At 43.9% G+C, this 60,948-nt stretch overlaps 2 protein-coding genes across 3 annotated transcripts; one reads left to right on the top strand and one right to left on the bottom strand.

Annotated features, from left to right (window-relative positions):
* Nucleotides 1-1,090: 1,090 nt before the first annotated feature.
* Nucleotides 1,091-25,965, bottom strand: LSG1 (large 60S subunit nuclear export GTPase 1). 2 transcript variants are annotated; one of them, XM_065942813.1, is made up of 14 exons: nucleotides 25,805-25,965; nucleotides 24,274-24,400; nucleotides 18,895-19,015; nucleotides 18,626-18,712; nucleotides 18,044-18,130; nucleotides 13,338-13,428; nucleotides 12,063-12,239; nucleotides 9,372-9,767; nucleotides 8,830-8,931; nucleotides 8,532-8,684; nucleotides 7,981-8,095; nucleotides 5,659-5,738; nucleotides 3,523-3,696; nucleotides 1,091-2,022 (listed from the first exon to the last, which is right to left on the bottom strand). In XM_065942813.1, exons 1-14 carry the CDS (start codon nucleotides 25,901-25,903, stop codon nucleotides 1,843-1,845), a joined length of 1,989 nt encoding a protein of 662 aa, XP_065798885.1. In that variant the 5' UTR covers nucleotides 25,904-25,965; the 3' UTR covers nucleotides 1,091-1,842. The 2 variants fall into 2 exon arrangements, with proteins under 2 accessions (XP_065798885.1, XP_065798886.1); XM_065942814.1 differs by having other exon boundaries at nucleotides 1,094-2,022; nucleotides 13,338-13,398.
* Nucleotides 25,966-40,676: 14,711 nt separating this feature from the next.
* On the top strand, nucleotides 40,677-43,713 carry FAM43A (family with sequence similarity 43 member A). Its single transcript, XM_065943076.1, has one exon. The coding sequence runs from the start codon at nucleotides 41,594-41,596 to the stop codon at nucleotides 42,863-42,865; it is 1,272 nt and encodes a 423-aa protein (XP_065799148.1). The 5' UTR covers nucleotides 40,677-41,593; the 3' UTR covers nucleotides 42,866-43,713.
* The last annotated feature ends 17,235 nt before the right edge of the window (nucleotides 43,714-60,948 follow it).

Genomic DNA, 60,948 nt, shown 5'->3' with positions numbered 1-60,948 from the left:
AAATACTAATCTCTACAAGGGTGGGCATACTACTTAAAATTTCAAGTCAGCTTAAGAAGACATACTCCAGGCAGAAGCAAAAGTGAAAACAGAAATTCCCCTTCAGGATGTCCCAGTTTGGGTTCCTCAGACTCTAAGCAAAGACTTAGGTTCAGTTAGTTTATTTGGGAGGCAAATCCATGAAGCAGAATCGAGGAAGCAAAGTGAGACAGGGTAGGGAGAAGAGCAAGGAAAGGTGAGTTAACAAGATAGTTTAACCATGAGCAAATAGGACTCAGTTCTACTAAGGGTCTTGTGATAAACATAGAATGCTGCGTGACAGGAACCTGGGGTACTTACCAGCCAGCCCCCACTCCTTACTGGTTGGGGGTTACCCTGTGGGGGTTCAACCTCCTGCACTTCCAAGCTGCCCTTTGTGAGGGCTGAGCAAGCTTCTGGGGTGCAGGAAAAGTCCTCCTGTGGGAAAGCAGGGAACACAGGGCTTGTGGCAAGCTGTCAGCCTGTACAGGAGCTGGGCTGCAGGCAGGTGGATGCCATGATGCCGAGGGATGCGGAGTGTGTGTGTGGGGTGGGGGTGGGGGTGGGGGCGGGCACCTGCAGAGACATCAATCTCTTACAAGCTGTACTTGCTAGAAAACTGATTTGGATACTATTGACAGTTGTTATCCACTCACGAACGTTTGACTTCTCAAAGGTACGTCTCTAGCAATGCCCTCACATTTATGCTTGATTTTCCACAAAGGTGCCCAAACAACTAAATGGGAGAAGGCTAACCTTTTCAACAAATGGTGATGGGTCTACTGGATATGCACATGTGAAAGAATTAAGCTGATCCACTTCCTGACTCACACTACCTACAAAAGTTAACTCTGGTCCAGAGACCTGAATTTAAAAGCTAAAACCCTAAAACTCTTCAGAAAAAAAATATGTGTATCTTAGTAATCTTGCATTTGGCAATACTTTAATTCTAACACCAAAGCACAAGCAACCAAAGAAAAAAGATAAATTTAGACTTCATCAAAATAGAAAAGTTGGTCAATGAGTATTTGTTAAACTGGTGAATAAAAAATTTTAAATTCCCCAGATAGAATACATTTTCAAAAATATTACAGTCAGTTAAAGGCAAGTCTTCTTAACTGTGAATTCATGAATTTTGGGGGGGTCTATGAATCTCTGGATACATTGTGCAACTTTGCATAGGTGGTAATGCACATTTTTCTGGAGAAAGTGTCCATAACTTCCATTAAATTTCCAAAACCATCTATGACACAAAAAAGCACATGCTCCCCTCTGGGGTGGAGACTCATGTAGACAGTAATCTTCAGTAGGTCATGCTCTCCACAGGGTTTGAAACTCACCCATGCCAACCCCCGTTCCAAGATCTGATATGCCTTCTGCCATATCAGGGGTGTAAGTTGGATATGTGTTTGAGGTTGAGTATCACAAATTTAATCATGTAGTAAAAAATTCAGCCATGTTTTAGCAAATTAAAATCATTTAAAGAATGTGAAATGTCCAAATAGCAATAAATCTATATGAGTCAATAAAAAACCCACCAAGTATCAATTGAACTTTAATATCTTTCCCCAAAATTCCCAATTTATAAATTACTATGCATTTGTGTATATATTTACACAAATATACATCATAAATTCCCTCATCTTAAATTCAGCCTTCCACAGGAGCAGGGTTCTGGGAACCTAAGACAACCGCTGGTCTGAGCTGGCGCTCTGAGGAGGCCCTTCGTCTTGATACCGGCTGCTGTGTGTGCCTCACAGGGGTCCACTCTATAATAGCACCACAGATGCACAGCAAAGGTGCCAGTTCTGCTGCAGTCCAAGTTCATGGATCCAGGTGCTTATAGAGTCTTCGGCTTTTCTCTTTTTTATTTCTGTTGCCATGTTTTTTCCAGGGCTTCCCAGCCCCCCTCTCAGAGCTCACAGCAGCTGCTGTCACCAAGCCACTCCCAGGCTTGTAGCCCATCACAGCCTGGACTCCTTTGGTCAGAGCTCTCACATTTTCCTAGGAAATAAGGGAAGATATTAATGGCAGTGTCAGCAATCTCCTTCAGAGGATACGCACAGAATTGCTTGTGGAGAACTCCAGGATAGTGGACTTCCATCTCCAACTGCTCTTCTTTCTCTCCGCATTCCCGAAATAAGTTTCTCAGAGTTTTGTCTTCAATTCATTCTGCCTTCAACTTTTGTTTAGTCTCATTGCTTCAAACACCATCTATAACAATACTCATAATACCAGCTATTTTCTGGAAATCTCTCTTGATATCAAAATTCTACTTGTGCAACTCAGTTAGTTAGAAGCTGACTCTACATTCTTTGTTTCGGCCAGTGGTATAAGAACCTGCTCAGCAGCCAAGATGACACACTCTCTTCTTATCTGTCACAACAATTAGGCACTGAGTTCTGTGGACTCCAGTCTCTAGAACTTCGTACATCTTCCCCTCTTATCCATCCCCACTGCTTTAACCCAGGGGTTCATTGACTTTTACTGGACCACTGCAAGACTCCTTGAATTCAGAGTCCACACCTATCAGAGTTCTCTAATTTGTATCTAAGTCCTGTCCTCACAGATCTCTGAAGGTTCCATGTAGACTGGGGAATCAAGTCCATATTCCCTCCAATGGCACACAGGGTCACCTGCAACATGGGTTCTGTGCCTATAAAGCCCACACTCCCATATCTTTTTGCCTCTGTTCACCAACTCCTTCAGCCTGGAAATTTCATCACTTCTTCTTCCCACTAACACATTTTCTTTTGTTTCTCAAAGTCTAGCTTAAATATCATTACCTTCTGTAGTTTGGCAAGGATGTGGAGAAATTAGAACCCTCATACATTGCTGGTGGGAATATACAGTGGTATAGCCACTCTGGAAAAAAGCCTGGCAGCTACTCAGACGGTTAACTATATAGCAATTCCAATGACTCAGCAATCCTACTCCAAAGTATACAGCCAAGAGAAATGAAATACATGTCCACAGAAAAACCTGCACATGAATGTTCACAGCAGCTGTATATACAAAAAGTGGAAACAACCCAAATATCCATCAACTGACAAATGAATAAACAAAATGTGGTATATTCTATTTAATGGAATATTACTTGGCAATAATAAGCAAATTATGTACAGATACATGAATGAACCCTGAAGCTATTAGGCTTAGCTAAAGCAGCCAGCCACAAAGGATCATACAGTGTATGATCCCATTTATATGAAATGTTCAGAACAGACAATCTATTTACAGATAAAGTAGATGACTGGATGGAAGGGGCTAGGTGAAGTAAGGAATGGGAAGTGAATGCTAATAGGTACAAGGTTTCTTTTTGGAGTGATAAAATGTTCTAAAATTGCATGGTGGTGATGGTTAACATAACTCTGTGAATATACCATAAACTATTAAATCATATATTTTAAAAGGGTGAATTCAATGATACGCAAATGACATTCCAATAAAGCTGTTACACCAAGTGTATTGGATCAGAAGTTAAAGAAAAACTTTAAAACTCACCTGATGGAAAAAAGTTTTATCCACTACATTTTCAATCTGATGTGCCTTTTTATTTCTAACCACCTGCATTTTTATTTCCCCACCATTCACTTTTTTCTCCAGGAGTCGCTGGTGTTGGTACTGAAAGGTCACAGGATCTCTGCCAGGAGGAGGATGACAGTACAGGAGTTTACCCTGCAGAGACAACACATGTGGTAACAGCGCATCCTCAGAGCATCTGTGTGAAGTTCACAGAAGTAGCCTCTCCCCAGGGCGCACTGATGGAACTTTCTTCCTTTTGACAGCCGAGCTGAGTTCTGGTCACTGCGACTAGAGAAGTCCAGACACCTAGACAACGATCCTTAGTGTTCTAGAGGCCTCACCCTTCCACAGTCCTAACTTAGAATGAAATCTTTCTTCTCTGTGCCCCTAGAGTCTTGTTTAACGTACTCTTCAGTCCAAGTATGTGATTACATTGGGTTGGCCAAAAAGTTGTTTGGGGTTTTTCTGTAACATCTTATGTAAAACCTGCACAAGCTTTTTGGTCAATCCAAAACTTAATGTGGTAGATGGTGGTTCAGTCGCTCAGTCGTGTCTAACTCTGCAACCCCATGGACTGCAGCCCACAGGCTCCTCTGTCCCTGGGATTGTCCAGGCAAGAATACTGGAGTGGGTCGCCATTTCCTTCTCCAGGGGATCTTCTGACCAAGGGATTGAACTGGGTCTCCTACATTGCAGGCAGTCTCCTGCATTGTACGTGGATTCTTCACTGACTGAGTCACCAGGGAAGCCCTATACTTAATGTGAGTATTTTCCAAAATAAAATCCAGGATGCAGTTGGATAGTGTGGCTGCACTAATAGGGACACTGGGCCTAATGCCATTCTTCACTAGGTGCCAAGTTTCCTCTCTTTACAATATATACATATAAAGACTTTTTTTAACTCATTTTCCCCATCCTCCACCTAGACAGCATATTAAAAAGCAGAGACATCACTTTGCTGACAAAGGTCTGTCTAGTCAAAGCTATGGTTTTTCTAGTAGTCATGTATGGATGTGAGAGCTGGACCATAAAGAAGGCTGAGCCCCAAAGAACTGATGCTTTCGAACTGTGGAGTTAGAGAAGACTTTTAAAGAGCCCCTTGGACAGCAAGGAGATCAAATCAGTGAATTCTAAAAGGAAACCAACCCTGAATATTCACTGGAAGGACTGCTGCTGGAGTTGAAGCTCCAATACTTTGGTCACCTGATGCAAAGAACTGACTCACTGGAAAAGACCCTGATGCTGGTAAGGGGGTGAAAGAGGATGAGGTGGATCAGAGACTCAACGGACATGAGTTTGAGCAAACTCCAGGAGATGATGGAGGACAGGGAAACCTGGCGTGCTGCAGTCCACGGGGTCGCAGAGTTGGACACAATTGAGCAAATGAACAACCACCACCACCACTACCCCATCCTTCACAGATTTACAAATGGCAAAGAATAATTAATAATTCATCCCTATAAGTATTCTATTAACTATTTTCTTCCTAAATTAAAAAAAAAAACAAACATGGCTGCCCTCTTTTATTTCTGTGCCCCCAAAGCCCCACTGATGACATACTGAGAAGAGGGGGGAATAAAGTGACATCCTCACAGCCAATTATTATACCCCCCTGTAATACTTTTTGTGGAAAGAAATAGCTTACTACTAATAATAATAATAAAAACTACCGGGCTAATTTTACACTAGGCACAGAGCTAAGTGGTGTTTGTGTATATGGGGGTGTCTGTCTCCAACTCATATACACCATTCTCATTTATTTCCCATAGTAATCTCATGAGATAGGTACTATGAACTCCTATTTTGCTGATGAGAAAAACCCAAAACTCACCATGTCCTCACTGTAACAGAAAAATAATAGCTCACAGACTTACATACTTTATCACCTTTGCTGGTAACAGATATTCAGAGATGTTCATCTATTTCATATCACGTCAGTCCTTTCTATGTTTTATATGATGCTGGCTCCCCCGATCAAGAGTACAATTCCAGTTATAAAACAGTATCAAAGAGAAAATATCTCCTTTATAACCCAGCTGGTTGCCATTACCCTAACCACATGCAATGGAAAAAGACCTACTTATTCGAGAGGAACAAGAGGCAGGGTTCACTTACATTGACATAATCCTTCAGGATGTAGCGCGCAGATCGAGGCTGGTCTGGCTGTCCATGTGCTGTCATGAATCCTCGCATACCTATAGGATGAATGAATTTTGTAAAACCTAAGTTAGAAGACATTGAAACAAAGAACCTTGAGGTAATGGAAATCTAGCCTTTTCTGTTACTACACTGCATTCTTATTCTATCTTAAAAAAAAAAAATCAATTAACAATGTAGAAAATACTTTGGTTAGCATTACAAATACAGCTGATAATCCAGGACCAACTATACTGGTACACCTGCTCTTTTGCCAAACACCGAGCAGCATGTGACAGACACATTCAGTCTCTCTCTACTCCAGTTATTTCTTCAATCTCTTCCATTTTAAACACTGATTCAAGGAGGCTACTTGTAGAATGATATGGTGTCATTATCAGCAAAACCAAAAGCAATAGATCAAGTTTTCTTATTTAATGATATACCTACACTTTTTTCAGTTTCCCAAACATACAACAAAGATTCCTTTAATACTAATTCAATTAAAAGGGAACACCAGAGCACAGCTGGTAACAACACAGGCTTTAGTTGACAGGTTAAAAACCCAGCTCCTCATCCTAGCTCTATGTTGGGTCCTTTAGTTTAGAAGAAAGTAGTTACAACTATACACAAAAAAATACATTCAGGAGGAGGAAAATCTAAAAATTAAAAAAAAGAAATTATAGGAAAACAGTTTTTCCCAAGTAAAACACCAAACCCAACAAAACTAAAAAGGAAAAAAACTATTGAAATCATTGACTTCCATAGGGCTAAAGAAAATGTACATCAGGAAAAACATTTGAAACACAGGTAGCAAAGAATTGCTATAAATCATTAAGACACAAACAAATGATGCATAGAAAAAAGTGATTCTTAGAAGATAAAATGGTTAACAAATATATGGACAGATGATGAATTGTACTAGTATTTTAAGAATGTTTAGGCATGTGTTTTTACAAACTGGCTTTGTCCTCACTTTGTGATTTATCAAAGAGAATTAGATGAAAAATTTGAGAAGACTCATACTACTTTCAGTTTTACTTGGATATCAAACCAGATGGAAAGTCTGATACAAAGTCTACTTTTCCCCATCTTTCAGGCCAGCACAAGTGAGAGATGGATTAGGAAATAAACCTGGGTTCTCACTGAGGCTATGCCACTGACCAGACACCACCCTGGGTAAGTCATTTCATGCTCGGAGTTCAGATTACTTGTCACAAGGAAAGGGAGATAAAAGATGGGGAAATCTTTAAGATCCCTTCTTGTCCTATGATTTTGTGACTATATCAGTCTTACCACAAGTGCTTAATATCCATCCTCTTTAAAATATCTCAACTAAAAAAAAACAAACAAACAAAAAAACCAACTCAACTAAGGCAAAAATTTAAGGTCTGATTTAACTGTGGTTTTTATCAAATCACCTTTCTCTGCCAGTAAACACTTAAATAACCCAAACTCTTTCCTGGCTGAGGGCAATTTCTTGAAAGGCAAGATACATACACATGGAAATTTTTTAACACTGCTATTTCTTTAGGTAGATATAGGTCTTTCCAGATTAAAGTTTGTGTTTAAGATAAATAAATCATAGTCAATTGGAGAAATGACAAAGATAATTCACATGTGTGTGTATGCTAAGTAGCTTCAGTCGTGTCTGACTTTGTGCAACCCTATGGACTATAACCTGCTAGGCTCCTCTGTCCATGGGATTCTCTAGGCAAGAATACTGGAGGGAGTTGCCATGCCCTCCTCCAGGGGATCTTCCCAACAGGGAATGAATCCTCACCGCTCATGTCTCTTGCACTGGCAGGCAGGTTCTTTACCACTACCACCACCTGGGAAGTTTCTACATGGAACTCCCATGAAGAAGAGCCAATAAAGCCTCAGATCAGAACCCCAACATCTACACTTGGGTATAAGGCCTCCTACAGGAAAGGGCCTGAGACCACGAAAGCCTGGGAAGACATGTCTCCCAGGCACTGATTTCTATGGTGAAAACCTGGGGAAGAGGTGAGGAATATAGTACACCTCCTTCTCTAACTCTAAAAAGCACCTAACATGAAGTAAAATACCACTCAGGCAGCAGTCGGCTCCTCCTCCTCTAATGCAGGACCCTGAAACCACTACCAAGTCAGCTACCTGGAAGCTACTCTGCAGGCAAGACCAATAGGACCACAAAAATATCAACCCTGAAAGATGACAAATGCTAAGGGAAAATTCTGAATTTGTATCTTTGCAGGGTACTTCTGTCAGTAATTACACTGTTATTTTTTTGTTCACATTTTAAAATAAATCACCGCTCACATCCATAAGCCGTCAGCAGTTCTTCTGATGTTGGAGGTCGCTGGGGATCTTCATCTTCTCTAGGCTTTATGATGTCAATGCCGTAAGTAGCTTCTAAAACATGTCTTGGAATATTCTGGCAAACATAAGCTTGTCAAGGAATCTACTTCTCTGAACTGACCCCCCTCTTCCTCCCCATGGCATCTTCTAAGAACACTGTATTTCAGCACTATGGTGACAAAAAACTTTCCACCTCTCCAAAGAAATATGATTATTCTTAATTTTAAAAGACTTTCAGTCCCTCTTTTAAAAAAAGCCTTATGCACCAATGATTACCTCCAAATGTATCCTTTAAAAATATTATCTCTGAAACAGACTTCAAGATGACACATTTTTACCTAAATACACTACAGATTTGTGAGATGATCCTAATTCAGAGACAAATCACACAATCTTTGTTTCTAATCCTTACAATTATGTAAGGAAGGATTATTTTTTCCTCTCCTGTTTAATTATTCAGATTTTTCTGAAGATCCAATGTACACAGAACAACCACAATTTTGGCACAGCACCAAGGATATTAGTGATACAGGTGGGACATGATCTCTCATCTGGTCAATTGGGAGGATTCCACTGCAAATCATCTCAGCTTTGGTAGAGATAAAGGATGGCATCACCAGGCCTGGGCAGTCACACAAGCAGAGGCCAGGTTCTACATAGAGAGTCTGAAGGACAAGTAAGGGGGTTATGCTGGACACACAGCATGGGAAGGGAAAGAAGAGCAGCACAAGAGTGGCAAAGAACTTCAGAAAATACTCAGAGGGAGGAACTGTCTGAGGAGTAAATACAAAGGCTGATGCTGTAGAATACCTGAAAATGCTTGGTGTGACCAGGTGTAGCAGACACAGATACCTTCTTGTTGCCTAGGATGGTGTTGATTGTTGAACTCTTACCAACGTTTGGATAGCCCACCTAGAAGGGAGTCAGACGGAATGTCTACAGTAAAAGTTGGCAATCATCACAGGATGCCAAAAGCCTACCCTGTCTAAAAAGCCTGCATCACAGGATGCCAAAAGCTTACCCTATCTAAAGGAAAGAACACTGGACCAGAGGGCAGAAGACAACCTTAAAAGTTTTCATTCTGGTATCTCTTGTAAGTCACAAGACATGTAGGGATTAACTGGGAGACTGTAGAAGGTAATACGAACAGAGGTGTAACCAGTTGAAGCCTTGAGAAAGTTCATTCTTTGAGTTGGGCTGTCTGTCACACATGGCCTGCTCCCACAACGCCCATGGGCAACAAGAAGTCTTCAGTGTTCCCTATGACACCAGGGCCTGACTGGTCTCTGGGGTTCCAGTGCAGTGGGAATACAGACCCTCACGAATCAATTTTATGACATAGCTCATCTTACCAGTCCAACAGTAAGTTGTCCATCCTTCACCCTCTGTCCAGAGTGCAGCTGCTTAAAGACCTCGAGTAACTCCTGCTTTGATACCAAGTGACTAAAATTGTGTATTTGCCTCTTCGGCGGGGTTTTCCTTTCTTGAGCCTCAGAATCCAGAGTATGGGCCTCCTTGCAGTCCTGGCCACAGGCTTCCTCATCAGGGCTGCTGTCATCTTCCAAACACGTCTGCCAGTCCTCCTCCTCCTCCTGACAGTCCTCATACTCACTCTCTTCTTCTTCACTACTGTCAACTGCACCAAGTGAAAGATGTTCAGTCTCTTCGTGTAGAATTTCAGCTTCGTCGCAACTGGAGTTTTCAAACTCGGCTGTGATAGCTTCTCCAGAGTCTCCGTTTACTTCTTCCTGATGAAATAACAGAAACCACAAAAGTTCAGAAGTGTGTAACAACTGCACTTTTCACTCTGGTAAAAACACTCAGAGTTGGTTATCTAAGATGAACAGAGGACAAAAAAACATTATGAAGAGGAAAGGTGAAAAGAAGGAGATGAGATAACATGAGGATATAACTGAACTATCCACAGTGGTGCCCTCCAGAGAGGTGGACCTTCATATCACACATATTTGTATTATTTGAACAAATAACATCTATTACTTTTCTAGTAGATAGCTCTTGTCTATGGCTATACTACCATGAACACCTTGATCTTGTCTAATAGATAACTCTTTTATCTATTAAAAAAAAAAAGTAAGAGTTTAGAAAAGCCTGTGTCAAGCTGAATTCCTTGGCAGTACTTATGCAATGGGCTATAGAATAAAACGAAAGTATTCTCATTAACAGTAAAACAGTTAATATTCTCTTCTCTGCACAAAGCAAGAAGGGTATAATTTATAATTAATATAAATTTTCACTTTCAAAGACAGTGATTTTCATAGTTAAGGAAACTATTCTTTTATAACTATCTTTAATAAATCATAGCATCATGGAGCACAGGTCCCTGTGTGTGAAATATGAGAGCAACAAAACAACTCTGTGCATGGAAATTATTCGGTGAACAATGACTTCTTTTGGAAAGAGAATGGTAAAAATGATTTACAATTCAAGGGTATATTAACCCTTCTGGATGAATTGCAGGTTGGACTCAAGATTGCCAGGAGAAATAACAACCTCAAATATGCACATGATACCACTCTAATCACAGAAAGTGAAGAGGAACTGAAGGGCTTCTTGATGAGGGTGAAAGAGAAGAGTGAAAAAACTGGCTTAAAACTCAACATTCAAAAACTAAGATCACGGCATCTGGTCCCATCACTTCATGGCAAAAAGATGGGGAAAAATGGTAACAGTGACAGATTTTACTTTCTTGGGTTCCAAAGTAACTGCAGATGGTGATTGCAGCCATGAAATTCAAAGATGCCTGCTCCGTGAAAAAGCTATGACCAATCTAGACAGCATATTAATAAGCAGAGACATTACTTTGCTGACAAAGGTCTGTACAGTCACAGCTATGGTTTTTTCCATTAGTCATGTATGGATATGAGAGTTAAACCATAAAGAAGGCTGAGCATCAAAGAACTGATGCTTTTGAACTGTGGTGATGGAGAAGACTTTTGAGTCCCCTGGACAGCAAGGATATCAAACCAGTCAATCCTAAAGGAAATCAACCCCAAATATTCATTGGAAGGACTGATGCTGAAGCTGAAACTCCAATACCTTGGCCACCTGATGTGAAGAACTGACTCACTGGAAAGACCTTGATGCTGGGAAAGAGAGAAGGCAAGAGAGGGGGACAAAAGAGGATGAGACAGTTGGATGGCATTATCGACTCAATGGACATGAGTTGGAGCAAACTCCAGGAGACAGTAAAGGACAGGGAAGCCTGGCGTGCTGCAGTCCATGAGATCACAAAGAGTTGGACATGACTTAGCAACTTAACAACAATCTTTCTGAACTCTTACAGATAATAAAGCAGAAATACAACAATTCACAGTATTACCAATTCTTATCAACAAGGGTGAATTGATTTAGATTTAGAAGTGATGCAAACCTATCATTTCCAAATAATCTAGTGTTAGAATGAGTAGCGACTGCAGGAGAGGGCATAATAAACTCAGTTAAATAGGTATCCTACATTTTAGGAAAGAAAAAAAGTCAGGGAGAAGAGGTATGATTTCACTGTCATTTCAGGAGACTCAGAAAGAAACTTGGAATTGGAGCAATTTCTGTAATAAAGGTCACAAAGTCACTGCGTACTATTCTGAACCATTTAAAAGTATGAAAGAGGCAGAACACAATAATGTGAACTGAATATGGGTATTTGCTAGGAAAACTAAGGCTTGAAGCAGATTAGGTTCAGGAAAAATGATAAATGCAACAAAAGGACTTTGCAATAGTTACATCAAAAATTAAAAGAAAGAAGGGACCAATTGAAAAAGTATATACAGCTCCCGTGCTAAGACTAGCGAGTGAGGCACTCTCAGACTCTATACAACTTTCTGCCTAACATTTTAAAAAAGTATGTGTCTTCAGAGAAAGCAACTTTGCAACTTACTTTTCTGTAGGTCATCATACTACCCTACTACTTAGGGAAAAAAGAAATAAAGCTCCACAAATCAACAATAAGAAAAAACAAACAAAGCACACTTAACAGAAACCGAAATCTTCCTCCCTGAAGCCCAACCCGAGAAGTCTCCAGTTACCTTAGAGTTAGCCATCAGCTGAATGGCTTCAGCCAAAGCTGACCAGAAAATGACCTTCACGTTTTCTTTTTCGAAGAATTCAGCCCAGGCACTCCGCTGCTCGATAGTCAACAAGTCTGCCTTATTCACCAGAATAACATTCTCCTTGTTGTCATCAATGGTTTTCACATAACATTCCTAGGCAAGACAAAGATATTCAGATATCTCTCCAAATGGAGAAAAATTTGGCTAATTATACTGAAGACCCCTTTCCCTAGTCCCTTTTAGTTATTACTAAAAGGTCTTACTGTCACCAGTTTAAAACAGTCCTAATATGAAAGATTTTTAATCATGGTACATGATTAAATCCATGCTATGGATACCTTCAGCAGGCTTTGAAAAGAAGTTAGGTCACATATGCTTACAAACTCTTCACAAAAAAAACTAAAGGGTAAAAAGGAAATGCTTTCCTGCCCTGTTCTTATTTCTTTAAATTATACAGTTTCTTTCAAGCAAAGATAAATAATTGCGTTTAAAAAAAAGATTTGTCAGTCAGCAGGAACTATTTTCAAGCCAAATGATGACAGTCAATAATCTTACAAAAAATATTTTTGAAGTCTAAAAGGAAAATAAGACCCAGTGATCAAGTTAACCCCAAGCATAGCTTTTCATTAGGAAATACCCTAAAAATATTGAAAGCTGAATTAGTAAGGGTTTCCCCATTTTGAATTTTGTTATTCACCAGATTTTAAAATAACGGTCCTGCTGTGGTCCTCAAACAGAAACAGGAACACTTCATGTGTTTTCAGTCTTATTAATTCAAAGCCTGTATCGCCTCATTTCTAGTGATACTCACACCTTCATGATGACCCCCTGCAGTATTTTACAAACTTAGATCATTTGTAGAATACCACAGAAGGTAGTAACTATGGTGTGAGAAGAGAAAGCTTAGTGGGATGAATGGACTAGGCATACGCCAAAATCAGCAAAATGCTACTTCATTTACTTAAAATTCTCTTAAAAAATGAGACACACTGGCAAATGCCTCTGAACAGAGTGGCTTCTAAACTAAAAGCTAGAAAGTTCAAGTGTTTGTGGCTTCCTGCAGATGGAAACAGCTGTCTGAAGAAAACACGTCTAAAGGGTCCCACTACGCAAGCTCCTGGCCTTGGGAGGAGCGGGAGACCTGACAGAACAGGGTGAAAAGGTCGGCTTAGAGCCACTGCTGGCAGTGATGCTGTTCTCCCACTGCTGCTACAAGGACTTTAAGTTTGAATCTTGTCACGTTTTACTTACCAAATCCTCACACCTAAACAGGAGTGGATTTCGAGCATCTACTATCTGGACCACGATATCACTGAAAAACACATGTGAGACATGCCAATCACTGTGAAGTGAAAGGAAATAGTATTGAGAGCAAACATTTTCCATGTTAGGCACTGATATATTTAACTTTCAATAGGTACAATTATCCCCAGTTTATATGTGAAGAAACTGAAGCTTGGAACAGCTAAGTGGCCTATTCAAAGCCACAAGGTACTAAGTGATTGAGTTTGAAGGCGAACTCAAGCACTCTGGACCAGAGATCATGCTATAATCATAACATTTTCCTGCTCTCAATATGCTAAAATTTTTAACTATACCTTCTAGTAATCTCTCCTGGAAAGATTAAAGAGTTATTCCGAAGACTTCAATCCAAGGTGATGTCTACTATATACTCAGCACACAGTCTACACTTGTGTTAAGTAAGGCCTAAAAAAGCCCTAATATATCACCTGATCACAGCTGCCACTATAAAGCCTATAAACCTCACTTAAACCCTTCTGACATCTAGCAAATCATCATCCACCAGTTTCAAGAATGTGCTTAAATGAAAAAATTCAAAACAGCGAAGTATCAACCTAAGTTGCCATGGTGAAGCAGGAAATGATGAATGCAACCCCTTTCATCACACAGAAGATGGAGCAATATGAAAACTTCCCGTGCAGACAGCAAGTCCCTCGAATTCCTCACAAAGGTAGCGGGGACCAGCAGGCCAGCACTGCATGAATACTACACTTCTCCAATAGGATCCTCCCTGCCTTCAGCCTCTGCGGTTAGGAAAGATGCTGTGACCACCGCTGGGAGGGAACAAGCTGCGCATGTACCAGCATCTTCCAGCAGTCTCCCAATCCATGTCTGGTTCGCTCTTCTGGAGTAACTCCTATGCAACTATGCTGAACACCAAGGAAATGTGTCAAATGAAGGCTACCATTCAGGGCAGGGCTTTTGACAAATCTGGGTCTGCATTTTCCTTCAGAATAAATTTCCAGCATAATCTTGTGAGTAAAGGAACTCACAAACTTGCTAATTTATGACAAGATGCTTAAAAAGTTCTCTAGTTAAGTGGGTCCTAGTATTTCCTTCTTTAAGGTAATATCTACTGCTTTCCATCTGTAAGGATTTAACAGTAAATGCAAAAATGACTGCAAAAAAACGGACAAAGTCTAATGAATCAAAGTCCATAAACATTATGTCTACCTGCCAAACAGGCAGAAAAGAATAACCAGCTTAGACACACCAGTAAGAAAAGAAGACAAGTTTAAGATGGTTTGCTTCATGTACTGAATTAAGATGCAGGGCAAAGTGCCAGTTATGTGCTAGGAAGTGTTGATGCAACGCAATGGAAATACCTTGTCTGACTGGAAGCAGCATTCTGCCCTCTGTGCCTCGGCAGTTTCCTGCATTTCAATGAAATGTTATACACCAAATCCTTTCTGATAACTATTCTTGAAATTAAAGAGGCAGATGACATAGCTAGTCTGTTACCAAACAGGAGACACCTGCTGTTTTACAGAACATATCAATAAATATTTCCTGTTAAGAGACACGGCAGGAGTTACTTTATTGACGTTTTTATGTAATTCACATCCACGTCCATGTGATAGAGCAACAGAACAAGCAATGCTGTAATCCAGTTGAAGCTACAAGTTTCAACAGGTCCAGGCTTGCTCTGGGAAACAAACAGCTTATCTAGGGGCATAAGGGCCTTCCTGTTAAACATGGAAGAATTCATATGGCTACCTTTGTTCCCTCTCAAGACCTACAAAAATGAAAGGCTGGAACTCATTAGAACGAAAAGAAAGAAGAGCAACTCAGAAAGTCAGCCAATGAGAAGCAGGCCTGTTCACACTCCAGAGCTCTGAAGAAGCTCAGGATCAGAAGCATCAGATGCAGTTTTTGAGACAAGGGCGAGGTATAGGGCTAAAATCACTCTGAACAGGGAGTGATTAGGTCCATTCCCTTGTTCCATTCAGCCAGGCAGCCACACTTCACCCCACAGCCCCTCAGACCCCTGTCTCAATGACAGAAGGCCAGGCTTTATTGTGGAGAAGATGAACCTGAGAGGTTCCAGAACTAGGACCTCAAGCATAGGAGAAGGTGGGAAAGAGATGCCATACTGAAGAGAAGAGGATTAACCTAAGTCTACACATATCCCAAATGGTGGAAAGGCCCAGCCTCTGTGTAGTATATTATCACCTTTACCCCGTTCCTGGTGGACGATCATGCTTCTCTTTAAGAAACTGACTGATCCTAGGGAAAACACCCATAGATACTAATATCTTAGGGAATCCCAACAAAATAAAATTGATCTCTGCTCATTCACCATAAAGAGAAGTTCACCTGGTGGAAAATCACCCAAACAGAAGTCCTGTCAATCAGCCTTGTAACACTTTGTTTTCTTAAATATGAACAGATGGCAAACATCACTTGACACCTGTGAAGAGCCTCTTACACAAAAGTCAGAAACCAGAATAAGGAAAAAAAGAAATGTGGAAAAAGATAGACAATATATGAAATAGGAGAAAATCTAGAATTAAAAAATTAACTAAGAACGTGCAGATGGGGGCATTCCCTCAAGGTTGAAGTTTCAATATTTCACATTGTTACCAATTCTATTTGGAAATAAGAAACAGCATTTTCAGTAAGAAAACAGGCGTTTTCAGCAATATACACTCTAACTGCATGAAGGAGAGATCAGTCCACTCCAGTCCCCAAAAGAACCATATTGGGTCTTTCTAAGCCCCATTCAAACCTAGGTTAATCTAAGAGGTCAGCATGGAGCCTGGCAATTAGCAGCAACCTTCCCCTTCCTTCAGGCTTAGAGATTTGCCTTAATATTCTCATCCCAGCCCAATGATCCTCTCTACCTGAGGGAGCAAGATGGGTTGGAGGCATCTAAGTGACTTTTAAGAAAAAGAGATAATTAACGTTATCATAAAATTCATCCTTTTAAAAGTATACAATTTGGTGATTTTTAATACAGCCACAGTTCAGAAGCATCAATTTTTCGGCGCTCAGCTCTCCTCACAGTCCAGCTCTCACATCCACACATGACCACTGGAAAAACCACAGTCTTGACCAGACGGACCTTTGTTGGCAATGTCTCTGCTTTTTAATATGCTGTCTGGGTTGGTCATCACTTTCCAAGGAGTAAGCATCTTTTAATTTCATGGCTGCAATCACCATCTGCAGTGATTTTGGAGCCCCCAAAATTAAAGTCTGACACTGTTTCCACTGTTTCCCCATCTATTTCCCATGAAGTGATGGGACCAGATGCCATGATCTTAGTTTTCTGAACTGTGGTGTTGGAGAAGACTCTTGAGAGTCCCTTGGACTGCAAGGAGATCCAACCAGTCCATCCTAAAGGAGATCAGTCCTGGGTGTTCATTGGAAGGACTGAAGCTGAAGTTGAAACTCCAGTACTTTGGCCACCTGATGGGAAGAGCTGACTCATTTGAAAAGACCCCGATGCTGGGAAAGATTGAGGGCAGGAGGAGAAGGGGATGACAGAGGATGAGGTGGTTGGATGGCATTATCGACTCAATGGACATGAGTTTGGGTGGACTCCAGGAGTTGGTGATGGACAGGGAGGCCTGGCATGCTGCGGTTCATGGGGTCGCAAAGAGTCAGACACGACTGAGCAACTGAACTGAACTGAACTGACTGAATACAGCCACAAAGTTGTATAACTATCACCACTAATTCCAGAGGATTTTCATCACCTTAAAAAGAAATGTAAGTGACTTTTACAAATTTAATCCAAGTCCTTTTTCTTGGTAATAATGCTAAATATGCTAATATCCTTTCCCAAGAATCCCAGTGAAAGCATCCTGTTTCCTAATATTCTTACTGGGTGTATTTTATAGATTAACCACACACACACACCCCTACCCCATGAAGGCTCGTTGTTAAAAGCATCATTTCAAATATAAGGTTCATTTAAGGGGTCCTTATAAATAATTCATACACTCTTTTGACAAAAATAAAAAACCTTTAGCAATAACAAAGAATGAGATTGAAGAAAGTTGATTCATCAATTTCTAACAATCAGGACATGGCAATGATCAAAAATCTCCTATTCTCAACTTATTAAAGTCATTCTCTTCTTTTCAAATCCCAGTTGAAACAAATCACTCCTAAATTCCTCAATACTACTAACTGTTCCTTCTTCTGCTCTGACTCTGCACATGATCCTTTCATCTGTAACACAGTAGGACTCACACTCCATCTTGTATTTTACTAGGGATTTCATCAACTTAGTGCAAGGATTGCATTTCAACTATTTGTGTGCCCCTGGTGTTTGACCTCTCCCCATAACACATTTGCTCTCTGCAAGTAGACACCAAACTTTTTTTATACTTGTATTTTCCATGTTCCTAGTATGAATTTGTATTTACTTGCTAAAATAACTATAGGTACTTCACAACTCAACTTACAGAAAACAATAACCATTATTTTAAGTTTATCAATGTGTTTATTAATAATAACCCCCCCCCCCATTTTAAAAGAAATGTAGGATCACAGTTTCAGTTTTTATAGTAATTCTCAGTAGCCCTTTGTAAAGCTTGATCCTGTTCCTTTAACCCCTCCCTGGGCTCACAAACATATATAACATGCAAATCTATCGTAACACCACCACCACCACATCCTCCTTACACAAAAAGAAAATGGTAATCTACCTTCTCTCAATCACCCTCCAGAGTTGGCGCCAAAAGTCCAAATTTCTTTCAAATGGTGTCAATATCAGGTTTTGTTCCTCTTCCAACCTGGTTTCAGAATGAGAAGTTTATATTTCTGCTAGATTTTGATAGTTAGGTTTCAAGTAATATAAATACTCAAATTCATTGCATTACAAAATAAGCACACAAATACTGTCAAATGATTTTTACATCCTTTCTGTTGAGTTAATATGCAAATGAAATTTAAATTTTCTACTTAAGCTTTTAAGTTCTAGAGGTTTATCCATCATGTTGGAAGAAGGCTCCAGGGAGCAGTGATCAACTCCAGAGTGACAAACAGCAGGAAAAGGATATGAGAAGGAGAAAAGGCCAAGAATGCAGCAAGGAACCCACAACCTTTGTGTAAGGAAACACATGCACAAAGCAATGTGGCTTGCACACACACCAATCTGCACATGTAAGATGAAATCTACCATTTCTCTTTAAAAGAACAAAGCCTTAAAAATGCAAACAGCAATGCAAGCACACCAACATGCCTAACTCAAAATTTCAAGAAAATTCTTCATGGAGGTGAACACTCACCGGACAAGCTGACGTCTCCATCCTAGAAAGTTATCTTTCTCTGCCTGTTTGAGTTCTTCTGGACTAGTTTTTTGGTCCCACTTTGGTCTGAAACAATCATAAAGTAAAAAATAAACAACCCCTCATGAGTTACCAAAATAGAATAGGATAACTGAATTTAATAATGGCAGTTGAGAAAAGAAAGCAGAAAAAAGTGAACACCAAATAAAAATTTTATATTTAGTGGTTTTGTTATGCCTTTTAATATCCTGCATTTTCACTCAACTCACCTCCTTGGTATACACAGGAACTGTTTGTTTTCTTCATGGAGTTTCTTAATTCTCTGGTTCTCCTCAAAAGATAGTAGTCCAGTTCTGGCCTCAGGAGGCACAAATTTGATATTAAGCTTCTCTGTCCATGGGGGGAGAAAAGTACTACTATTTAAGAGGCAGTATAGAGAGTGAATTCATTACTTAGAATACTAAAAATATGAGCACCTAAAACAGAATTTAAGCTTTCTTGATTTACATAGATTCCCCTAACCTTGAATAAATTATAATTTTCAAAGGAAGTTTTCTACCAAAAAAAAAAAAAAGATCTTTACTAAATGTTTTAAAAGGTCAACCACTTTTTCAAGTACTGATTTTTATAAAACTCCATATGCTAAATGCATTTCTTGAAAACAGAAACAAGAGGAGTGGGAAGTGACTGCAAATATTCATTACAACCAGTCTCCTCATTTTACCCATGGAGAATAATTTTAAGCCAAAGGGACTGAGGGGAAAAGCAAAGTTCAGAAAGGAGACTCACTCCAATCAGAACTGGTGAGTTACTACAAAGCTAGAATTTACATAAAACATTTATCAGTTCAGTTCAGTCGCTTAGTTGTGTCCGATTCTTTGCGACCCCATGAACCACAGGACGCCAGGCCTCCCCGACCATCACCAACTCCTGGAGTCGACTCAAACCCATGTCCATTGAGTCAGTGATGCCATCCAACTATCTCATTCTCTATGGTCCTCTTCTCCTTCTGCCCTCAATCTTTCCCAGCATCAGGGTCTTTTCAAATGAGCCAGCTCTTCCCATCAGGTGGCCAAAGTACTGGAGTTTCAGCTTCAACATCAGTCCTACCAATGAACACCCAGGACTGATCTCCTTTAAGATGGACTGGTTGGATCTCCTTGCAGTCCAAGGGACTCTCAAGAGTCTTCTCCAACACCACAGTTCAAAAGTATCAATTCTTTGGCACTCAGCTTTCTTTATAGTCCAACTGTCACATCCATACATGACCACTGGAGAAACCATAGCCTTGACTAGACGGATTTGTTGACAAAGCAATATCTCTGCTTTTTAATATACTGTCTAGGTTGGTCATAACTTTCCTTCCAAGGAGTAAGTGTCTTTTAATTTCATGGCTGCAATCACCATCTGCAGTGATTTTGGAGCCCAGAAAAATAAAGTCAGCCACTGTTTCCCCATCTATTTGCCATGAAGTGATGGGACCGGATGCCATGATCTTAGTTTTCTGAATATTGAGCTTTAAGCCAACTTTTTCACTCTCCTCTTTCACTTTCATCAAGAGGCTCTTTAGTTCTTCTTCACTTTCTGCATTATAAACACTCACAATCAAGCTGTACAAGAATTTAAAGGAATAAAACAATACCCAGTGTATGTAAAAACCAGAGGCCTCTGCTCTAGGCTCTATCCCAAGTTGCTCCAGGCCTCTCTACTGCACCTTTCCACAACCACCTAGTCTCTGGGGCAGGTGACTTCAGTGAGATAAGCACTTGGAAGCCAGCTACACTTCTTACCAAAATGCCAAGAGGAGATCCTATTCAAGGATAACAGGTCATCTTTAGCAATGGTTCTCTTCTTCTTTAGGCAAAGACGGCAATCTACCACCCTCATGTGACCACCAATACTGGACAGTCCAGTCACCCAGAGTACATACAGCCTCCAGTCACCATTCTCATCATGTCATCCTCAACCACCAGTCAGAACACTCACCCCTCTAACCCCATACTTGATCATTCTTTGACATTAATTTCTCCTTCCAATGGTGACCTCCCACCCAATGTTCCCACTTTGCTTGGTCCAAGCTCTGTAAATCCCTCTAGCCCCTTGACTCTTTTCTCTTCTCCCAGTCCACCATCTAGCTTATAGCTTCACTTCTTTCTCTATTTGGCTAAAACCACAGAGTATACCCATTCCACACTCTGAATGAACATCAAATTCCTTAGTGCACTGCAGCTGCTCCCAAATCTCAAATCTTAGGGAGAGTCAACTACCCATTCCTGTTCTCATCTCAGTAGCCATAAGCAGTAAGCATGTGATGGATGATGCAGCCACCTGTCTCTGAACTGCTTTCACTACCAACATTTCTGATACCAAATGTATGGGTTTTCTCACACCAACAACCAGTTTTCCAACTCTCCAGACACCAACTGGGTGTCCTACAATTCAATTCTATTCTGACACTATCAAGAGACTGCCCCCACTTCAGATGCCAAATCTGCAAATAGGTTTTTATGGAGGCCTCATTACACAGGCGCCACTGTTAAATAGTTGGGCACTGGTGATTAACTCAATCTCTAGGACATCTCCCATTCCCAGAGGTTGGGGGAGGAGTTTTGGAAAGTCCCAACTCTCAAATCACAGGGTAGGTTCCTGTGGTAATCAGCCCCCCGGCAGAAGCACTGTCCATCCTTCTCACAGCAACCTCAGGTCACCTCATTAGCATAAACTCTAGCAAGGCTGATAAGTGAAAGTGAACGTTGCTCAGTTGTGTCCAATTCTTCGCGACTCCATGGAATTCTCCAGGCCAGAATACTGGAGTGGGTAGCCTTTCCCTTCTCCAGGGGATCTTTCCAACCTAGGGATCAAACCCAGGTCTCCCGTATTGCAGGAGGATTCTTTACCAGCTGAGCCACAAGGGAAGCCCAAGAATACTGGAGTGGGTAGCCTTATCCCTTCTCTAGCGGATCTTCCCGACCCAGGAATCAAACCGAGGTCTCTTGCATTGCAGGTGGATTCTTTACCAGCTGAGTTATCAGGGAAGTCCAACCCAGTAAGGTTGAAAGGGGCTTATTATGAATAATAAAGGACACTCCTCTTGCCCCTACCACTCAATAAATCACCAGGGTTTTAGAAACTCTTGCATCAAATCAAGGCAACAAAAATGAAGACCAAATATAAATGCACTACTTTTTATGTCACAATATCATATCTTCTGCTTATTTGCTGAGTACGGCCTTTGCCATCTTTTAAAAGTGAAGAGCTCCCAGTGAACATTTAGCATTTTTCATTGTTCTGCACCCCTTTGTTAAGGTCAGGGATCCATGAGAACTAGTTTAAAAACCATGGACCATCATCCTATTCAAAAGTGCACTATGTACACGTATACACACCCACGACACACACAAGTACGATGCTGCCTGCAATCTGAGGGGTTCATGGACAGCTGAAACTTGTAGTCTCCAGGTTAAGAATCCCTGTTCCCGAGCGTCCAGAAGACAAGTGTCGTCTGAAGGCCAGAGAATTGAGGAAAATCCTATCATTAAATAATTCTAAGGAAAAGGGAATTAATTTCAAGGAGGGATTTTTATGGATTTTTTGAAAGGCTGATGGAAATTTCATTATAGAGGTACGAGTGGATCAAGTCATCGGTCACCAGTGATTAACTTCATCTCTAGCTCCTCTCCTTTCCCTCACGCTCACGTCAGTGTCTTCAGTTGTGTCCAGTTCTCTGGGACCCCATGGACTGCAGCTCTGTCCAGGTTCCTCTGTCCATGGGCTTCTCTATGCAAGAATACTGGAGGGAGTTGCCATGCCCTCCTCCAGGGAAGTGATCAAACCTGCATCTCCTGCACTGCAGGTGAATTCTTTACCACTGAGCCACCAGGGAAGCCCCCTCTTCTGAGTGGGACTGAAAATTCCAACCTTCTGATTATGTTTACACTGCTCAGAAGACCAACCCATATTCCGAAACTATTTAGGAGTACTCATTAACATGCAAAAAAGACACTCTTCTTCACTTCCTCCAGCCCCTCTACAAAGTCTGGTTTAGTCTAACCACGAACAGCTTTGTTTCTGTTCTTTTCTCTATTCTTCTCTTTACTACTATTTCAGCCCTGGCCTGGTTCGCTTGCTGGACTAAAGAAACAGTCTCCTAACTGGTCTTTCTTGTTCAAAATCCATTGGTGATCTTTCAAAAAATATACTTGCTTCCCACTTCAGTCAGTCAGTTCAGTCACTCAGTTGTGTCCGACTCTGCGATTCCATGAATCACAGCACGCCAGGCCTCCCTGTCCATCACCAACCCCGGAGAATACTCAAACTCATGTCCGTCGAGCTGGTGATGCCATCCAGCCATCTCATCCTCTGCCGTCCCCTTCTCCTCCTGCCCTCAATCCCTCCCAGCATCAGGGTCTTTTCCAATGAGGCAACTCTTCGCATGAGGTGGCCAAAGTACTGGAATTTCAGCTTCAGCATCAGTCCTTCCAATGAACACCCAGGACTGATCTCCTTTAGGATGGACTGGTTGGATCTCCTTGCAGTCCAAGGGACTCTCCAACATGAGTCTTCTCCAACACCACAGTTCAAAAGCATCAATTTACTCAGAACCCTCTAAAGACACCTTTAAAGACCTCATCCTTTCCTGGACGTGGCCCTTCCCTCCTCCCTAAGTGTTTGTTCACTGCCTCTTGCACCCATATATTTTAAGCACCGTGAAATTTCTTCTAACCATTTTCTGAACAAAGCAGGCTGGTGCTCAGATCTTAGCTTGAAGTGCTCTGCCTGCTTGTGTGTAACGTCCTGCATCATCTCACCTGTCCTGCTAACATCAACTCATCTTTTAAGGCTCAGACCCGGGGTAAAGAGCTCCCTGACCAGCCCCAGTTTTCCTTCAGATAGAAATGGACACCTTTTATTCATCTATTATCACTCTGCTACAGACTCCTTTTACAGCACCTAAGACAAAATTCTGTAGAAATAAAAATTTGTCTTATACAATACTATACTTTCAGTAGGCACACAATACCTGAACCAGTTAGGGGTTCAATAAAAGCATTTTGAGCAAATGAACAAGTTTGCTAAACAACATAACAGTTATAACAACAGAAGAGCAACAGAAATAGCAGTTTATAAGGGTATCTCTGTGCCAGGTAGTTTGCTAAATGCTTAGAAAACACACATAAACACACACACACACAAAACCACAAACAAACCAAAAACAACAAAAAAGGGCAAGCAGTGACTTAAACAAATTATATGCATGGAAAAATGCACTACAGTGTGTGACAAGTACTTAAATTTAATTCAGGATTTTGCTTCCAACAATGGTAGCAGGAAACATTTTCTGGTAAAAGCTGGTTACTGTTCACTATAATGAGAACTGGTCTCTTCCCTGATGAGAGACTGAGTTTCTCGAATTTGACATGATAGATAACCAGAGGCTTTTTAGAGCTGAATTTTAAAACTGTGGCACATTTTGTACTTCCCTGCTGAATTCAACTGACCCATCCGCACTGCTCCTGGGATATCTGCCTTTGGGTTAAAAACAGCTCCCTTATGAGTTTAGGAAGATTGGCAAAACACCCCCAAGTAGACTTACTTGTATCTAGTCAGCAAAGACAGAAATGTGTTGGAGGCACTCAGCAACAACTTACCAGCTACAAACTCTGTTCCTGCAAGTTCCGCAGTGGCAAGGAAGTCATCCAGGGAACTCTGTTCAGTCACGGACTGAAGATTAAGTCGACCCCAATCATAGCCATCGTTGAGTTCACTTGTGTGCAGCTATGAGTAAAACACAGGAGGATAAGATAGCTGCTTTCTTCTGCTCCTTACATCCAAACAAATGCTATGTTCCCAAAGAATGTTCTATGGCCTTGAGGGTGGTGTCAGCTCTTTTAGTCAACACTAGTAACACTTAACATTTAAATGAGCACTTTCTTACCTCATGATAGTTATTTTCCATTTACTTTCTTATTTAATTTTCAAAATCTTTTGAAATAAACTTCATATCTCTATCAGGATTAAATTGGATAGAATAAATTGCCTATAGTCATAAGCTAATAAGTGGCAGAGGTATTTGAATCTAAACTCATATACCATATACTCTGGTTCTGGCAGTCACTGTTGGTCAACTTTTTTAGACAGACACCCACAGTAAGAAATACATTTCACACAGTGACTCAAATGCTGTGAGATACTGAGATGTTGTGTATCATTCGATAAAGTAAAGTGAAAACAAAAGAATCCTGAAAGTTACCTTTATTACATTTCACACAACGTGGTATTTTCTTGAGTTTTATTCTGTGGGATGAAAAGCTTTGCTAGTTGCCACTTACTGAACTGATTCCAGACACACTTCAGTTTTATAAGATAAACACCATCCTAATCTACATGCTCTGTACAGGTACAAACAAATGAAAATAACTGAAGATTAAAAGGCTAGGTGGTTTGCCCAAAGGCCACGGAATCAGCAAAAATCAGGGTAAGGATTAGAATCTAGTTCTTTACTGAGAACTTGTGAATTCTCAAACACTTCGAGGAATGAATGTCAAAATGACAATTACAAATCAATCAAACCACTTCATCTGCTCTTCAAAGATCCTAAAACTATGACCGTTTCCAGACACAGGAAGCTACTAGGCTCGCCAAACTTTGGAGAAATGCTGTCCAGCTCTGAGTAATACCACTAGGGAATAAAAAAAAAGTGAAGCACGAATCTGAGTTATTTTGTACTTCTGCTACCAACCAGAGGCTCTTGGAGGATCAATTCTTTAGACAAACGAATACAACAAGAAGTCGTTTTTGTGTCATTCCTGTACAGAAACTTCCAAATGCTTCCACGGCCTACAGGATAAATATAAAACTTTAGCCCTGGTTTTCAAGATCTCACTCCGACCTCATCACATTAGCCTCCACCTCTGGGCCCTGTGTCTTGCTAGGAGGGCCTGTTTCTCGGCCTGGGCGATTCTAACGGTCTTGAGCATTTGCGCATTTCAGTATCCGAGAGGGGATGGGGGTGGGCCTAGAACGGATCCCCGCCGTTATCGGGGGCGATTGTATTCATTCCTAGAAACCCTATTTTGGCATCATTTCCTTTGGAATATTTCCCTGAGAACCCTGACCGTAAATTTCGCTGCGTTCAGACTCACAACTAGGCAGAAAGACTGAGAAAGACAACGTTTTTACCCAGGAGTCAGTGTGGCGGTGGCTACGGCTCCGTTGAACTTGCTGGCGTATAAGAGTCCGGCCAAGGGTCCCACCCTCTGGCGCTCTCCTCCGACCCATGCTTGTCCAGTAGACCGACGAAAAGCAGCAAGCAAGAGTCACGCCAGTTTTCTGGGTGTTCAGGAGCGCTATCTCCGGAAGTGACGTATGTGCGAGCTCAAGTGGTTAAGGCCCGAAGTCGCAGGGAAACAATAATTTGCCTCAAATCTCCACTTATATATCTCACATTTGCTACTACGATAGAAAGTAAATGCAAAAAGTGGCCTCATAACTTAATTTTCAATATATATTCCTCAGAATATCTCAAAGTTGGATAAAGCGATTCGATTAAACGAATGGTACCTTCTAAATTTGTGCATCGATTTTTAGTGTTCGGGGTACAACTAGGAGACTCGGAAAAAAGTGGCCGGACATATTTGCGGTGGGAGCCACGCCTCCGGTTAATTTCGTCAGGAGGAGGCGGAGACTTGGGTGAAGGGTGTTCCTGCAGCGCTAGGTGGCGTTGCTTCCTGGCGCTAATTTTCGGCCTAGTGTTGTAGGGTGTGGCTTCACCGCTGTCACGCCTGGCAACTAAAGAGCTTTGTGTTTACTTGGTCTTCCAAAGCTGTGAATTGGTGAGAAGAGTTCCTGCGTGGATGGCATTTTGGAATGGAAAAAGTTGCAAGGAAAGCCAAAGGATGTTGTTTTCAAAGAGCTTTTAAAAAAGCGTTTAAAACTTCCAGCTAGAATTGTATTTAAATTTTCCTATAAATTAAAATAAAGTGAAAAAAAAATTAAAGTGAAAGCAGTGACCCCCGCTCCACTCTTTGCGGCCTGACTTTTGCTCCTCACTTTAGAGAAGTCGGATTAGAGTTATGTGGGTGTTGGGGATTTTAACTCCATTCTCATTAATCAGGAGAACCACCTTATTGTTGTGATGCTCCGAGAGCAAGCAGCTTGCCCAAATCATAGCTGAAATATATTCGGTTAGGCATCAAACCCAAGTCTCCTCAATATTTTGTCCATTCCTGGGGCAGATATTGAAGGGAGAATGAGGGTTGTTATTGTGTATTTTAGAACCCAGTTCTTACCCAATTTTGATGTGCATGTGAACCCTCTAGGAATCTTGTTAACGTGCTGATTCTGATTCATAAGGTCTAGGGTCTGGCGGCACTGGGTTCTTCCAGGAGATGATGATGATGATGATGTTGGTCTGGCCCACAGGCCACTCTGAAGAGCAAGAGAAGTCCATTTCTTGCTCGTGCAGATGAAGACCCTGAAGAGCACTATCTAGAAGTCAGTCATAGCAAGTCTGGGTCAGGAAGAGCTGGAACCATATCCCCACCCATCTCTGCATTCCCTGCTAAGCCCTGCTGTGGGCTTTATCTCACTGCTGACTCTAACTGAATTGGAGTGCACTTTGGAAAACACCCAAAGGATTGCTGACAAACCATGTAGTAGTCGGCAGGGCTTTGGGAAGGTGGTGCTCACAGATCAGTGAAGGAAAACATTAGAACGTGGTTTCTCCCATCTCTCAACTTAGAGACAGCATATCTTTAAAAAACCTGAGGAACTTCCGTGGCAGTCTACTGATTAAGACTCCACCCTTCCACTGCAGGGGGCATGGGTTGGATCCCTGGTCAGGAACTAAGATCATACATGCACTGAAGCATGACCACAAAAACCTACAATATAATTGGATTACTAAAACAAACAGACAAACAAACAAACAAACAAAAAAAACACCAAAAACCTGAACATCATCTCCAGAACTAAAATGGAAGAGACAGTTTCTGGCATTCTCTTAGAGCTAAGTGGATAAAGAAAGAAAGAAAGAAAGAAAATGAAGTTGCTCAGTCGTGTCTTAACTCTTTGTGACCCCACAGACTGTAGCCTACCAGGCTCCTCCGTCCATGGGATTTTCCAGGCAAGAGTAGTGTAGTGGGCTGGCACTTCCTTCTCCAGGGGATCTTCCTGACCCAGGGATCAAACCTGAATCTACTGCGTTTCAGGCAGGCGCTTTACCCTCTGAACCACCAGGGCTCAGTGGACAAAACTAACTCATAAAGCAAGAGTCAATGAACTTTCTATTCTAGTGACAATAATAATGAGAGGATGTAAACAAACCTGCCACCTAGAGCTCAGTTAGAAACTTGGGACTTCACCTTCATTTTCTTTTTCAGATTTTGTCACCTTCAGCGATTTAAGGAAAACAAACACTTTTGGTTTCTATTGTCATTCTTCTCCTGGGCTTCAAAAAATCTGGATCAAATAAAGTGATAATTTAATCAAGATAGATAGGGCATCAAAAAGACACTGACATCATAAAATGTCAACAACTACTCTTAGCTGACAAATAAGTAAGGCATAAAAAAAATCTACTCCCCCCTGAGATACTCTTCAAATCTACCACTGACAAAGAACTAAATCTCAGCTTTTTTTATCTGGTTAATGAGGATAATAATAATTCCTGTCCTGCAGAGGTAGTAAATGAGATAATGCTGCAAGGTCATTGCCTAGTATTTTGTGTTCATTTTCACAACTGGACAATGCTGGTGAGATTCCAGATGTATAATTGGTTCATACTGAAGGATTATGAGGCTAGTTCAGTGAGAGGGCAAGGAGGAAGGGGAATTGAGGATACTGATAAGACACGATTGTGGGATCTAGATTCAGAGGAACAAAGTGAAATGGGGGCACGGGGAGTGATGATGGTGATGGTGAAGGGTGGAGAAGGTGTTGGTTGCTGCTCCTGAGTGAGGAAGTTGCAAAGATGAATCAGCCCAGTCCCTACCCTCTAACTACAAAAGCCATTCCACCCACACACTTCAGGGAACAACACAACCCAGCCAAACTCTCCTCACTTTGTCATGACAGTGGAAATGTTTGTGTCTGGAAGACTAGTCAGATCTTCCTAATACCCCATATAGCTGAGACCTGTTGAGGCCAAGATTCCCTAAATAGTTGACTCTTGGAGAACGTTGCATTGATTTGGAAACTGGGAGCCTTCTATTCAGTTTCCAAATAGCAATATGGGGTGTTCCTCATTCTTGATTTACTGTGATTCAACAAATGCAATTCCAAGTCCCCCAAATCCACATGTAGGAATAAACCTTGGAGTAGCTTTCTGCGCTCCAACTTCACACTCTTGTGCTTCTGGGCTCCACCTCTCTCTGGGGATGGAGAGGGGTGAGTGGGTGGGTTTCTGTTTTGGTTTTGTTTTCACCCCTTGGCCAACAATGTGTCAGTGGCAGAAAAATGTCCCAAGGCACGCTCGTAACCCTGCCCTCCCTCTTTCCCATTCTCTACACCAACTTCTCCCACAAGGACTTTAAAGCAGCTTGCATAAGACTGAGAGTTGTGAAAATAGAAGTCTGGCACTCTCCACAGAGTCACTGAATCAGTAGGAAACTCCCTTTGATTATCTACGATTCTCAGTTTATCCCTGTCGAAAATGGGTGGATTCCCACACATAAGCAAGTTTCAATAGTTCAACAGTGACTATAAATGATAAATTTGAGTCACTTCAAACATTGCTTTCCTTCTTGTGCAAGTCACTGTGTGTTCAATGAACATGTAAAAGACCTCTCATTTTGGTGGGTAGGCTACAAGATCCTATGTGTACTGTATTTGAACCCATGAATTTTTCCCAACTCTTGGAGTTATATCTGGAATTTCTGGGGTATTTTATTCACAGATGACTCTGCAAATTATTTTTTCCCTCACAACAGCAAGTAAGAAAGGGCACTGTCAGTTTTCTGAACTTTTGGCAGTAGAAATTGAGATCCAGTAAAGTTCAGTGAAGTCATACAAAATAAAGAAGGCTCCTAGTAGAATGAATAATCAGCAACGCTAAAATCTTCGGATGGAAAGTGCCAGGTTTCTTTCATTTGTTCATTCATTCATTCATTACTAGTCTCTGGGGTTCAGCAATGGACAAACTCTCTGCCCCCATGAGCTTGTATTTTAGTGGTCATCAGTCCAACAGAGGGACTCATCCGGGGTTAAATAGCTCGTCAGTGGTGGAGTGATGAACTACACCACCAGTAAGACCCTAATCCACTGGGAAGGCCTTCTGACCACTGGGATTTCACTATTTGTCTCTAACTGTGGTCCCTCCCCTAAATCATTTTAATAGATACATTGATAATATTAGCAGGTATGCTTGGATGGCAAGGAATTGAAAAAAAGTTGGAGGAATAGAGTCAGGAGAAAGTATATAGGGCTGTTTTTGTTTATCTGAAGGACTGTCATAGGGCCAGAAGAGGATTGTTCTGACAAGCCAAGTGGAACTAGAACAAGTAGGGAGAAACTACAGAGTTGCCATTTCAACCTGTGTAAGCCTTCTTACAATTGGAGTGGTTCAAAGATGGAATGACAGCTTTGAAAAGGAGTGAGCTCTCTGTTGCTGGAGGTGTTTAAGCAAAGGCTAAATAATCAAGCATCAGGATGTTCTCAAATAGGTTCATGCTTGAAAGTGGGTGTTGGAATAGATAATCACTAAGGTGCTCAATTAGGTAACGTTCTTACCTAATAGATTCCTTGCCCCTCCTGCTTATGCCATCCTTTGTTTCACTCCAGTATCTGAAATAATAGTGGCACAAAGAAGATCTCAGAGAAGGTGCCTAGGCTGGCAATATCAGCATGGTACCTTCACTATATAACCCAGGAAGAAGAGTACATCCTGCCCTCTTTGTCCTGTAAAGGTCAACGGCACCATGAACCAACGATCTAGCAAATGTGGTCATTATTATTTACAAGTACTATTAGTATTTATTCATTGGAAGGACTGATGATGAAGTTGAAACTCCAATATTTTGGCCACCTGATACAAACAGCTGACTCATCAGAAAAGACTCTGATGCTGGGAAAGATTGAAGGCAGGAGGAGAAGGGGATGACAGAGGGGAGATGGTTGGATGGTATCACCAACTTGACGGACATGAGTTTGAGCAAGCTCTGGGAGTTGGTGATAGGGAGGCCTGGCATGCTGCTGTCCATGGGATTGCAAAGAGTCAGACATGACTGAGTGACTGAACTGAACTTACTAGCACAAATGAAAATGTGAAGATTGAAGGCTCCAGTTTTAAAGATAACCATGCAGGCAGAGCAGTTTCTCTGTCCCCTGTCTTTTGAGGGAACAAACTTAGCATTTATTCCTTGCCTCTGGTGGTGCTGATGAGAAAGGCTCACTTGCAAGGCTCATAGTTTCACTTCTCTTGACTGCCTTCTTATGCCTTTGCATTTCTGCCAGGCCTTTCTTCAGGTGGTAAACATTCCAAGCAAGCAGTGCATGAAAGGTGGGGCTTCAGGGCAAGCAAAGTCATGGTGAGAACATTTTTGGGGCCTTAGGACACAGGATGACCTCCAGAGTTTACAGACATCTAATCTATTTTCTTCTCTTACCCTTGCAATTTCGTACTATGGTCTTTGCTTTGAGTTGAATGCTGTCTTTCAATAACAGAGATTCCAGTCTTAACCTGATAAGATATTATTCGAAAATAGGATCTTTGCAGATGTACTAAAGTGAAGACAGGGTCACATGTGATTAGAGTGGGCCCTACTGCAATGACAGATGTCCCTATAAGAAGACACAAATTTGGGCACACACAGAAAAGATACAAAATCAGGGGAGAACATCATCAGAGAAGGAAAGCAGAGACGGGGCTGATGTGTCTACAAGCCAAGGAATGCCAGGGATTGCAGAAACTAGGAAGAGGCAAGGAAGGATGCTATCTTCTACTAGCCTCAGGAGCTGTGAGGGGAAAAAAAAATCTCTATTATTTTCAGTCATTCTGTTTATGGTAATTTGTTATGGCAGTCTTAGAAAGCCAACATAGCTTCTTATGATCTTAGAACCAGAGGGGAATTTGCTCAGTTCACAAGCAGGAAGGAGAGGGCCCAGGAAGAGGCAGCATCTTGTTCTGGGACCCTCAGTGAGTCAGAGCTGGGACATGGGCATCTGAGCTCCGACTCTGATCACAGCACATCCCTACTCAAAGGCCTCCAGTGACTCACCCAGCTTGCAAGATGCCTCTACCTGCTATTCAAGGTCCTCCAGAGTCAGGCCCCAACCTGACTCAATGCAAAGAGCATAGCCTGGGAATAAATATTTGCAAATGATGTGACCTACAAGGGCTTCATTTTCAAAACTGCTCATACAAACAGCTCATACAACTCAATGACAATAGTAACAAAATCCAATTGAAAAAATGGGCAGAAGATCTAAGTAGACATTTCTCCAAAGAAGACATACAGATGGCCAATAGGCACATGAGAAGATGCTCAACATTGTCAATTATTACAGAAATGCAGATCAAAACTACAATGAGATACCACCTCACACTGATTAGAATGGCCATCATCAAGTTCAGTTCAGTTCAGTTGCTCAGTCATGTCCGACTCGTTGCAACCCCATGAATCGCAGCACGCCAGGCCTCCCTGTCCATCACCAACTCCCAGAGTTTACTCAAACCCATGTCCATCGAGTTGGTGATGCCATTCAACCATCTCATCCTCTGTTGTCCCCTTCTCTTCCTGCCCCCAATTCCTCCCAGCATCAGGGCTTTTCCCAATGAGTCAACTCTTTGCATGAGGTGGCCAAAGTACTGGAGTTTCAGCTTCAGCATCAGTCCTTCCAATGAACACCCAGGACTGATCTCTTTTAGGATGTATTGGTTGGATCTCCTTGCAGTCCAAGGGACTCTCAAGAGTCTTCCCCAACACCATAGTTCAAAAGCATCAATTTTTCGGTGCTGAGCTTTCTTTATAGTCCAACTCTCACATCCACACTTGACCAATGGAAAAACCATAGCCTTGACTAGATGGACCTTTGTTGGCAAAGTAATGTCTCTGCTTTTTAATATGCTATCTAGGTTGGTCATCACTTTCCTTCCAAGGAGTAAGTGTCTTTTAATTTCATGGCTGCAGTCACCATCTGCAGTGATTTTGGAGCCCCCCAAAATAAAGTCTGACACTGTTTCCACTGTCTCCCCATCTATTTCCCATGAAGTGATGGGCCCAGATGTCATGATCTTAGTTTTCTGAATGTTGAGCTTTAAGCCAACTTTTTCACTCTCCTCTTTCACTTTCATCAAGAGGCTTTTTAGTTCGCCTTCACTTTCTGCCATAAGGGTGGTGTCATCCGCATATCTGAGGTTATTGATATTTCTCCTGGTAATCTTGATTCCAGCTTGTGCTTCATCCAGCCCAGCGTTTCTCATGATGTACTCTTCATATTAGTTAAATAAGCAGGGTGACAATATACAGCCTTGACGTACTCCTTTCCCGATTTTGAACCAGTCTATTGTTCCATGTCCAGTTCTAACCGTTGCTTCCTGACCTGCATACAGGTTTCTCAAAGAAGACTACAAATAATAATGGTGTGGAGAAAAAAGAAGACACCTACATTGTTGGTGGGAATGTAAATTGGTGCAGTCACTATGGAAAACAGTATGGAGTTTCCTCCAAAAAACTAAAAATAGAATTGGCATATGATCTGGCAATTCCACTTCTGAGTATATGTCCAGACAAAACTATAATTCAAAAAGATACATGCAATTCTATGTTCCTTGCAGCACTATTCATAGTAGCCAAGACATGGAAACAATTAACAGATGAATGGATAAAGAAGATGTGGTACACATATTCAATGGAATACTACTCAGACATAAAAAGAATGAAATAAAGTCATTTCCAGCAACATGGATGGACCTATAGATTATCCTACAAAAGTCAGAAAAGGACAAATACCATATGATATCCCTTATAGGTGGAATCTAAAATATGACACCACTCTCTTTTACATCCTGCTTTCATTTAAAAAATTGAGGTGAGATTCATGTAACATAAAATTATCCCTCTTAAAGGGAATAATTAAGTGGTATTTCAGTTCAGTTCAGTTCAGTCGCTCAGTCGTGTCCGACTCTTTGCAACCCCATGAACCACAGCACGCCAGGCCTCCCTGTCCATCACCAACTCCTAGAGTCCACCCAAAGCCATGTCCATTGAGTTGGTGATGTCATCCAACCATCTCATCCTCTGTCGTCCCCTTCTCCTCCTGCCCTCAATCCTTCCCAGCATCAGGGTGTTTACAAATGAGTCAGCTCTTTGCATCAGGGGGCCAAAGTATTGGAGTTTCAGCTTCAGCATCAGTCCTTCCAATGAATATTCAGGACTGATTTCCTTTAGGATGGACTGGTTGTATCTCTTTGCAGTCCATGGGACTCTCAAGAGTCTTCTCCAACACCACAGTTCAAAAGCATCAATTCTTCGGCACTCAGCTTTCTTTATAGTCCAACTGTCACATCCATACATGACCTCTGGAAAAACCATAGCCTTGACTAGACGGACCTTTGTTGACAAAGCAGTGTCTCTGCTTTTCAATATACTGTCTAGGTTGGACATAACTTTCCTTCCAAGGAGTAAGTATCTTTTAATTTCATGGCTGCAATCACCATCTGCAGTGATTTTGGAGCCCAGAAAAATATAGTCAGCCACTGTTTCCACTGTTTCCCCATCTATTTGCCATGAAGTGATGGGACCAGATGCCATGATCTTAGTTTTCTGAATGTTGAGCTTTAAGTGGTATTTAGTATATTCAAACTGTCATGCAACTACCACCTCCATCAAGTTCCATAACATTTTCATAACCCCAAAGGAAACCCTGTATACATTAAGCACTTACTCCCCCTTCCTCCATCCCTCCAGCCCCTGGCAGTCCCCAACCTGTGTTCTGTCATTAGAGTTTCACTTTAGCATAATGCTTTTGTAGATCTCCACTTTCACGGACCATGGTGATTAGAATGAGCCCATCTGGATAATTCAAGCTATTTTCCCCGGTTATTTTCAGTTGGTTAGCAATCTTAATTCCATTTACAATCTTCCTTTCCCTTTGCCATGTACTGTAACTTATTCATAGATTCTGGGGGTTAGGACATAGGCATCTTTGGCGGGGGGGTGAGGTTGGTGGTGGTGGTTGTGGTGGTGGTTCAGTCGCTCAGTCGTGTACGAATCTTTGTGACCCCACGGACTGCAGCACACCAGGCTTCCCTGGTGTCCTTCGCTATCTCCTGAGCTTGTTCAAACTCATGTCCATGGAGTCAGTGATGCCATCCAGCCATCTCATCCTCTGTCATCCCCTTCTCCTCCTGCCTTTAACCCTTCCCAGCATCAGGGTCTTTTCTAATGAGCTGATTCTTCGAATCAAGTGGCCAAAGTATTGGAGCTTCGGCATCAGTCCTTCCAATGAATATTCAAGACTGATTTTCTTTAGGACTGACTGGTTTGATCTCTTTGCATCACAGTTGAAAAACATCAGTTCTTTGTGCTCAACTTTCTTTATGTTGGTGGTGGTGGTGATTATTCTGCCTATCTTAGGATGGTCAGAATGTGTTGATGCACTGTCTGAACAACTGGAGGATTCTACTTAGCATTCTGACGCCAGGAGCAGAGCACAGAGTAATCCAGGGATGGAGTGGATACAGTGCACAGAAATTGTGAACCTGATGCTCATCCAGAAGGTCTTGGATGAGGAGTAGGGCAAGGATAAGAAGTTAGGAAGGAGTTGATAGTGGGAAAAATGAAGTGGGCTAGGGCAGAGCTCCCTGCACTTTAGTATCTGTTCAATCACAAAAAGTTGAAGCACACATATTCCCAGCCTCTAACTCCAGGTATTCTGGTTTATGGGTGGGATCCAGGAATTTTCCCACGGAATTCTGATACAGCCAGGGGGTGAGTCTGCTCTTGGAGGAATGCTGATGTGATAGGAGTCAGGAATGAAGAGGGCTGGAAGGGTAAGAGGCTATAATCTCACACTAAGATTTTGAAGTTGGAGAGTCCTTGAACCCATTGAAGTCATTCCCACCGTGGGGACTTCACATTGGCTGTGCACTCTGCCTAGCACAAGGCTGTCCAAATGCATAGTTTTAAATGTTCCAGCAGCCACATTAAAGAAGGGAAATGGGAAAAATTAATTTTAATAGCATATTCTAGTAATTCAATATAGCCAAAACATTATCATTTAATATATAATTACTATAAAATTATTGAACATTTTACATTCCTATCTAGGTCTTTAAAATGTTGAGTGTATTTCATGTTGGCATCACATCTCAGTTTGGACCCAGTACTTCTCAGGTGCTCATTAGCAGCATTTGGCCTATGACGACCATTTTGGCCATCACAGGATGGAATGTTCTCCCTCCATTTCTTTGTCTGGCTGGCTTCATCCCATCCAGGTCTCTGCCCAGAGAGGCCTTCCCTGGCTCTGCAGTCCAAACCAGCTACTTCTACTCCTAACACTGCTTTCTTTTCTTCAGAGACTCTTCACTAACTGATATTTTTTCAGTTATTTGTTTGCTTGTTATCTGCCTCGCCACAGGATATAAATCCCATGAGGGCAAAGACCTGTCTGTCTGCTTTGGTGCAGTATCCCCAGCAATGACATCACATCCACAGTGGACTCTCAACAAATATTTGTTGAATGACTTTGAAGATCCCAGGTATGTCATTTGTCATGGCTGAAGCCAGTGTTCATTCAGTGGGATGTAGGGGGAGGGGGACCAAGCAGGAAGAGCATTATGCGAGAAATAAGGTGGGAGAAAGCCAGCCCCAAAGCTTCATGCAAGTTAAAAGGCTTACTCTTAGATGTTATGTTAGAGGCTGGGTTTCTTTCCAGCTGTGACTTGGCTGTGTGTTGATTCAACTGCTGGCTTATCTGGTTGTGAGAGAACGTTTCACCAAGTGTCACTTTTGCCTGGCACCAGTAGATGGGGCAGTGTCATAAAAAACAGTCTATGGTCCGTGCAGTTTCTAGCCATGCAGTTTCGGTCAGCCCTTGCCAGCTGACTTCGCTGAGGTCTATTCTGGAACTGTTCTATGTCTCGGGTCTACACAGTGTGTGTCTTACACATCAGCGTGCTCATATTTGCCTAAAACTTCTCTGTCCTCCCAGGTTGAAAATAAGCTTACCAAGAAGATAGCCCAGGAGCAGCTCTGTGAGCCTGTGGATCTGGGGCATTGGGTCTGCTGGAAAGCCTGGCCCACCAGTGGAGTCCTCCCTGCTGCTGTGCGTCACTGGTTTCTCTGCCACTGCATGAAACCCAAGGAGGTGCCTCTCGTGGAGGTTGAGACAAGCCCTACCTCCCATCACCAGCACCTCCACTTCCTCCCTAAACCCTTCTGATCCTTGGTTGTTGTTCATTGTTGTTCAGTCACTAAGTTGTGTCCGACTCTGTGACTCCATGGATTATAGCATGCCAGGCTCCTCTGTCCTCCGCTGTCTCCTGGAGTTTGCTCAAATTCATGTCTATTCAGTTGGTGGTGCTATCTAACCATCTCATCCTCTTGCCACCCCCTTCTCCTTCTGCCTTCCATCTTTCCCAGCATCAGGGTCTTTTCCAATGAGTTGACTTTTCTCATCAGGTGGCCAAAGTATTGGAGCCTATCAGCTTCAGCATCAATCCTTCATTACAATATTCAGGGTTGACTTCCTTTAGGATTGACTGGTTTGATCTTCTTGCAATCCAAGGGACTCTCAAAAGTCTTCTCCTGCACCGCAATTTGAAACCATCAATTCTTCAGCACTCAGCTTTCTTTATGGTCCAATTCTCACATCAGTACATGACTACTGGAAAAACCATAGCTTTGACTATATGGACCTTTGTCTGCAAAGTGAGATCTCTGCTTTTTAATGTGTTGTCAAGGTTTGCCATAGCTTCCCTTCCAATGAGCAAATGTCTTTTAATTTTCATGGTTGCAGTCACCGTCCACAGTGATTTTGGAGCCCAGGAAAATAAAATCTGTCACTGCTTCCACTTTTCCCCTTCTATTTGCCATGAAGTGATGGCACTAGATGCCATGATCTTAGTTTTTGAATGTTAAGTTTTAAGGCAGCTTTTTCACTCTCCTTTTTCACCCTCATCAAGAGGCTCTTTAGTTCCTCTTTGCTTTCTGCCATCAATGTGGTATCATCTGCATATCTGAAGTTGTTGATATTCCTCCTGGCAATCTTGATTCCAGTTTGTGCTTCATCCAACCTGGCATTTCGCATGATATACTCTGCATATATGTTAAATAAGCAGGGTGACAATATACAGCCTTGTAATCCTTGGACCTCTGAGTAATTTGGAAATGTTAACTGCTTGAACATGATGTCTGCTTTTGTAAAGTCTAGACTTTGAGATACGGACCAGCTAAAGGTCACTTAGCACAAGTTAATTTGATGGTTTTTTTTTTTTTTTTAATTTGGTGTGTTTTTTATAGGATTTTTTTTGTTTGGATCACTTACTCTTTCTACTTCATTGCCACTATAAGATATTCCAGAAATGCAAGCAGAAGAGGAATTAACCTTGGCTTAAGTGGCTTATTACAGTCCTAACCAGCTCTTTCCAACACCTTGCCTCCATTAACCTATCAGTGCAGTTGAGGGGTAAGTCATTATAGCTCTGGTCTAATGACATTCTGGGCCCAGCCAGCCATGAAAAGGTCATTCCTTCTCTCAGAGACTAGGGGAGCCCAGAAAGCATGATCAGGAGAATTCCTTGTTTGATCAGGAAATTTTCCTCTTTCACTTAAAGAAACTATCTAATTTATTTTGTTTTGGCTGCCCTGGGTCTTTGGTGCTGGATGCAGGCTTTGTCTAGTTGCGGAGAGCAGGGGCTATTCTGTGGTTGCAGTGTGATCTCATTGCCGGGCTTCTCTTGTTGCGGAGCACAGGCCGTAGGGCACGTGGGCCTCAGTAGCTGTGGCACATGGGCTTAGTTGTCCTGTGGCATGTAGAATCTTCCCAGACAAGGGATCGAACCCATGTCCCCTGCATTGGCAGGTGGATTCTTAACCACTGAACCACCAGGAAAGTTCTCCTCTTTCATTGCTATTAAATGCCACCCTAAACTGCACATGTGCATGCATTTTTATGTTCTATGTTTGCTATATCTGGAAAGTCCTTTAACTCTTTCCTGCTTGGTGACATCCTGCTCATTTTAAACATAACCACCTCTGTGGAACCTTCTTTGATTTTCCTAGTCACAAAGAATCTTTTCTTCTTCCAGCTTCTCAGAGTACTCTGGGATCTTCGCAGGGGATTTGATCCATTCCATCTTCTTGTTTACATGCATGTTTCATTCATTCATTCAACAATTAAGTGGTGCCAGGCACTGGGGCAGACAGGGTGCTCTCATACAATTTACATTCCAGCAGAAGCCCAGAGTTGGGTGAAGTTTATATTCTTCACTGGACTGAGAGTTTCTTGGAGACAGGAATTAGGTCTGTCAGCTCCCAGTTCAGGGCCTGGTACCAAAAGGTACGCAGGAAAGTTAGTTAAACTGAAATTCAGTACCAATGACTCTAGAAAATGGGATCGTGGCTCAGCTGGTAAAGAATCTGCCTGCAATGTGGGAGACCTGGGTTTGATCCCTGGGTTGGGAAGATCCCTGGAGAAGGAAAAGGCTACCCACTCTAGTATTCTGGCCTGGAGAATTCCATGGGCATACCGTCCATGGGGTCGCAAAGAGTCAGACACGACTGAGTGAATTTCACTTACTTTCAAAGAAACGTTAAAAGTTAGCAAAAATAGAGGGCCAGAGAATCTCCAGGAGGGATTACGGTTGTACTGACATCAGGACCTGGTATGAAAGCCAGAGACACCCATATTCCCAGAAGCCTGGGCCCGGAGAGTGGGAGGGTCTATTGTCCTCCTGTGGGATGAGCTTGGGTGTTCGATGCAGGGTTATTGGACATTTATTACACATTCCAGCTACAAGTGGTTTTGCTTTGAGTGAGCAGACCATAGAGGAAAGCTGGTTGTTTCAAGAGCCCAGAAATTAGTTACTCACCAAGGGTCAAGCCAGCCAGATGATTAAAGCGACAGTGTCAAGTTGGCACAAGAGAAGAGAATGATTAATGCTAATCATTGTCATGTAGGGTGGGTGGGCATTATTTGAAACAAAAGTCATTTGAATTTTTACTAGGAATTTTCATCCATAATGTGATGGTGATGTAATAAAACTAAATGACTGGCCTGCCAAAGTAAACTGAGTTCTTTTTTTTTTTTTTTAATTTTTTATTTTTCAGTGGGTTTTGTCATACATTGATATGAATCAGCCATAGAGTTACACATATGTAAACTGAGTTCTTAACCACACACAAGGATTATTTAGAAACTGTATATATCTCAGAAAACTGCTCTCCTACTTAGGCCCTGACAGAAGGCGGGGCCTCTGCTGGGGGTTAGGAGCTTATTTATCAAATACATACTGTAGTGTTCACTCCAATCATCTTATTACCACTCATCTCTCTTTTCACTATCTGCTCTTTATCTGTGGAGAAAGGGCTCCAAGAGAGTGAAAGATGTTTTCTTTGCCCTTCTTTATTTTCTTTGACAGTGTAAAATTCTGGGGGAAAAAAAAACAGCACCCAGTCATTCTCAGAAAGTTGTCACACACAGAAAGAATTACTATTTCCCCACCCTTTTTGCATATTATAGTCTAAATCCCACCTTCCACCGCCTCCCCCAGAAGTTTCGATGGAGACATACATTTATTCAGTGAGTTGCAATTCAGCCTGGGGGTGGAGTGTCAGAATTCAAGTTGCTTTTCCTGCGGGGTAATCCCAGGTCTTGGCGATTTCTGTAGATATAGGGGATATTGGTAAATTTGGGATGAAATTGCCAGACTGGATCGGTCTCCCCTTTCCCCCAACCAATGGCTGCAACCAGATCCCTTTAAAAGATCGGCAAACCGCGGGGCGTCCAAGCCTGAAACTGATCCTTGTCTCAGCTCCTCCCCTGTCCCCGCGCGGCGAATGGTTCGTGCCGGCCTATATTTACCCGAGATCTTCCTCTCGGACGGCAAGGATGTGAGGCTGGCGAGGCAGCTACCGCTCGTGGCACCGGAGGGGGCGCGCTGCAAAGGCTGGCAGCCGAGCCAGGGGATCCCGGGAGCCCAGTCAGACACCCTCCGGAGAAAAGAAATGAGGTAGCGACCGTCCTGGGAGCCGACCATGCGCACGCCTGGCCCTCGGAGCCCCGCGCTGCCCCGGCCGAGCCAGCCCTAACAGTGAGCCGCGGAGCCCGAGTCCCCGGCGTCCTGCCTGTGGGAAGATGCAGTGAGCCACGGGGGGACTGCTGCGCGGGGCCCGCCGCGGCCATCCGGACCCACCATCGGAGCGCACTTGGGGCCAGCAACTGCTTCTGGGACCCGCTCACCCGAGGGGCTCTCTGCCTCCAGCACCCCTTGGAGGTGGGGAGTACCGACCCCTGGGTACACTCGCGGTTGAGTTTCCGCGGTTTCTGGCCCTAGCGACTGTGTGTGTGAGTGGGAGAGGGGGGCCCTTTTCACCTTCGCCGAGGAGTTCTTGCGTATCCTCGCACCATCCCGGCTGCATTTGCTGGGGGCTTTCTCATTTATTTGCACGCGCACATCTCTTTTTTTCTAAAGACGTTTTCCGCTCCACTCTTGTGCTGTCTTTCTCTCATTTTGCCTGCCTAAGACTCTTTGCCCTGATCCTGCTCAGGCTGGGATAAATCTGTGTGCTCCTTCCCGCCTCCCCATTGCAGTTAAATCTTAAAATATTCGACCCCTACCTCTTTTGCTGGGTTTTCGAGCCTTATACACCCCCACACCCCCGCCCCCACTCCGGACTGGGCCACTCCCAGCAGAGTTTTATTTTTCGATCTTGCCCCGGCCGAGCCCGGCCGGGGCGGGTGGCTCAGCCGGGCTCTCAACCGGCGCTCCGCCGCCGCCGCCCAGTTGCGCGGGGGCGCCCTCCGGAGATGCTGCCGTGGAAGAAGCACAAGTTCGAGCTGCTGGCCGAGGCGCCGCCACGGCAGGCGTCCAAGCCCAAGGGCTACGCGGTGAGCCTGCACTACTCGGCGCTCAGCTCGCTAGCGAGGGCGTGCCCCGAAGGTGCGCTCAGCCGGGTGGGAAGCATGTTCCGCTCCAAGCGCAAGAAACTGCACATCACCAGCGAGGACCCCACTTACACTGTGCTCTACCTGGGGAATGCCACCACCATCCAGGCGCGCGGCGACGGCTGCACCGACCTAGCGGTGGGCAAGATCTGGAGCAAGAGCGAGGCGGGCCGTCAGGGCACCAAGATGAAGCTGACTGTGAGTGCGCAGGGCATCCGCATGGTGCACGCCGAGGAGCGCGCGCTGCGGCGCCCGGGCCACCTGTACCTGCTGCACCGTGTTACCTACTGCGTGGCGGACGCGCGACTGCCCAAGGTCTTCGCCTGGGTGTACCGGCACGAGCTCAAGCACAAGGCGGTCATGCTGCGCTGTCACGCGGTACTCGTGTCGAAGCCCGAGAAGGCGCAGGCCATGGCCCTGCTGCTTTACCAGACGTCGGCCAACGCTCTGGCGGAATTTAAACGGCTCAAGCGGCGGGACGACGCGCGTCACCAGCAGCAGGAGCTGGTGGGCGCTCACACCATCCCGCTAGTGCCGCTGCGCAAGTTGCTCTTGCACGGACCCTGCTGCTACAAACCGCCGGTGGAGCGCAGCCGAAGTGCGCCCAAGCTCGGCTCCATCACCGAGGACCTGCTCGGCGAACAGCAGGAGCAGGAGCTGCAGGAGGAAGAGGAAGAGGAGCACGCGGAGGGTTGCCCCGAGGAGGAGGAGGACCGAGCTGGGGAGGGAGAGCCGGCCGAGCCAGAGGCCGAGGCGAAGCGGGCGCTGGTGGTGGCCATGCACTTCGAATGTGGGGACTTGCTGGACACGCTGGAGAGTGGCCGCGAGGAGGCGCTGGGGGGCGGCGGGGTCTCGCCGGGCCCCGAGGCTGGGTCGTCGCCTCTGCAGCTGGGCAGCACCTCCGACATGAGGGCCGAGCTTTCGCAGCTTATTAACGACCTGGGCGAGCTCAGCTTTGGCAACGACGTGCGCAGCCTGCAGGCGGACTTGCGGGTGACGCGCCTGCTTTCAGGCGAGAGCACGGGTAGCGAGAGCTCCATCGAAGGAGGGGGCCCGGATGCCAACACTGCCACCGCCGGGGACCCATCCGGCCCCGAGGACTGCGCCAGCCCAGACGAGCCCCACTCGGGCTGAGCTCCCAGCAAGGTTCTGTGCGCGCCCCTGGCGCCCGATCGTGACCCCCACGCGTCTCTCCACCACTTCCTTACCTCCCGAGCTGCCCCAGGAAAGGGGAAATGGGACACTTGAGGCCCAGACCCTCCCCCTCTACACCCACACGTTTGGCTGTGTTTGGAGCGGGGCTCAGATTGCAAGTGGAGATACGGGGGAGGGGAAACCCTACAACGAAGCGGAAAGAGGTCGCCCTCTGGGGTCTGGGGAAGGGAAAGGCCGCTGGTGTTAGCAAAGCCCGGCGGGCTTCAAGTGCCTGCCGGCCAGTTTCCTGTTTGTGGGGCAGCTGGGGCCTGAGGAGGAGGGGTTAACTTCCTCCCCCACCGGCCATCTGGGAGGGCCTAGCGTTGTCATTGACATGACAGTTTTTGTTTTTTTAAATTGCTTTCACAGTGTTTGAGGCTTTAATGCCACCTCCTTGGACCCAGTCTTTTCGGCGCGAGAGCTTGGGTTGTTTACCTCAGACTCAGACCCTTGAAATTCTGCCAAATTCCTCAAATAACTAGTGGGGAAGGGAGAGGGGGAAAAAGAAAGTCGCATTTTGTTTACAGTTATTGACATCTAATACCTAGAAAAAGTTTTCCTTAAGAAACACACACACCTTGCTCCTGCTCAAAAGATCTCACTCCGTGATACTGTGTAAAATATTTTTGCACTGTTGTGAAGTATTTTTGACATCTTTTTGGTTTTCTTGTACATAACTGTGTTCTCAGAGTCCAATGTTTATATCTTTTGCTGTGCAAAAGGGACATGTAAAATGTTGTTCAGTTGTATATACAGAAATGTGTATAAAACATTTTGTTATTTTTTAAGAGTAGCACTGCTCTGGTTCTGTTTGCACGCCAGTGGGGAAGAGAATAAAGAGGAAAATTGAGCAGAACAGGTGAGCATCCAAAGCTGCTTCAGAAAATGCTTGGCCATGGGGGTGGGCGGGAGAGGGTGTGACCATGAATGGGATAGGGTTGGGAGGATAGTCTTTGTCCTTCAAAGGACTTGGAGGTGATTAAGAAGGGGGAATCCACTTTATGCACCGTCTGGGGCCTTTCCTGTCCTCTGAAACTCTGGGTACTGCAGCTAGGCCCGGATTCTTCACTTACTCAGTTCTATAAGCATCAGCTCTTTCTGACCTCTTTGAGGCAATTCTTGGAGATGCCAGGTGAGTTCTGTTCCTCACTGCCAGACCTGTGAGGTGATTTAGGGAGGGGTAACTTTCAAGGTCTTCTAGGGTTTTACCACCTCCTGTGATTCACCTTTTCCTTCCCAAACAGCTCAAGGAGCTGTAAAGATGAGAGTTAGAGAACTAATGGAAGTCCCTATGAGGTTCTCTAAGGAGTGGGAGCATCTCTGTTTTTCCTGAGAGGAAAAGCAAGGAGAAAGGAAAGTTAAGTTCTTCTCATGGCTTGAATGAGTCACAGTGCAGGTGGGGTGGGGTGGGGAGCAGGTGGAAAAGCCCATTTCCTTTCCTTCCACAACCCAGCCTGGCCCAGTGGGAGAGTGGTTTGGAGGTCACGGCGGAGAAGGACTGCTAGAGCTTGGTCTCTGTGTGTGTGTCTAGCGTTTTCATGCTTGCTCTGTGTTTGTTTCTGTTATAAACTCCAAACAGATGTCTCTAGTTTGGCTGCACCCGATCAGCTGGAAGCTGTAATAAGATGCTGCCAAAACTGCCTTCTGCAAATTATTTTTTTCCCTTTGCCCCGTGGGCCCTTTTTTCCTATGTTGCAGAAATTGATTGCTCTCTTGGCCTTCCCTGCTGTCCTGAGCCCCTTGGTTTTGTTTTCATTGTAAATGTGTTCTAAGCAGATAGACCCAGTGATCCTAAGGAGTCTAGAATTCACTGAAATAGTAGAGGAAGAGGAGGGGGGGTGAAGAGATTTTCCTTCTAATTAACAAAAGTTAATAGGTGATCCTTATTAGAAGAGCAAGGGTGGATAGGTTGGAATTTGAAAAATATTCAGAGTCACTTCTTGAGGGCCTTAGAACAAGGTCCATCTTTATCTTCCTCTTTTATTATATTTTGATTTGGTTGAGCGTCCCTATCCCTTTTCCTGAATACCTCAGATACACATTATTGAATGATGTTTTCAAACCCCCAGGTAGAGAGAGGTCAGGAAAGTCAGCTATGTAGTCTATCACTAGTTTGCATGCTTAGATTTCACATTTCAAACTATTGCCATACACTGCCAGGTTCCTCTGTTGTTTGAAACTGATGAGAGCCTTAATCAGGGTGAAGATCATTTGACAAATACTTGGGGGTGGGGCAGAGTCTACATGTCATTCTTCTTAGTCCAATTGAGTTCAGAGAGAATGCCATGGTGGCTTTTGTCTGTGATTAATTGGGTTACAATGATGGGTCAGAAGATTCAGACAAATGACATTCACACCAATACCATCAATAAACATAAGGCAACTATGTCTTTAAAGTCTGATTTTTCCTATTCTCTGATTTATAAACAGGGAAGGGGTATTTAGAGGGTGAGGCAGGAGGAAGAAGAAAATAAGCAGACTGCAGAAGAATCAGCTTCCTCTCTCTACTCCACTGCACCCTCCCCTTCCCTCTTTCCTCCCCTCTACTTTTTGGCTTTTATCCCCACTGCACCCCAGGGCTCTGGCTGTTGTAATTCTAGATGCAATAGGAAGGTGATACATGATTCACCTCTTATTACATCTCAGTCTTCCAGGGATGATATCACTAGCGTAAGGAGAGATGTTTTGAATGAAAAAAACAAAAACCCAAAAACCAATTTACTCATAACACTCAGAGGGGAAAGAGTGGTGTGACTCAAGTACAGTGAAGTAGAGGAGATACACGTTACACATTATGGAAAGCACCTGAGGTCTGGTTTATTCGTTAAGCAGCTTTTCTGTCTTGCAAGGTGAGGCTCCTCTTTCTCCTTTACAACCCGATGGTACTTTAAATGCAGTGAGACACTTGCCACATTCTTCACAAGCGTGAGTAATCCTCCATGTCCCACAAGGAGGCATTGACTACATGAAATAAGGAGTGACTTCTGGTGGAAAGAGAGATGGTTGCAGGGGTGGCTGCGTACATCCACAGAGGAGGCGTTCCTCCACCTCTCTTGGCACGAGCATCCCATATTTGCACAGTTGGTTGTGTGTGCTGAGGCAGAAGGAGGGAGGAGTAGCATGGTGTAAAAGAAGCAATAGCATTATGTACCCTTTCAGCCATTACAGTGTCAGACCAAACACCCACTCTACACATACACATGCTCCCTGCTAAAGAAAACCTTCCCTCAACGCTGCCCCACAGTCAGCAGAAGAGTAGATTTTAAACAATTTAGAAAGGCTCTGTTATATTAAGCAAGCATGGTGCCCTCCCAGGGACAGAGCTGCTTTTAAGGGTTCAACTTGTGAAAGGAGAAAGATCTGGCTGGTAGAATCCACCCCTGGCACCACACAGGAGGTTAGAAAACCTCATGGGAGTTGCCAAGGACTATGAGAAACATAATTCTATTACGAGCTCATTGCCCTCATTTCTACCAGGGTTTAGTAATGCAATAAGCAGAACTTTGCTCTGTCTAGTATGCATCAGTAGCCTGAATATCTGCTGGTCAGTGATGCACGACAGAGCTAGAAATGTGCACGGACAGCTGGGGCTAGGAGCCCCGTCTGACATGTGGGAAACTATTCAGGGCTTTAGGCATGTAGGCAGGCCCCTGAGGCCATGGTACTCTGTATTCTCGGCACCAAGTTTTTCTATACTTGGCCACATCTGTCTCAAGGTAGTTTTTGATTTCCTCTTTGATTCCTTCCATTGATTGTTTAGAACCATATTATTTAGCCTCCACGTGTTTGTTTTTTTTTCCTTTGTAGTTGATGTCTAGTCTCATAATGTTGTGATCGCAAAAGACACTTGATGTGATTTCAATTTTCTTAAAACTACCAGAGCTGGCCTTGTGACCCAGCACATAATCTTTTCGGGAGAATGTTCCATGTGCTCAGCGCATCTGGATCTGGCTTTATGGTTAGCTGGGGCCTTTCCTGCTTCTGTTGGCTCATCCATGTTCACAAAATGCTTGGGACCACCCCAATATCCCACCTACACCCCCATCTCTGGAGTGACCTAATTTGAACAGCCTTAAGTAACCATCATTTTGGTGGTTTGAATGGTTAGGTGGCCCTGGAGCTTGGCACTAATTCCATCACTTTTCTAGGACTGTTCCATGACGCCAGCAAAGGCCCCTGTGTCTAACCCCCAAGGAGAGGTGCTCTTGTGACTGCCTCCTTTCTGGTTTCTCCTCTTCATCTCTCTCCAATCCCAGTTCCTCTAACACATCATTCCCCTCAGGCATCACCTATTACCCAGCTTTCTACCTGACCCTGGCTTCATTTCTCTTCCTTTTCACAAACCTAGTACAGACTTGAGTCACATAAACAAAAGGAAAGCCCAAACTTTAAAAGAAAAATAAGCCAAGCAGGCAGTCATTCATCAGCACCAATCCTGCAATCCCAGGGCATGCTCTGGCCCTGCCCCCACTTAGAAATGAAGAAATGAAGCACAGAGGGGTGATGTCCTGCCCAGGGTTATACGAGGAAAACACCATGACCAAGGGGTCCAAACTCCTCCTCTTTTCATTCCTCCAGTTTTAATGACTTATAACTAGGTTTTTAGCTTTGGGATCCAGAAACTGGCCATTGAATTGTTCTTTGTTTCCCTCTTTCTAATGTATCCCTACATTTTACACATGGTAGATGCTGGATAATAAACTTGTGTGCCCTTCATCAACATGCCACTCACACCCCCAAGTGTGCATGAGTGTCTACTAGCTGCATGATGCTGGAGGTAGGGGGCCAGGTGTCTCTTCCTGGCAAGGATCCTGCTGCAGGGGTAGAGTGGCAGCCCCCAGAGGAACCTGGTCTCCACTTGCTTCACCTCTGAGATCTGGTCTGCCAAGGTCTTGCCCTAGAAGAGAAGGTGTAGTTTGGGGATGGGGGAGTTCTTTCCATGGTACCATGTTTATTGATCATCTGTATCATTCCTGGTTGGCTGAGTTCTCCAAGGACAGGCATGTAACTTTAGGCCTGTCGGATCCACCAAATTTAGCATAGAGCTCAATACTTACTAGGTGCTCAGGAAATGCTAAGGAAGAATAAAGAGGTGATTCCAGTTCAGGATAGGATAATAGGGCTGATAAAGTTCATGGTCATCACTTAGATGGAGGAATCAAGATTTTAAGGCTGTATGTTTGGAAAGGAGGGAAGGATTGGGATTCAGTTGACTTCTCCACTCTATATAAGGTAGATTCAGTTCTCAACTTTTTCCTTGAAACTTCCCTGATCTAAGGGAGGGATGGTTCTGGTTAGAGAAGGGTGGTTTACTTGTAATTGTCTTTGAATGGAATTGTGAACCAAATCTTTCCCTGTAATTTGAGCCAAATAAAGGTTCACATAATGTGGTATGGCAGAAGTCTGCAGGAAGAGTCTTGAATCCAGGCCTTGAAGTGATCTGGACTCTGGCTGCATTGAGCCAGTCAAGTCATTTTCTCTCTCTAGTCTCAGAATCCTTATAGATAAAATAGATGGGTGTCATTGTTGTTCAGTCACTACGTCATGTCTGACTCTTTGTGACCCCACGGACTGGCAGCGTGCCAGGCTCCTGTGTCTTTCACTCTCTGCTGGAGTTTGCTCAAATTCATGTCCATTGAGTCTGTGCTGTTTTCTAACCTTTCATCCCCTACTGCCCCTTCTCCTTTTTCCTTCACTCTTTCCCAGCATCAGGGTCTTTTCCAGTGAGCTAGCTCTTTGCATCAGGTGGCCAAAGTATTAGAACTTCAGCTTCAGCATCAGTCTTTCCAGTGAATATTCAGGGTAGATTTCCTTTAGGATTGATTGATTTGATCTCCTTGCAGCTTGATAGTTGCAAAACTAATATTCTGAGTTTTAAAGGAATAAAGGTTAAAGTTAAGTGTGTTTCTGCTTTCCTCTATCTCCTAGTAGATAAGAATAGAAGAAACATCTGCCTGTGGGCTAGAAACTTTCTGGAGCTCTGGGAACACCTTTAGGTCTCACTGTGGCCTCAGCCATCATCACAGTTTAATTTGGAAGTGATGTTCCTCTTGGCCAAGCCAGAGCAGGAGTTGCCTGACAGACATCCCTTTCATTACCTCCAAACTTGGAGGCCATGCTGTGTCCTAAAATGCAGACTGACATTCTACCTAAGGGCCAGGTTGTGCATACTCAGTTGCTAAGTCCTATCTGACTCCTTGGGACCCCCATGGACTGTAATCTGCCAGGCTGCTCTGTCCATGGAATTTTCCAGGCAAGAATCCTAGAGGAATTTCCCATTTCCTTCTCCAGGGATCTTCCCAACCCAGGGATCAAACCCATGTCTCTTGCGTCTCATGCATTGGCAAGCAAATTCTTTACCACTGCTCCACCTAGCCAGGTTAGGGGACATAAAATAATGTGTCCAAGATCACTCAACAAGCTGGGCCAGAAGTCAGATCTCCCAACTCCAAGTCCTATACTCTCTTCCCCTGTATCTTTTGTATTGGGATAAGTTAGTTTGCAAGCAACCCAGCTTCTCTTCGAGGAAAGAGCCTTGGCCTCTGATCAAAGACCATGAGGGAACCTAGAAGCACTGGAAGAAGTCTGGGAGTAAGAGGGAGTTAACATCTTGGGGCATCTTCCTCACCACCTTGCTCTTCTCTACTCCAGGACCCATCCCAATCACAGATCCCTGTCCTAGGAGAATTTGTTCTTTGCTGCCTGTCGGGGATTCTCCATCCCTTCAGTCCCAGGATTAGCCACCAATGAATGGTTCAGGAGGTCACCAGCTCACTCCCAAGATCATCTACTCTTTCTGAGAGTCTGAGGGCCAGACCGAGCTAGTCAGTCCCTTCCTTTTATGGATGAGAACACTGAGCTCAGAGAAGGGAAAGGACTTGTTCAAGTAATGCAGGTAGCTTATCACAGAGCCATGATTAGAACTCTAATTTCTCCCAATATCTATCCAACATGCCACACTACTGCCTCTTAGGAGTCCTCAACAGGAACACAGGAGACCTGTCTGCCTCAGTGACGTGAGCTGAATATGTGTGTGTGTGAAGTGCTGGGCCCGCCTCCCTTCCAGAAGTGCCCACATTCATGCTTCACCTTTTCCAGCTATTGTTCCTAAAGCCACCAGTGAGTCCCAAATTCCTTCCTAAGTCGCTTTTTCAGGAAACTGACATTTTAATAGGGGTCTCTTGGATTTTAAAGCTTTTGAGATATAAAAGACTGAATAATAGAATTTCAGGCACTGTGTTGGAGGAGGCCATAGTGAGTAGGAAGAAATATTTTAGTGCAGGGGATACCTCTCCTAACATCACAGATGTTCTGCAATCGTAAGCCACATTCCTAAAGGTTGCACTTTTGCAGCTGAACTCATACGCACAGAAAGCGAGGTTTCCAAGATCACCTGAGTTCAAGGAGGGAGGGTGGGTAGGGCCCCTGGGTTCTACTCTCAGTTCTGTGTGCTCAATCAGGGCTTGCAAATGATTCCCAGGCACCATTTAAAGATCTACAAGACCAAGAACTGCAGTACCTTGTCCATAGCTGCTGTCTGTCCTCTCCCAAGCTTTCCTTGCAGGAAAACCTGTCTTAGTCCTTTCAGGCCAATACATCTCATCCTCAGCATCCTTGATTCCCAGGGAAAATGCTCACACTACCTGATTTCCAATAGAGGAGCTCATCTCTTTAAAGGAGCACTGTGTGATCAGGTACTCCTGTTTATGCTGCTTGCTTGAATGAGATATGGAGCTACACCAAGGTGTATGGGGCTCTTCTCACATCAGCAAGAGTTGCTGCTGATGAAGAAGTTCGCAGAGCTCATGGCTGGTCAGATCTTTTTGGAGGTGTTCACGTTGATGAAGTCCAAAGAGATTTTAGTTTTTTGTGGTATGTATCTCTACTACTTCCTTCCTTTTACCCAGGTCTTAGAAGATGTCCAGTGTTAACTGAAAAGTGTGAGACTGGGGGACTAAGATGGGGTGTCCACAGTATTCCTGTGGGTAGGACTGTGGGTATAGCTGAAAGAGAAGTGGACTTGAGACTTGGTTCTAGCCTTGATTTTCCCATACATCAGCTCTTTGATCTTGGGCAATTTCCTTTGGGGGGCCAGTTCTTTTTGTGCAATGGAGATAGTGACAGCTAACCAAACCATCTCTCAGGTTTCTTTGAGGCTCAAAATCTAAATGTTGAACAAGTTGGTGCTCTTGATAAAGAGCAGTGCAGAAAAGGAGTGGTGGCTGCTGGAATATTCGGATTGAAATAACACAGTTGGGATGAGTGAGCCTTCATGGGACTTCCCCGCAGAACAAATGTGTACCTGGGCAGGGACATTTTCCATGAAACATGTTCCAGAACCCAAGGAAGGAAAACAGGTAAATGAGGAAGTAATCTGTTAGGAAGAGGAAACAGTACGTGGGTGTTTGAATGGCATGCGTTCTGTGGAAATATTATGGGCTAATTTTCCATCTGAAGCTCTAGATATTCACCTAAGCTACATGGCTCCATCTCCAGCTCAAACTCTTCCACTGGCTCTGGCAGACGAGATGGCAGCTGCCTGTGTTCTCTGCCTGGGTTTTTGTTTGTTCTCTGTAAAGAGAGTCATTTTGTCGCATGTGGTGATTAGCCCAGATCAGTATTCCTAGTGTGATTACTGTTCTATACTTAGACCAGCAGACATACACACACATACACACTACCTCCCCAAAATATTTACAGTTATTGACCTCTCTAATAGATGGCTCTGAAATGGACAGAGTTCTCTTTTCTAGAAATGTGGAAGCTCTAGGTAGATTCTTGGGAGACATGCTATATAAATAGAGTACACACAGGAGTGCTTAGGATCTCTCATCCTGATGCAGCTGGTGTGTGTGTCTGTGTGTGTGTGTGCGCATGCATGTTCCTGTGGGTGTGCCTGGGACCGTGCTCTAGGGCACAGCTGAGCTGTACTGTAAACTCAAGCTGTTGTGCTTGGCATAGTGGGAAATGATCAGTGAAAACGCACAGCACAATGCGAGAACTATGCCGATCCTCCAAGTTTAGCCAAGAAAAACTTCAAATCACATCCCCCATTCCTTTCAATTGTGCTCTGAGTCTTCTTTCTTGTTTGTTTTTAATCTTAAAGGGTCCTTAAATGAAGAGAAATCACCAGTTTCCTTGAGGAAGCCTCTGTATCTTGGTCAACCATAATCCACAGAGGCCTCTACTGGGATGGCTCAGTTGCGGCCAGCAGGATCTTCATTGTGGCATGAGAACTGGTTCGCTTCAGACAGTTCCCATTTACACCAATGTCTTCATGTAATTATAGCAGCACCATCTTTCACTATCAAAAGTGACCTAATTTGCATGATAAATTAGATGTTTCCCTACCTATTACCTAGATAATTTTGACCTTAGCCTATGCCTGTCTTCATCCATTCATTCTTGTTCTCTCCTTCACTGAAAAGAATATTTATAATGCACCTACTGTGTGCCAAGCACTATTCTGGTTGTGGGCATGAGGCGGGTGAGTCTGAGAAGGGGGTTGGGGTGGACCTAGGGAAACAAGAAGGCATCCCTGCTCTCATGGAGCTTTTAATCCAGTGGAAGAAACTAAAACATGTAATTCCTGTGTGCTTAGTCGCTCAGTCACGTCCGACTCTGCATCCCCATGGGCTGCAGCATGCCAGGCTCCTTTGTCCATGGGGATTCTCCAGGAAAGTATATTGGAGTGGGTTGCCATGCTGGAGTGCGTTGTCATGCCCTTCTCCAGGGGATCTTCCCAACCCAGAGATCGAACCCAGGTCTCCCACATTGCAGGCAGATTCTTTACCAGCTGAGCCACCAGGGAAGTCCATTTAATATCTATACAACCTAAAAAGAAGTATGGACAGTCTGTGTCCATATTGAGGGAACCCAGATAAGGGGGCAGCCAACCCATCCCAACCCACTCAAGGGAGGGAGGGATGGTCCCAGAGGGCTTCACAAAAGAGATGATTATTCTTTTCAGCTAACATGGTGCTCTTCTGAAATGTTCTGACTAGGTTATAGAACTTTGACTTATCTAGATTCTGGGGGAAGTATAATCCTCCATAACTTTTTTTAAAGGGAGAGATTGGAGGATTTTTTTTGAAGTTCCCACCAACCTTAGCCTCTCTGGGGAATTTCTGCATTTAAAAAAATATTTATTTGGCTGAGCTGGGTCTTAGTTGTGGCAGACAAGATCTTCATAGCAGCATGTGAATTCTCAGTTGTAGCATGTGGGATCTTGTTCCCTGATCAGGGACCCAACCTGGGATCCCTGCATTGGGAGCACAGAACCTTAACCACTGGACCACCAGGGAAATCCCTGGAGGATGTTTTTGAAAATTTCCTACTTGCAGCCTCTCTCAAGCCCCGTACTTCTAAAGGCCATTTCAGAAGAATATTTGGGTTTTCTTTCTCATTGTTCCATTTACTAACCCATGAACTTGGCAACTGGAAGGAATAAAATATGTTGGGTATAATTAAATAAGGCAAGGAATGCTAACTGCTTTAACAAATCCCATCCTCTTACTGGGTTATCATAATGAGAGTTTGTTTCTCACCTATGCAATATTCAGTGTGAGTATTCATGATCGCGGTCATTCAGGGGCCCAGGCTCTGAATACATTGTGGCTCCACCATCTTCTGGAGCAGGAGACATGGGCCAAGTTGGACCTGCTGGCTGTTTTCGTATATGAAGTTTAATTGGAACACAGTTATACTCATCCATTCATATATTGTCTATGGCTGCTTTGGACTACAATAACAGAGTTAAGTAGTTGCAAGAGACTGTATAGCCCATGAGTCTAAAATATTTGTCATTTGGTCCTTTACGTAGAAATTTGCTGACCCCTCCTCTGGTACTTCAGAATTTTCTCTGGATCATTTGTTTCCAGATAGAGAATGTCTTCCAGTGGACAGAGAAAAAGTATGCATGATCATTTGAAGGTTTTAATGGGCAGGTCTAGAAGTGACACAGACACAATTTCTGACTGTGTTCCACTGGCCAAAATTCAGTTCATTGTTACACATAACTGTAACGGCTGGGAAATGTAATCCAGCAGTGTGCTCAGAACGAAAGGGAAATGGACCTGGGGAAGAGACACAGTCTCTGCAATAGAGACTCTTCATCTTGTGACCACAGGCCCAGGTTTATACAAGCTGAGACTTTAGGAGGGTCAGAGGAAAATTGTCTTTATAAGAGTTTGTGAAGGCAGTCATCATTCAGTCTGCACTTGGTCCTAAGGGCTGCTCTGATAAGCTCAGGACCCAGAGTTCAAGTAACTTTTCAGAAACAGATGCTACAAAGAGTAGCCCAGCACTGGAAGGAATTTTGAGGGGAACTATCCCCTCTCTGGTGGAGAAGGCAATGGCACCCCACTCCAGTACTCTTGCCTGGAAAATCCCATGGATGGAGGAGCCTGGTAGGCTACAGTCCATGGGGTTGCTAAGAGTCGGACACGACTGAGCGACTTCACTTTCACTTTTCACTTTCTTGCATTGGAGAAGGAAATGGCAACCCACTCCAGTGTTCTTGCCTGGAGAATCCCAGGGACGGGGGAGCCTGGTGGGCTGCTGTCTATGGGATCGCACAGAGTTGGACACGACTGAAGTGACTTAGCAGCAGTAGCCCCTCCCTGGGGGCTCAGTGAATTCCTGCAGCCTTTTGGGGCAGGCCTCTCTTTCTCCAGAGACAGCTGAGCCCCTGGATGACAGCTCTGATTCTTGAAAAGTTCCTCTAAGATTGTCAACTGCCCCATGAGCTTGTAGAGAGTCCTCTAATTCTACCTTGGTCCCAGCAGGGACTAAGCTGCCTGCAGGGAAATGCATGGATTCTTCTCCCCTACAAAGTCCTCAGCTTCTCCCACCAGGGACTCAGGCACCTGGGGAAAGGTATGATGCTGCCTTCCCAGTGAGACTGAGACCTGGATAGATGCATGAGTGGCCACTGCATGCTCTGGGAAGGCCCTAAATGAATTCCACCGCACCCCAAGAGGGAGGTCCCACTGTCCCATGTCAGAAATGCCTCTACTATAAGCTACATTGACATACTGGTTTGAGGGAGGGCAGGAGAGGGGGACTTTATATGATACTAAACTGGCTGGATTTTTGTTAGCATGCTATGCTTATAATTTGTTGTGTGCATGCTCAATTATCTCCGACTCTCTGCAATCCCATGAACCATAGCCGGCCGGGTTTCTCTGTCCATGGAATTTTCCAGGCAAGAATACTGGAGTGGGTTTCCATTTCCTCCTCCAGGGGTTCTTCCCAACCTAGGAATCAAACCTGCGCCTCTTGCATCTCCTGCATTGGCAAGTAGATTCTTTACCACTGCACCACCTGAGAAGCCCACATTTATAAGAAACTAATCTAATTAAAAAAATAAGGAATTGTATAGTGCATTTTGGAAATATTTTAATGCAAAATTGAATATCTAGTTCCAACTTATTTATTTATTTCCTTTTTGGTCACATGGCATGTGGAATCTTAGGTTCCCTACAGGGATTGAATCCATGCACCTGCAGTGGAAGCATGGAGTCTTAACCACTGGACCACCAGAGAGGTCCCTCAAAATAGTGTTTTTTAAAAGGCTTAGGGTACCTGACAGAATTATCTGGGAAATTTACTGGTATGGGTATTAATGGAATGTGGCATTACTTTATTATTTATTATTCTTTGATAACTTTAGGGAGAAACTAGCAAATAGTTGAAATAAATGTGTCATTAGCAAGAAAAAAAGAGAAGAAAGGAAGGAAGAGAGGGAAAAAAAGAAAACAAAGGCAATAGCTGTGTGTCTTTCAGAGGTAATCACCGCCCGAGAAGAAGCACAGGATTCCAACTCAGAGGCCTGGGTTTGCACCTCATTCTATGAGATTCTCTGTGTGACATTGCACAAAGAGGAGCAATTTTCCAAGGTCTGATAAATTTATAAATAAGAGTAATTATGCTTCCTTATGGCATCGTACAATTCAAAGGAAATCACTAACATAGGCCACTTCTTACGGAAAAGCATGACACAAATGATGAGAAATTTTCCTTGCTGACTTTCTGCACAGCTGGGTTTCGGGCAGGTTGGGAAGCATGCCTGAGACAGAGTCTGGCCACTCGGTGGCCCAGCTTGCTCAATCATTCTCTAGCTGCTTCCTAGAAGTTCTATTTTCCCCCAGACCTCTTGAAGATGGAGATCTATTTCCTCAGGACCTTCATTGCTAAAGGCCAGACTTTACATTGGGGTCTGTCCAAGGGGCTGTCCCCGGGAATACTCATCTGGTCAGTGACCCCTCAGCACTCCAACCCTCCATCCTTCTGCGGTTGCCCTTCTGGGAGGTGGTACCTTATACCTTATAAACTGTGCCCTTCTGATGCTCATAACCCCTCAAGAGAGGCAGGCAGAACAGCATCAGTAACTCAATTTTCAAGTAAGAGACCTAGGGAGGGATTAAAGAGTGGAATGGAGTAGAAAGGAAGGCCACCACAAGTGCTTAGCACCTACTGTATGCAAGGCAAAGGACTGGGCACATCAAGTGCGTGCCTCTCATCGTAGTGGAGTGAGTAACAGGTAGATCTGAGACTATGGTCCAGGTCTCCAGATTCTAAGTACTCTACATGCACAGAATGACATGGGTCAGGGGGATTATGAGCAAAGGACACTGGAGGCTGGCTGGGTAGACAGGCAGAAGAGTAATAGGGAGGGGCCCGTGGGGGTGAAGAGGGGAGGTTGGCAACTGGCAAGCATGAAGCTATGGGTGGGGTCCGGGCCGTAGTTTCCATTATGTGGCTGTCATCAAAGTGCCCAATAAATAAAGGTTTGCAATTACAGGGAGACAGGGGTTTGGGACTCTCCCAGCAGCAGGGCCCAGATGTTAATTAAGCCTAAGATAGGTTATTATCTCTCTCCATTGGATTGAACAGAGGGAAATTGATGCAGATGGCAGGTTGGGGACTTGCCCATGTGGCTGTTATATGTTATTATTTCTGGTTTTTAAGTGGCATTCAACCTGGGGTTCTGGGGCACAGCTGAAGGGAAGAAGCCACATTTACGTGCTAGTCACTGAGGATGTTTCCCACTCCTCCCTCACAGTTCAGGAAGGGCCTGCCCAGGCACATGGCATTTGCCCTGTGGCTTTCTGAAGTCACCTGACTTGTGTTCCCACAGTGGGACTGCCATAGAGCCAGAGAGCAGAGCATGGGGTACAGAGTGGTGGAAACTTCAGGCTGTTCCATCCTGAAGTCCTCAGTGCAGATAGGCAGAGAGGTTTTTAAAATAGCCAACAACAGCTCACCAGGTTCACCCGCCCTTCTGAGCAGACACTGGCTGTAGCATTGGCCTGGTGTGGGTCTTAAAGGTTTCTGTTTGGCCAGAGGTGCTAACTCTTTGATGGCTGGGTCTTGGACAGGTGTCTGTGTGTGGAGGGGGAGCGGGTTCAGAGAAAGGGCCCAGGGTCAGGGTGACCCAAGAAGTACTATTACAAAAAGGTTTGGGTCAATGGTTTTCTACTAATAGAGAAATAATTCAGTGTTTTACTGCTCATACGTCTGTAGCCAGCAGAATATCAATTATGAGAAATGTACTTTTTTTTACCAGGTAGTACAGTGGTGAAGAATCTGCTTGCCAGTGCAGGAGATGTAGGTTCGGTCCCTGGGTCAGGAGATCCCCTGGAGAAGGGAATGGTTATCCACCCATATTCTTGCCTAGAGAACCCCATGGACAGAGGAGCCCAGTGGGTTAAAGTCCATGGGGTTGCAAAGAGTCAGACATGACTTAGTGACTGAGCGCCTATGCACTTTTAAAATCTATAAATTAACAAGTATCAAAGATTTTATAATAAGAATATTTTACTACAAATAATAATATTTAATCCTTTCACAATAGCACCATTGGACTTTGCTTTCTTTTTTTTTTTTTTAATTGTAATTGTTTATTTATTGGCTGTGCCGGGTCTCCGTTGAGGCATGTGGGATCTTTGATCCTTGCTGGGGCATGTGGAGTCTCCCAGCTGTGCCACATGCGATCTAGCTGTCCTAACCATGAGCGAACCTGGACCTTCCATAGCAGGAGTGCGGAGTCCCAGCCACTCAACCACCAGTGAAGTCCCTGGACTTTGGTTTCATGCCTGTTTTCTAATGGGCTGCCTTCCAGATACCAAGAGGATGTTTATGTTTGACTGGTCAGTGGACTGGGAGCCTTGCTAACACTTGCTTTTTGGGTATTGAGGAGAGTAAGTTTTTCTTTCTTCCTCAGTGTCTTCCATCAACAGAGTTTTAACATTGTTGCAAGATAGTCAGTCATCTGTGGATAGACCACTTGTGTCTATCCATCTTTGTAGACCAGGTAGCTATCTATTGATGAAAAAGTGGGTTGCTTAGAGTCAACCTTTTTTTCTGAGCATCATTTGGAACCACTGAACAGAAACTGCACTCCCAGTGTCACATGTGAGGTGGGGGTTACAGAGGAAGGGCCCGGGGGAGAGGAAGACACAAGCAGGAGGACAGCAGGAAGGCTGGGTCAGTCACTATTCACACCCACAGGGGTTTATCAACAAGCACTTCTTGGCTAATCTATCGAGCAAAAGAAGAGGATCATTCTTTGGTTGGTGGCTTAGAAAAGTGGTCAGCCATCATTTTCAGGCAAAAACTGTGGAGCGGCATGGACACCTTTTGCCGTCCCTGGCTTCAATCCTTCCAGGAGTCCTAATTCTAAAGGACACCATAAAGATTTCCTAATTAGACTTTTACTGTGCTTGGAGACACAGGGATGTAGGCTGCTAGGCAGAGTATGCCCGTGATCTGGAAGATCAGAGTAAGACGCGACTTACTTCTGAAACTTGACCTTGGTCTTCAAGGGCTGAATAATAATAATAATGATAATAAAAAAGATGGAAGATGTTTTGAAATACGATAGTGACCTAGTTATGTTCCATCTGGGAAAGGCGAACAGGCATGAGTTACTTTAATTCTCTTCAGCACATCTGTTAAAAGACTGACTGAACATTTCAGGGCAAGCCTTAGAAAAAGCAAGCTTGCCCAGATTGTAATGGCCAGTCCTTTGTGTAGATCTTGCAGCATAAAAAAGCCATAATGAAAATGATGAATACAGGTCTGGCCTCTAACTGTCCATAGCTCACCTAGGGGATGTCTGACTTATGAGTTTGCCCAACTACATGATGAGTCTCCATTTAGGAGATCTTGCCTTGAATGTACTCTCCCTGTTCTCCTAAATTCACATTCACAGGATGACTACCATCATGTTAAAAGTTTATTTAAGTCATCCAGGAATGTTTATAAAAGACATTTGGCACACATTAAATTTCACAAATAGTAACTAATATTTTATAGTTATAGCATACAGAAATATTTTCATATCCATTATCTCATTTGATCTTCACTAGGCCTCTGAGATGGATAGATATTATGACCTTTTCATAGATGAGGTCTTCCCAAGTGGCTCAGTGGTAAAGAATACACTTGCCAGTGCAGGAGACATGGGTTCGACCCCTGGGTCGGGAAGATGCCCTAGAGTAGGCAACCTACTCCAGTATTCTTGCCTGGAAAATTCCATGGACAAAGGAGCCTGGTGGCTACAGTCTGTGGGGGTCACAAAGAGTTGGACATAATGGAGTGTGTATGCACACACTCTCACACACACACACACACACACACACACACACACGAGGAGATTAAGACACAGAGAAAGGGAACTGGCTTAGAATCATAGTGTCAGAAATATTAGTGATCAGCTGGTCACTGATTTTCTTTTTTCAGATGGAAAAACCAGCTGGAGGGAAGAGACTTGCTGAGTCTCTTAGTAATTGGAGCAGAGCTAACTTGCCAAAGTTGTTTTCTTGCAATTATTTTAAGAAAATTACCTGAAATCCAAGACATTGTCCATTGATTTGGGACTTAAGCTTGAATGTGTTTGGGGAAAGGGGAGTGGCTGCCCTCCAGCCTTGGGGTCAGGACCTGAACCAGAGCCTTTAACATGTGGCCCATTGGTTGTTTTGAGCCCATAACTGTTCAATTTAAAACAACATAACAAACACAGAACCTAAGAGATGGGGTTTTAACTATGTGGAGTGGCCTATTTGATCCTAGAAGAGCAATAGATAAAACAGATGGAGGCAGAGTCTTGGGAGCTTTAGCCACTATACAAAGTTCTGGAAGAGCTCTTGGTCCTCACTCCCCTCCCTCTAACGCCCCATCTCCCTCAGCAACCTGTACCCCTGTATGCCAGGAGCCTTGCTAGGCTTCGGGGTCGGAGAAATCCTTAGCTCAGCACATTCCCACTGCCTCACCCCACTGACTTCCTAGCACCACTCTCCCTCCTCCAGACCCAGACAGACTCTCCCATCACACAGGACACAACGCTGGATACTGAAGAGGAGACCCTCTCTAGGATCCTGCCCTCAAGGAGATTGTGGATTTGGTGAGGGGAGAGAAAGGCAGAGGTACACAGAACCAGCCACGACTCCCTATAAGTTCCCCCACTGAGTTCTCCCTAAAACACCATGTGGATACAAGCGGGGGCTGGAGGAAGAGGACAATGCTGATAAGCCCAGAAGGAGGAGTGGGACTGTGACTGGGAGCAGGGCATTTTAGGGTGTAGGAATGTCAAGGGGAGACATGAAGAGTATGGTTGTTCACCAGAGAAGCGGCTTGGGACTCGTGTGTGTGTGTGTGTGTGTGTGTGTGTGTGTGTGTGTGTGTGACAGAGAGAGAGAAGATGGATCAGTGGTCATAAAGAGTCTATACACCCAACAACTCTGACCTTTCCACAGAGGACTATGAGTTTGAAGGATTTGAAGGATGGGAAGCAGGGTGCTGAGAGAAGATGTGTAGGAGGTGGGAGGGAGGAGGGGCAGGAGTGAGGAGGGAGGGGACAGGGAAGTTGTTGTTTAGTCGCTAAGTCATTTCCAACTCTTTGTGACCCCATGGACTGCAGCACACCAGGCTTCCCTGTCCTTAATTATCTCCTGGAGTTTGCTCAGGTTCATATCCACTGAGTTGGTGATGCTATCCAACCATCTCATCCTCTGTCATCC

The sequence above is a fragment of the Muntiacus reevesi genome, chromosome 8, assembly GCF_963930625.1.
Source record: "Muntiacus reevesi chromosome 8, mMunRee1.1, whole genome shotgun sequence".
Lineage (NCBI taxonomy): Eukaryota > Metazoa > Chordata > Mammalia > Artiodactyla > Cervidae > Muntiacus > Muntiacus reevesi.
Note: the sequence above shows the minus strand (reverse complement) of the source record. Positions and strands in the feature narration are given on the sequence as shown.

What these genes read in the sequence shown, in the direction of transcription:
- LSG1 (XM_065942813.1), bottom strand. Translation starts at nt 25,903, where the DNA reads ATGGGTCGGAGGAGAGCGCCAGAGGGTGGGACCCTTGGCCGGACTCTT. An exon ending in TGGAGGGTGATTGAGAGAAG is followed by an intron (nt 13,429 to 18,043) that starts GTAGATTACCAT and finishes TTCACTTCACAG; the next exon opens with TGATTGGCATGTCTCACATG. An exon ending in TCCTGAAGGATTATGTCAAT is followed by an intron (nt 3,697 to 5,658) that starts GTAAGTGAACCC and finishes TTGTCTCTGCAG; the next exon opens with GGTAAACTCCTGTACTGTCA.
- FAM43A (XM_065943076.1), top strand. Translation starts at nt 41,594, where the DNA reads ATGCTGCCGTGGAAGAAGCACAAGTTCGAGCTGCTGGCCGAGGCGCCG.